The sequence below is a fragment of the Piliocolobus tephrosceles genome, chromosome X (assembly GCF_002776525.5).
Source record: "Piliocolobus tephrosceles isolate RC106 chromosome X, ASM277652v3, whole genome shotgun sequence".
In the NCBI taxonomy this organism is placed as follows: domain Eukaryota; kingdom Metazoa; phylum Chordata; class Mammalia; order Primates; family Cercopithecidae; genus Piliocolobus; species Piliocolobus tephrosceles.
In genome coordinates this window covers 55,702,018-55,774,106 of record NC_045455.1, presented here as the reverse complement: position 1 = coordinate 55,774,106, position 72,089 = coordinate 55,702,018, and positions in this window count along the sequence as shown.

The window sequence follows — 72,089 nt, the reverse complement described above, 5'->3', positions numbered from 1 at the left end:
TTATTTAAAATGAGCTAATCAAGTGTTATTTAAAGAGTGAAAAGAACTTGGAAGAGGAAAACTCACATTCTGATTTACCAACAGGTCATTTAGCTCGGGCTCTGTCTGAATACATAGATTTGTTACTCATCCTTCATTTTAAGAGGTTTATTTGTCCTTTTCTTTAAAACCATGATTCTTAACACTATATACATATTATAATAACTTGACTTTAAATGTACTTTTAAAAATGTACTATTTTCATGATTTTTAAATGTACTAATACCGTGGACCCACATGCAGAGATTTCTGCTTTAACTGGCCTAGGCTAGAGTTTGAACATTGTCTGTTTCAAGAGCTCTCCACATGGTGTTGATGTAGAATGAGAATTGAGACCCAGTTTTCCAAAGCTTCCTTTAGCTTTTTCAGAATTGGTGAGTTGCTTTATCCTTTGGGTATATTACAGATCTATTCATAATTTCAATAGCATTTCCATGCAATATTGTAATGTGTCTATTTATGAATCAATGTCCTCAATCTGAATCTGGGAATGTCTCAAAGTGGAAACCAAATTAACTCTTTATTGGGTATCCAGCATCTACCAGAGTGTGTCTGAAATATTATGGGACCTCATTAAACGAGGATCCAGGAATGTGATGTGTAGATGTGCATGAGAGATAATTTATAAAGATTGGTGCAAATATTAAGGCAATATTATTATAGACAATGCATTAAGAGGAGATAGTTTTAGGTCAACTTGATTATATATCCTTCGATGCTCTTGCTTTTTAACTTTCTCCAATTTGTCATACGGAAATAAAGACATTGACCTTCAGGTTTATTTGTCTTATGGAAGAAATAAAGACATTATGTCACTAAATCAAATATTTTTCTTACTTAAGGAAGAACTAACGTGCATTCAGCTGCCTGTTAGCTTTTCCTTCTCAATTAACTGTTATTATCGAAAAGTTAATGTCATTAAACAATCAGATGATAAGCTTTAAACTCATCTATGCTAAAGATAAATGCAATATAATTACAAATCAATAGCATCCTACAGCAAATACGGAAGTAGCTGTGCATATTTTAGAAAATTTGGAAAGTACTTATACTCATGATCCTCCATGGATAATGCTCCCCCTAGCCTCTCATGAAAGCATGACCAAAGCATAGTGTTCTTACTTGGCTGGAGGAGGGCTCTCATTGGTCAGACAAACTGGAAATGAGGATCAGAGTGGTCCCTGGAAATCCCTGAAGAAGGGTTGACATCAGTAATCAAACACCACCTTTTTATCATATGAGAAATGGCTTGCCATGCCTCAGCTACCTGCTTTAACAAGCTATTTCTTATGGTTCCATCAGACCTGCTCAAGTTTCAAAAGTTTCAAAACATTAGGCCTTGCTTGCTTTAACATGCTATAAGAAAAAAGTATCAAAAGAAATAGATACTGCTATAAAGATTTATTTTGTCATTTCATATTTTAGAAATATATATTGCAAAATGGAAGAAAGAACATGTAATCAATCCAATATACCATACATTCCTTATAAGTCCATTGTGTGTAAGGCTCTATTATTTACTGAGAGGTAAAACATAAAACGAAATACAGCCCTCAGGCAATAATATAACTCAGAAAATCTCAGAGCAAGGGGCTGATCTGTAGGATTCAGCAGAAAACTTCAAAATAATCCTGAAAATTATCCATTTCAGAAAAACAGAGACACTTGATATGTACCCAAAACTACATTCAATCGAACGGTGCACACTTTTTGAGATCTACAAATTGTGGGGTGATGAGATAGGTGGTGAGTAACACACAAACACCACTTTTCTTTGACATTGATGTCAGTAGGCAGGACTATCTCTAAAGTCAGAAAGAACAGGTTTTTAAATTTTGGAAGAGAACAACCTGTGTTTGAATCACCTAAGAGCTTGCTAACATAAAAATTCATGGTCCCTACACATTGAATTCAAATTTCTAGTAGCAGAGTTCTGGAATCTGCATTTTAACAGCTCCCATGGGAGATTCTTCTGTATATTAAATTTAAAAACCAGTCTCCTAGTTTGGGGTGGCAGATATGACTTTGGAACAGAAACTAGGAGATATGGATTATAATATCAATTCACACATTAGCTAAACATGTTTGTTGTTGTTCTTCCAATTTATTGCCTGCAAGTAACATTCAGTAATGTTTGTTCGGCTAAAATTAATAAAATATTGGTTAAATAACTTAATGTTTAAATCTCATTTTTTCTATAACCTAGCTATTCTGAACTATATGATTTTAATGCATCTTCTAGTTCTAATACTCCATGGTTCCAGGGAGAAGGGGTCGATTCATCTTCAAATAAAGCAAGAGCTACCTCAGTTCTGATGCAGCCACAACTCCTAGGCCAATGGTGACTCATAAAACCATGTATCTCCTGATATGTTTTCTCTGGAGTTAGGAAAACTCAGGGAACTTATATTAGACTCACAGGTAAGGTACCTAAAAAGTAAGAGATGCTGGTTTAAAAAGCATCAAACAGACATTGCTGTGTTGCAGCTTACTTGCACATTCAAAATTACAGTAAAGGATCAGGCACGGTGGCTCATGCCTATAAGCTCAGTACTTTGGGAGTACTGAGGATTGCCTCAGCCGGGAGTTTGAGACCTGTGCTACAGAGTGAGACCTCATCTCTACAAAAAATAAGCAAAATTAGCCTAGTGTGGTGGCACACACACCTGTGGTCCCAAGCATACTTGTGGGGCTGAGGTGGAAGGATCTCTTGGGCGAAGGAGGTTGAGGCTGCAGTGAGTCATGATCATGCTACTACACTTCAGCCTGGGCAACAGAGCAAGACCTTGTTTCAAATAGATTTACATGTGTGCACGCACGCATATGCACGTGAGCGCGCATACACACACACACACACACACACACACACACACACACACACAGAGTGAGGGAAAAAATGTCCAAGATTTTCCATGTGCATTGTTTCAGCTTCTGCCTAAGTAGATCACCCAGAGGTTTAAAGAATCTTTAGCAGGAAGAAGTTAGAGGTAGAATAGTGATTCACTACAGGAAAATCACATCAGCTTTAAACCTTTCACAAGCCAAAGTCACAGAGTTAAATCATTGAAATAGTATACAGTAATATTTACGTGGTTCTTTTTACCTCTTCAACTTGGGAGAAACCTGAGGTAGGTTATGATGGAAGAACAGAAGAAAGACTCACATCCCTCATCCCAAGCTTTAGTCCTTGGTCAGAGAAGGGGAGAAGACTTACTTCCAAATAAAGTTGGAAATTTTGACGATTACATGGAAATAGATCTTTCTGTTATTGAAGTTAGATTGTTTCAGAGATTGACAAGACTAAATTTACTACGGATTTCAAGCTACTGCAAAGGGAAAATGTAACCTTACAGAATGGGTTTGAATACATCATAAGGGAAAATAAAAATATCGAATTTATATATATATATATATATATATGTTATTTTATAGTTCTAAATTCTTGCAATTTTTTCTAACAATCAACCTATAAAAATATGTTGAAAATTAGTAAATGAAAAGAATACTTCCTGGCCTTTTGTGTGATGAGAAGATGTACATGACATTGTTCCCAATCTTAGTGAGATTTTCCTGTTTATCTGCAGGATAATGTCAATAATTAGATTTCAATGTATAATAAAACAAATATAATTGATATAAAGCAAAGTTATTAATTTTAACTGGAAAGATCTGGCATGTTTTCACATAGCAAGGGCATTATTAAGGTCTCTTGAAGATTTTTTTTTTTTTAAACAGAGAAACAAAGAACAATTTGATGAGAATGCAGAGTAGTGAAAATATGGGGTGTTTAGAAAGGGAGTAGAGAATAGCATGAAATTAGAGTATCGTGAATACAGGAATGACAAAAGCTGTATCTTAAAAAGATATTCTTAAATAAAACTATAAAAGTTTTTGAATAAAAATGGTTTGTACTAAACCTGTTAAAAGTAAAATGTCATTTGGGGACTAATGTTAGAGAAAATATAATTTTATGAGGTTTTTGATATTTTTATTTTGCAAAAATGCAGAATATACATTTTATTTAAAATCTATACTGTATTTGTAGATTCTCAACTATAAATAATATTTGAGAAAAACATAAAATGTAAATGTTTCCATGTTCACTCTAAACAAATGACAATAAAATGCAGGCTTCTTTTGGAAAGAGTAGTATAAATGAAAGGTAGAATGTTAATTGTCTTTGGAACCAAATTATTGGTCATCCATATAAATAGAATTGTGAATCTTAAAGTTGTCTTTAAAGAAAAACTTGTGTTTGTTGTCTTAAAAATTAAGTTGGAGCCAGGTGTGGTGGTCCAAGCCTGTAATCCCATCACTTTGGGAGGCCAAGGTGGGCGGATCATGGGGTCAGGAGATCGAGACCATCCTGGCTAACACGGTGAAACCCCGTCTCTACTAAAAATACAAAAAACTTAGCTGGGCAAGGTGGTGGGCACCTGTAGTCCCAGCTACTCGGGAGGCTGAGGCAGGAGAATGCTGTGAACCCGGGAGGTGGAGGTTGCAGTGAGTCGAGATTGCATCACTGTACTCCAGCCTGGGCGACAGACAGAGCGAGACACCGTCTCAAAAAACAAGAATAAAAAAAAAAAAAGAAAGAAAGAAAAAGAAAAACTCTATAAAACTGAAGAAATACAAAGAAGCAAAAATCGAATGTTTAAGATGATGGCAGTGTATCAATATTAAGAGAGATTAAACAGCTTAGAAACTTTTAGACTGGAAATGAAAAGAGGAAATGAGGGCACGCTAAAAACAAGAGAACAAGAGAAGCCTTCTTCACCAAATCCCATTATGAATAAGCCCCTGTGTGGCATTTTACATGTAAACACTAGTTAACATGAATATTGAAATGGATAAAGAGAATTATAGTTATGCAAAATATTGCCATGCAAATGCTTAAAGACACATGTCTTGAGGACCATGTGGTGCAGGTATAAAACTGAGTTTCTTGGAAAACGATTTACTGGCAAAGAAGTAGCAGAACACACCCAATTCCCTGAGTTTTCCTTATTGGATATCTTTAGCAGGGCAGAGGTGAGCTCTTGCACCATTGGTGCATTCCCAGTAGATGGGTGCTGGCCCTCAAAGATCTATACATTTATAGAGTCAGAAGACAAGAGCTTCTATCTGGTCTGGAAAGTCACATTTTGGAAAGGAATATCTCCAGATAGACCAGCTCCGTCTCCCACTGAGCTAACTCAGACCTGGTCAGCCAGGTCTCACCTAAGCTATTCAAATTCTAAAGGAAATAATCCTCCAGATTTAGCAAATTTTTAAAAAAGGATTTTCATTTACCCTTGAATTTCAGACAAAAAATAATCAATTGTTTGTGTATAGCTGGCTATGTCTGGGACACACATACTAAAAGAAAATAAGTTACCTGAAATACAAATTGAACTAAATTTGTATTTAATCAGGCAATCCTATACCAGATTTGTCTCTATTCTCAATGATAGCAAATGACCTCCTCAGTGGTGGGTGGGAGTGGTCGCATGACACAGACAGCTCAAGTAGAAGTGTGTATTTATAAATTGTATATGTTTATGTGCATTTGTCTCAAGGCAAAGCTGACACCATCTTTTCTGTTACATTATTCTTTATTTTCTCTTGTTGTGTCTTCTTGAAATTATTCTATGTGATCCCAGGATTCCTAAAGAGTCTCAAAATAAAGGGAGAAAATATTCTTTAATACTGGGCAGCTTTGAGTTTTATTTTCCTTTTGTTATCATGGACAAGTTGCTTCACTTTTCTTAAGCTAAATAGCTAAACTTTCTTACCTGTAAAGTAGGCTTGTATAATATCTGACATAGAGCTTTTTATGAGTAAATGTTATAATGTATATCAAATGCACAGACTAGCAAATGCTCACTAAATGGTAGAAATCATTCATGTAACTTGTCCTAGAAATATATTTTTCCAATTTATAAAAACTAAACAACACTTTAGAAAGATTGAAATATGCAAGTTTAAAAACAAATGGGAGAAAATGACATTTCACATATTAAGTGGAATAAGCTTAAAATGTAGTTCTCCACGATTGAATAGGTTCACAGAGAGGAGTTCATTATGGAATCAAAACGGAATAAAAAGAAAAGATTCCACATATGTGTTCATGCTTAAACATTACTGAACATATTATGGTGTTTTGGAGAATATTCCTTTTGTAATACCATGTAGAAAAGAAACTACCAAGCTTTATGTTCTTTCGTTTTTTAATAAATATAATCAAATGTCGGTTTGCCCAACCATTAACACCATTTAAATGAAAAATTCAAAGTAATTTATCTTCTCGTCATGTGCCCCATCCCCATCTTCAGTAATCATTCTGAATAGATTTTAATTAAAAATTTACTTCGATCAAGTTTTGAAATCTAGCGCTTTAAACACCCTACACTGAATTATTATTTAAATGAAAAGCTTTTTATCTCATGAAGTAGACTGAAATATGTAGCGCTGAGATTTCAGCCATGGCATGAAGTTTCTTAAAATTTCAATAAATGTTTTTCTTTCTGTAAGAGTAGTGACTTCCCATTGAAGATATGAATGCACTTGGGGACTACTGCTGCAGGTCATAAACTACTCAAGTGCTGTGGCCATCTTCTGATTGATGGTATTACAGTCATTTGATGATCATCTTTTATCCTATATATCATAATCGTCCATTTCTAGGCTTTGAGTGCATAATAGAAATAATACATTGGTGTTATATTATTAAAAATATGAATCTATAAGTTATCCGCCCTTGGAGAGTTTAGAGAAAATTTATTAGTATATGTCTCACTAAATTGATGAAATTCATAAATACAGCTTCCATAAATATTGTTTTTACAGCTATTCATTTTTTTAAAGTACAACTTCGCCAATGCCTTTTTATTATCTGATTTTGAAGAAATATCTTTTTCTCAAGGATTAAATAACTGAGCTGTGAAATTAGTTGTTGTTGACTGTATATATCAGATGAAAGTAGGATGGGAGGGGAACAGGGGAAAGTAACTCATCCTTGGGACTTCACTGAGCCAAGTTCCTGGGAAATGCTTAGTGAGAAGTCATAAATTAAAATGAGTGGAAGGAAGTGCCTTTTATGGGACTCATAATTAACCCTTGGAACCCTGCCACAATATTTTATGAAGGCAAATAACTTAGCAAGATTCAACAAGAAATTAGATACTATATCTGAATAAGAATGTCACTTGCAGGTAATCTTCTAGTAAAAATTATAGAAGTTATCAATGATTATGCTTAGATTTTAAATGATCACAAGCTAATGCTAAAAGAATAATGTTCTTTGAGATATAGTGTCAGAAGCTGGGCTAAGTGTTTTGGAGGTTGGATGGATCACGGACTCACTAAGATTTTAGTTGCCATAAATTATATTCTTCTAAACTATACAGTAGTGTTATAAAAATACCAGATTAAGCAGGTTAAGCATTTGATATATAAAATGGATCTAAGCCTTAGATTTTTCTTTCATCCTCTGCTTCATCCCATCCTTACTCATATTTTTTATTACAATGCCAGCATTTTCACTGTGCCAGCCCCACTCTGGATGGTGGTGGTAATACATAGAGAGGATTGAAAGATTCTTTGAACAGTTTACAGTGGTGAATTGAATATTCACCATATCACCATCTCAGACATTAAATAATGCAGTGGACAAGGTTGAGTAATTTGCACTTGGCTAGGTGGGTCTATTATAGTGAACATGTATATGGTATTTCTTCTCAGCAGATTAAGCTGCTATGAAAGAATGAGCTATGCAAGAACTTCACAGAGTAAAATACATCCATTTTTAGGATTAAATTCAATCAGAACATACAAAAATGTTAAATTAGATATTCTTTTGAGAGGTAGGTCTGAAGAAAATCTGAGTATTTAATGTTATTCAAAGACAAAAGAAGAAGTTTGGTGGTTTTCTTCTTGCCTTCCCTGGTCTGTTCTAGTGGCTCTTTATCTCTGTATTTTTATATTTGTTTTAGTATGTGCCTTGCCATGTGATTTTATTTATACTAAGGTAAGAAAGAGAAGGTGATGGTATGAGAATAATCAAAACACAGTACAGATGTGCCCAAATGAGAAACTGTTAGTTTGTATTATTTGAATACTATGTCTCCAGTTTGGAATCAGTTCTACCTATATCATCTCTGTTATTTCTTTCCATTGGAAAAATATTATATATTTAGTCATGATTAAGCTCATCTTTCTTTGTCCTCATTAAAGGAACCAGCTATGAAAAAAGCAACATTTTCTGCCAAAATAAATTTAGTATAGAGGTGTGAATAAATATCAAAGACTTTTTAAAAAAAATTTGTTTATAAGAGCAGTTCTTACTGAAATTAGACAACTTTTTTTGTTTATATATTTTTGAAGACTTCTGCTCATAGAATATAATGTAAAAGACTGCTGAGACTAAATTAACAGAAAATGAAGATTCCTTCCATTAAGCCGTAAGTTAGGTGTTGGTAGTAATAACTGAATATTTTACAGTACAATCCTCAATGTTTTTACTTTAGCTAGAATGGCACAGATTGTCTCAATTGTTGAACTTCTCAAAGAAAATTCAGTTGCAACATTCTATATAAGAGGAGATCAATTTACCCCCATACTTAATTTGCACAGTTATTTATATGAATATTTTGTATACATAATTTGTTTGAAAGTTTAATCTTCTAACCTGTTCCAGTAATCAAATCTATAGTAAAATCTATCTTCTGGTTATATAGCTCATTATGAAACTTAGATTCTAGTTACTAAGAAAAACTGCACTAATATATTATGAATCTATTAATGCATATATAATATGAATGTATCAATGTAGAAACTATCAATAGCGATATTTTTCTTCATTATAAATTTTCAACTTAGCAACAACTTGCCATTTTTTTTCCCCTGGTAGGAGAGCTATTACTGGCAATTATGAGATACATACAAAGCTTTATCATTACAGAAAAGCAAACTCTGTATTTAGAAATTTTCATGTATACTTAGCAAGTTTACTATTAACTACATTTTGTTTCTTACTTAGAAATTATGATACTAAGTGGAGTTCTTTAAATTAAAGAAAAGGCTAGAACAGTAAACCTCTTTAAATCAGTTCGGTAGAAGTTTATAAGTCTTACTAATAAATCATTCCAATTAAAAGAACAAAGCAGGAAGGTAGGGAATGCAAGACAGCTTGACTATTATGGGCCAGGCATTTTTCTTGGTGTTTTATATTCACATGTATTGTACACATTTAAGGTTCACACAAGCTGTTGAAAGTCAGTCTTATTTGCTTCATCTGTAAATAATATAATGAGGTGCATCTTAAGTTATAGGGAAGACTTTTCTGATATACAGAAAAGTTATTTTTTTTTCTTAGTATGGTGCCTAGTGTTATCACCTGGTGGTTAGGTGTGCATCCTCTAGTGGCATACCTGCTGAATTTTCTGAATCCCAGTTTTGTCCTTCACCATCTATAAGATATTGAGCAAAAATACTTAACTTTTTTAGTTATTTGATTTTTTTCAGTTTTGGAAAGAGTAATAAGAGAACTTTTCTCATTCTGCATGATGATTGTGATAGGATTAAATTAGATAATACAGGTAAAGCACTGAGCACATTTCCTGGCACATCAAATCCTAAATTCTTATCAAAAGAAACTACTAATTTGGAAGTGCAAAAATATATCATTTCTGTAATACCATGTCTAAAATAATATTACAGCAGTTACCAGAAGTAGAATTCAGTCCAGAGGTTCTATTTTTTCTCTTTTTGATTATATATTTTAGACTATGTAATATTTTAAAACAAATTGAAATATAAAAAAGATAATATAAAATCTGATGCAACTGCTGTCAATATTTGATGAATGTTAACCTGTAGCATTTTGAATATTTTATGATCATTTTATAATTCTTTGAATGCAATTGCTGAAGTCTTTTTATACCCTATTTCCACATAGACATTTACACTCTGCTCCATTCCTTCCTTTGCATTCTGGAATAAACCACCACCCTAAAGTTTGTATAGATCTTTCTCATTGATGATTTGAAATTCATCGTTTATGCATACACTAAAAAAAAAAAAACATAATGATGTTGTTTTATATGCCTTTAAACTTTGTATAAATGGTAGCAGGTCATTTGTATCATTCTTCAGATTGCTTTTGAGTTCAGTATTGTATTTTTGAGGTTTATATAAGATGATTAATGAAGATATAGGCTGTTTATTTTAATTGTTCTAGAACATAACCTATATGACTAGATCCATTCACCTACTGATAACATTTAGGTTGTTTCCATTTTTTTTCTATTACAAAAAAGCACAGCAATGTTATTCATACCGAATCATGCAAAAGTCCAAGAGTTCCTCAAGAACTCTGTTTAGAATTAGAATTTCTGGCTGATGGGATATGTGTCAATCCAATGATTAGTTTCCTATTGAGGCTGTAACAAGTTACCATACATTTAGTGGCTTGAAATGACAAATACTTATCATCTTACAATAGATACATAGATCTAAGTACTAGATCACAACTGTAACACAAGTCTCACTTAGCTAAACCAGCATGTTGGCAGGGCTGTATTTCTTTCTGGAAACTGTAGGGGAGAATTTGTTTTCTTCCCTTTTCTTGGTCCTAGAGGCTGCTCAAAATCCTTGGTCATGAAACCCTTCCTTCATCTTCAATGCCAGCAATGGTGGGCCAAGTCCTGCTCACATCATATCTCTCTGATCATTGTTATATCTCCATCTATCTATGACTGGGAAAGGTTATCCATTTCAACAGCTCACAGTGTCATATTGGGTCCAGCCAGATAATTTAGTAAAATCTCCCTATTTTAAGGTCAGCTAATTAGGAACACTGATTCTATGTTCAACCTTAATCTTTTTTTTTTTTTTTGTCATGTAACCCAACATAATCAGAGGCTCTGAGGGTTAGGACATTGACATCTTTGGTGGAGCAGGTCATTGTTCTGCCTGCCATGTCAATGTCATCCAGTATTGCCTAGTAACTCCCTAAAATGTTTGTACCAGTTATGCTCCTACAAGTAGTGGATGAACTTTCTTTTTCTTTACATCTGGTCAACATTTAGTCTTATTGGGTATTTACATTTTTAGCAATCTGTAATCTCTTTGTGTGTGTGTGTGTGTGAGACGGAGTCTCGCTCTGTCACCTAGGCTGGAGTGCAGTGGCATGATCTCGGTTCACTGTAAACTCCACCTCCCGGGTTCATGCCACTCTCCTCCCTCAGCCTCCTGAGTAGCTGGGACTACAGGCGCCCCCCACCATGCCTAGCTAATTTTTTGTATTTTTAGTAGAGATGGGGTTTCACTGTGTTAGCCAGGATGGTCTTGATCTCCTGACCTCGTGATCCGCCCACCTCAGCTTCCCAAAGTGCTGGGATTACAGGCGTGAGCTGCCTCGCTGGGCTCTGCAATCTGTAATCTCTAATTGTTTACTTTTCTTTTCTCAGCAGAATTTTTATTTTAATTTCTCAAGTAAATTGAACTTCTTATAATGTATTCATTGATTATTTTGGTTTCCTTTTTGAAAATTAATTTCATATCTATTGTTATTTTCCTAGCTGCATTGTTTTCTGTTTTTATATTAGCTTTAGAAGTTATTTATATATTCCCTATATTAATTCTTGGTAGGTTAAATGGGTTTTCCCAGATTGCAGTCCTATTTAAAAATGCATTTACCTTATTTTTATATGAGAATTAAAATTTTAATGCAGAAGAATTTACTAATCTTTTACAGTGTGTACATTTTTTGTCTCATTTAAGAAGTTATTCCTAATCTGAGGTTAAAAGATACTGCTCTACTTTTTTATACTTATAAAATTTTTTCTCATATAAGTCTTTAATCCACTTGAAATTTTCAATGTGCTATAAAACAGAGATCCAATTTTATTTTATTTTCCATATGGATAACAATGGTTTTAATTTCATATACTGAATTTTCAATGGTTTCCCCACTCATTTTCTCCTTCTCAAAGTCTGCCATTATAACTTGTATGTTTCTGGATTTCTATTCAAAATACAATTCCCTGTTTCTAACCCCTCAACTTCAGTTCGTACTAAAATCTTACCCTTAGAAACATTAAATGTCTGATGATCTGCTGTATCTTAACCTGAATACTGAGTACATTGGTATATAAATTAGGTTTGCTACAACAATAAATAACTTCTTTTTCTTTTTGGTTTTAGAAACAAAAGTTTTGTCACATATGTTCATGGTGACTGCTCATCAGTGGCTTCTGTTTCTGTTCCATATGTCTTTTCATATGAGTCTCAGCTAAAAAAGAGAAGCTCCCATCTGAGATGTGTCATTCACATGGTACAGGAAATAGAGGAAGAGAGTTGGCAACTCATTTAACGGCTTTCAAAGTCTCTGCTTGAATGTGAAGCACATCACTTCCAGTCACTCCATTTGCCAAAGCAAGTCACATGGCTAAGCACTGTGTTGATTGGACAGGGAAATATATCTTCTTCCAGTAAGAGATTCAGCAACGCACATCACAAAGAATAAAAGATATATGGTTTTCTTTTAGGATGAGAGAGTGACTATTAGAGAAAAAAATTAGTCAATATGCCGGAATAAGTAATCATTTTACCATTCATATTTGTTAATTGTGTATGTTTTAGATAATTGCATATTTGATATATTTGACATTAAAATAATGAAGTTAATAATCTGTACACATTAGGCGAAGGATTGATACTGAATGCAGTAACAAACAAATATAAAATGTGAAACAAATCTTTAAGAGAGATATGTAGATTATATTCAGCATCTGCAATGAACCTAATGATGGCATGAAATTTGAAAGATAAAATAGAGGGCAGTTTTAAGAAATAAAGAATGTTGAGTCTACAGATTAAATAAAGGGGCTCACAGAAGTCCAACCAAAATGTATAAAGTAAAAGTAAAGGAGGCTTTATATATAAAGGAGGGATTGATTGAATCTGTCATTAATGTGGTAACAAAACTTGGGATTTAAAAACAGAGATATAACATGCTAGATTCATCCACTTTTGATTCATACTGAGTTCATTTTCCTAGTGTGTACTGCAGTCTCCTCTTCATTCCTTTTTAAATCCTCACTCACTGGTCAGGCACACTGAACTTTAAATATTTTTTTTCTAAGCCAACATGTCTTTTTGTTCCTGCTCTTGCTGTTCTCATTCCCTGAACTTTCCTTCATCGTTCATTGTGCCAACAGTTTATCACTCCATTCTCTGTGCTTCTTTAACCTGTATGCATACTTTTGACATAACACTTTTATTAGCTATGTTTTTGTGTGTGTTTCTGTATTTCTAGTTATCATCAAACACTAGTCCCTGTAGGAGTCTTGCATATAGGATAAACTCATAGAGTACATGATTTAATGAGTAAATTGTGTCCGTCACTTTTTTAGGACTTTCTTTCCACCATTGTGCTGAAACTTATCCATTCCATCATTCAATCTAGTGGTTTTCAGTGGTGGTATCATACCATTCAGGTAGGGGTAATTGAGAAAAATAAAAATAATTTTGGGAAATTGCCACTGCAAAGGAAATTTGGACAAGGAGTCATAAACTCTGTCTTAAATGGTGATGATTTGAGTGGTTATTATAGTCCAAGTCTTCTCTGTCAAGAAAGTAATCAGATTCCTTTGTGAACTTAGAGGTGACAGCAGGAAAATTAAGGGAAGCCCAGTTATTTTCTCATTGGTGTAAAAATAATTTATTATTAAAATGACTTTAAGCATAAGCAACACAACTGATCATTTGGCTAATGACAAAACTGAGAAAATAGCCCTTACAAATTGTGAAGAAATCTATATTCTTTAATTATATAATTTGAATATGGATAATATTTCCATATGGTGTTCCCTAGGGTGTAGACTCATATCTTATTTTTTACTATAATACAAACAAAAGACGACTTACAGAAGAGATTTCATTACCTGTAAGGAATCCACATTTTGTGTCACAAATATTAGAGAGGTACACAATGGCAACCATGAAAAGGATATATGTAATCCCTAGTGGAAAAAAGTGCTGTGCTAAGAGTGTCAATTTGATGAGGTATAGAATTATAAATTACCATCCGAGTTATAGGATGAAACAAGGTAGAAGACAGCAGTAACACAGATTTGTTTCTTGAGATACTTAATTATATAGCCAATTTATTTTAAGTAAGCGCTTTAGAATGCTCAATAAAATATTATCCGTGGCCAGGAGCGGTGGCTCATGCCTGTAATCCTAGCACTTGGGGAGGCCGAGGTGGGCAGATCACTTGAGGTCAGGAGTTACCAGCCTGGCCAATATGGTAAAACCTCATTTCTACTAAAAATACAAAAAATTAGCTAGGTGTAGTGGAATGCGACTGTAATCCAGCTACTCAGGAGGCTGAGGCAGGAGAATCACTTGAATCTGGGAGGCGGAGGTTGTACTGTGCTGAGATTGTGCCATTGTACTCTAGCATGGGTGACACAGTGAGACTCCATCTCATATATGTGTGTGTGTGTGTGTGTATAAGTATATATATATATATATATATATATATGATTGAATTTGATATTTGATTTTGAGGTCATTCAGATTTCTGAATGAATGTCTGATTTGGGGAATATATACCTTGGGCTATTATATGTTTGAACATTTATGTATTCATCTTTGAGAAATTCAGAGAAAAATATATGTTTATTCTTGTACTGGCAGAAGAGGCTTGAAAATGAAATACAAATAATTAGGCCCAAGGAGGAAAAACTAGAGGTAGTAAAGAGAGTGACAATATAAATAAGCAAAAGTATGGACAAAAGTATTGGATGTATTAAACCATAAAAGCAATTAAAACAATTAAGAAGTGATAAACTTCCTGTCTTCTGTATTGACTGAATTGTTTACAAACTCCCAGAATTCACTTATACCTTTCTTTCTTTCTTTCCCCCTTCCTTCCTTCCTTCTTCCTTCCTTCCTTCCTTCCTTCCTTCCTTTCTTTCCTTCTTTCTTTCTTTTTTCTTTCTTCCTTTCCTTCGTTCCTTCCTTCTTTCTTCCTTTATTTCTTTCTTCCTTCCTTTCTTCTTTTTTTCCTTCCTTCCTTCTTTTCTTCCTTCCTCTCTCTCTTTCTCCCTTCTCCCTTTCTTTCTTTCTTTCTTTCTTTCTTTCTTTCTTTCTTTCTTTCTTTCTTTCTTTCTTTCTTTCTTTCTTTCTTTCTTTCTTTCTTTCTCTCTCTTTCTCTCCTTTTTCTTCCTTCCTTCCTTTCCTCTCTCCCTCTCACCCTTCCTTCCTTCCCTCTCTCCCTCCCTTCCTTCCTTCCTTCCTTCCTTCCTTCCTTCCTTCCTTCCTTCCTTCCTTCCTTCCTTCCTTCCTTTCTTCCTTCATTCCTTTTCTTACATAAATGTGCTAATTAATTTGCTTATAGCTACCCAATATCTAAATCCATTCTAATTTAGGGAAATTTTTGCATCAATATTTGTAGGAAGTGGAGAACATCTAACCCAAAAAAGTTGGAGCTGTAAATTTATTTAATTCATATAAGTCAACCAATAAATTATTAAATGCATGAGGATTGCCATTAAACTTAAGAATATCAATTAGCAGACAATTTGGGAGACTTCTCTGCAAATATCTGTGTAAGTTTTAAAATTTTACCTACTGTCAGACAAGTTGGCCTGCCACAGTTTCATGGATGCTGGAAGAAGACACAAGACTTGTGGATCAGAGTCAAAGGATAGTTTATCACTCATAGCAATAGGGCAGCTTATTGCTCACAGGAATAGCAGCAGCCAGAATACTAAATATTTTCGTATCCATTTCCTGAGTCCCATTTCCACACGGCTATATAAAGAGAGCCAGATGACATATGCATACTCAGTGAGACGTATGACAAAATATGGGCCTTAGGAATCTGAATATTCTGTGGCCAATTGGCACACTTGACATATGCTCTAGAGGGAGGCACTATCTAACTCTATTTTTGAAGATAATTCCCAATACAAGCATGCTTTAAAAGATTGTTCAGAGCAAAGAGCAGTCAATTGCTTGCTTATAAGACCTATGAAAACTTGATAGACCATGGTAAATTTATTGTATTTAGTCCAACATCAGTAGATCACAATCATTCAAGATTACCAGATTAAGCATGCATGCCTCAGAATATTACACTTAGGATATAAGGGGAAAAAAAACTTACCTGGAATATTTTATTATTTTTATATTTAATGCTACTATTCTTAAGTAGAAAAAAAAGTTATCTTACATAAAAAATGTCAAATGTGAACTCCATTTATGGATCTGTTATTAGATGAAAAGTTGTTTGTAAACTGACATGAACATAAAGTGTTATATATCTGTTCTAAGATGATTATAGATATACTTACGATTGTTTTACAGATGTTAAAGCTAAAGACAGTAATAGTGAAAGGGCAAATACAACTTTACTTTCAAACATTAATAAGGGGCTAAGTGACATCTTGTGACTCTGACAGTTCTTTGTTTTGTATTGCTTTGTTTTAAATGAAAATGTTCACTGGTGTTAAATGCTAGGCTTATAACAAGCAAAAACGCTTGTTGAAAATTATAAAGTTTGTTTTTTCTCTGTATTTGTTGGACATCCTGTTTCACAATATATCCATTTGTTTTAAATACATATAGAGAATTATTTCTTAAATTTATATTTTTTACTTTGATAATTCTATTTCTATGGCATTAACAACTCAATACAATTTCTGGTTTTCTCCATTTTCATGAATGATACTGACAATGGCATTATTACTAGATACACAAGTGGGTCTGAAAATACAAAATCTGACCTTTATCGCTAATGTGGTAAGCATTACACCATGAAGACATCCTCCATGGTGTAACGTAACAGCTGTTTTGATAACTGACTATAGTCAATCCTCTGCACTTGCTTGATTAAGCAGAGCTGAATTGCTTTGAAGCCCTTCTCACTGAGAAGACTGATTTTACTCTGGGAATTGATGAGTAATGTTTCTCTTACTCTATACAGCTTTTGAGGGAATCTAATAAAACTGTTTTGATGGCATAATGACAATGTATGTGTAAGCATAATTTAATAAACATATCTTTAAAACTCCATTGTGAACCCAAATTAAATTCAGTTATTTGGATGTCAGAAAGAGAATGAATGTCTTAGGCAATGGGGTTAAAAGAAGAAAATTTAATGTCATTTGATATGCTTGTTAGGTTCCATGTTAGTCTTATTAAACTCATAATAAAACTGAGTATCAGTAAAAAGCAGTGTTTTCTAAGACCTAAAATTAAAGCAAAGGTAGAAAGTTTAAATTTTGAAAATGCCACTTGATATGGTTTGGCTCTGTGTCCCCACCCAAATCTCATCTTGAATTGTAATCCCCACATGTAAAGGGAGAGACCTGTAATCCCCATATGTCAAGAGAGGGAGGTGATTGGATCATGAGGACAGTTCTCCCATGCTGTTCTCATGATAGTGAGTGAGTGAGATCTGATGGTTTTATAAGTGTTTGGACGTTCCTACTTCATTCTTCTCTCTCCTACTGCCTTGTGAAGAAGGTGCTTGCATCCTCTTCACCTTCCACCATGATTGTAAGTTTCCTGAGGCCTCCCCAGCCATCCAGAACCATGAGAATTCAATTAAACCTCTTTCCTTTAGATATTATCCAGTTTTGGGTATTTCTTTATAGCAGTGTGAAAACAGAATAATACATCATTTCATTTATGTTCACCTTCATGACTTGGAGGAAAAATGTTTTTGAGTAACATGAGACTCTCCAGAAATGATTATGTCCATACTTATCATTTTGTGGATTCAAAAACAAAACAACAGAGATATGAAGTCACATTTCCAACAAAAGTGGTGATAGTAGCATAGAGTCTTGAGTCAGTAACTGGTTGGAAAGAAGAGACATGGGTGATGGCAGAAGCCTATTCAGAACTAAGAGAGGGAAGAGATAAGAGAGGGAGGGAAGAGCTAAGAGAGGGAGGGAAAAAGCCCCCAAGAGTCAGCTTTTGTCAAGACAGAAGTATGTGAGTACTGAAGGCACCACAAGGTGGGGCTTTAAATGATTTACTTGTAGAAACATACAACCTATTGATTTATTTATGATTGCTGGTGCCCCTATATACACTGTTCAATCAAATCCTATTGATGTCTTTGTGTGCCAGTAAAATTACAAATTCATAGTATCCCATAACAGTTTATATCACGTTGATTTTGGCTGTGATAATTTATACCCTTTGTCATCCTATAACTAAGTAGGCTTTGGGAAAGCTGAACACAGAAATTCTTTTTAAACATTGAATAGGAACATTTTAACTGTTATCTTTTTCCTTCCCCTCAGTAGTTTTCCTTGTTTTAAAAGTAGATACATTTAAAAATCTCTCTCTCTCTCTCTTTTTTTTAAGGTTACTCAAAGCATGGTAGCAATTGATCAACATTGTTATGTTGTTGGCAAAATGATGTCAGTGTTTCTTCGCTGAAAAGCCAATTATTTAACCACTCTCTTCATCACAAGGCAAGGTGCCTCTCTTAGATCAGCTGAAATGTTCGTTAGTTATTTCTTCATCTGCCTAGACCCTTGACATATTGTTTGAGATTTCTTTACTTTCACTTGCAAAGCCCCATGTGTGTACACAGGGAAAAGTACAAACAAGTGGATTCACGTACATGTTCTACTTCTTTGATATGAATAAAATCTATTTCTCTTGTTGGCCCCGATTAATAAAAAGAGGTACTAGGGTTAAATGATGGCTGCTATGATGATATACAAAAAGGCACTGTCCATACACAATTACATTTGATAATGTGTTACTTCATGTCCTTTTATTTATTTGTTTATTTTCCTCTCCCATATGCTTTGAGAACATAAAACTTTTCTAACTAGTTTGTATCTCCTTAAAATTCTGCCTCAATATTGTACTCCATATGCCATGAAAAATTAATAAATTATGTTGACTTTACTTCAAAATATATTACTGCACCTGTTTGTCTCAAAATATTCTGAATAAGCTGGATTTTATACTTTCTCAAGCCACTGAGGAACAAGTTTGCTTAAACCTTTGCATTTGACTTCGGCAGTTAATAAGCATCAGATTTAGGTACATTTAATATTATTCTCTTCTATTTCCTCTATCCTGCTGCACTTTGTGAAATTATTAAATGTGTCATTCTTTTTCATGGAGAGACTAGTGGCCTTAATTAGAATTATGCATATTTTAAAAGTGGAAGAAACTCGTCAGTCACCAAAGAGGAACCCGGGACCTCCACCGACTCATGTTTAAGATTCAGGCCACAGAACTACTTTAGGAGCACAGCCAGAACTGTGAACTAACTTCAGGCTGGCAGAATTTTTGTAAGGTGCCACACTGATATTAAAAAATGATTGATTTTATTGGCTAGGAATTGTATCACAGTTCATCGCTTAACTCTACACCAAATTTTCCTCTAAGAATAGCTTCAGTTATTTTCCCCCTTTGAACCTCAAATTCTGGCTAATCCCTGTTATTTATCAAGATCACAAGGATCCTGTGCATTTGACAGCTTTTGCTGTAATGTAACCTTAGGGGCTGTGAGTGAAGAAACAAATTAACATTTTCCTGCTCCTCAACCCCTCAGGGTAAAACGAACAGCTTCAGTTCATTATTTGGAAAGAGAAGGCGAGGGTCATGTTATTTGTATTCAGTTTAACCTGGCAGGGCGGGTTGTTGACATTGGAACTGGCAAATAGAAAACTGTTAAGAACTATTGAGTTCTCATTAGTGATACCCCTGGATTAGAGCCATGTGGTATAGGACATCATTTAATAGTAAATATTAAAGAATATTTATGAAAAGAAGAGAAAGGCACATCTGCATTATTTAGAAGAAGAAAATAGAAGAGTAGAACTTAATTGCTATCAAGACCGGGTCAGAGCCTAATTATGATTTCAGTGGCATGTAACTTTACCTTCTCATTTATTGTCTTCGTCATTGTTTGTGGCAATGCCATGGCTTGAAGAATAAAGTGCTTTCAGAAATGTGAGCAGCTCAGAATCATTATTAAATTCAGGCTGTCTATACAATTAATAATTAAATGAAATTTTATCTTTACTAGTTTTCAGAATGGTTTGTTATGAGATAAGGTAATATTAATCCATCTGCCAGGAGACAATCTGAAAAAGAATAGAGCTCATATAAATTAATTTATCCTACTTTGGAAGTCTATATATGGACTGAATTGTGGCATGCTAATTATTAATGATTTAAATTTTATGAATTAGTATATGCCATTAATAATTTAAGGTATAGGGAAACAAGGACGACAGCACAAATTGGCACATTGGTAGCACAGCATATATCTATAAAACGTGCATACAAAACTTGCACCTAACCCAGGGCAAAAGAAGAAAAGCTCTGGATCACATCTTGAGAAAACCAGCATTGTTTATTTGTGAGCTTTATGTATTATTTTTTTTTTTGACATTTTCTCATAACAAATTCCTGATTATATGTATAGCATATGAAGACATTAAGTGGTCATTTGATTTAGGTGCAGGTCTCCTAAAATGTATTAGCTTTTCTTCCATGAACATTCACCTGGAGGTCAATTACTAGAAATTTTAAAACAAATTGGATTTATTACTTTTGAAAGTTGAACATTTGTTTTTATATTTGTTTTAAAATTATTCATTATTTTTCTCTTCATGTCTAGAAAATAACGTTTACCCCAACTATGAGAGAAAAAATAACTCACATACATATAACTTGGAAGAGCAAAAAAGAATTATAACTAGAAGAGCAGAAATTAAAAGTAGAAACAATACAAATCCCCAGAATTCAATTTTACTTGAAAACAGTTTTTGTGGAAAGACCAAAATTCAGCAAACCTAATTTTTTAAGGCTTGTTTAAATGCAATGTTTACTTTGAACATACTGTGTGATCATATGCACATCACTGTGCCTATTTTAACTTTTTTGTCTGTAAAGTTCAGTTAGTAAATTATAGTTTATTGGCTTGTAGTGAGAATATAAAAGTGAAGTACAGTGTTACATTTCAAAGCCACCACTTTTGGTGTTAGATTAAAATTCCATTAAAATTGTGAGAGATGTTTATTCTTTCTAGTTTTCTGTGTCTTCATCTGCAAAATGTTGTGAGAGTTGGAGATAAAATATGTGAAGTACCTGGCACACAGTAGGTATTTAGTCAATAGATCTATTTTCTAATCTTGTTATACAAGACTTTCCAGGAAGATTAATAACCTATGATAAGTACCCTCGATGGTCAGTTTTCTATTAATGTTGAGGAAAAGACAATAACAATTATATATTTTTATGAAACCACGTAATTTTGACATGTACTTTGAATCAAATTGCTAAGTTAAACTCCAGGATGAAAAGGTATTTTGTCGAACCTTTTGCCATTCATCGGAGTCCCCACTTTAATTATGAATTTTATCCTATAGCATCTGTTGGCTATTTTCCTTTTGCACAGAAAGTTTTAGAATTTACTAGCAAAAGTCTATTTCATGCCACAGATAGAAGATATTTTAGCGACAGCTTTGGATCCCAAGCACCTACAAAAATTAGTTTGGTAACAATAAATCCAAATAGATACTTTGAACATCTTTGAATCTGGGGTATGAAGCTCCGTAAACCAGTCTGATTTTGAAGCTGTGTCAAGAAGTGAATGGACCTTAGAGAGACTGAATATAATGGAGACTCTAGAGGCATGGAAATTAAAAACAGGAAGAGATATTCCCTGTGGCAGTAAAAGAGTGAGAAAATGACGGGAAAGTTCTCTAGCAGCAGAGAAGCACAGTGAAAAGCAAATAGGTAGCTCATTAAAGGTTGAAGGTTAATTGAGGATGTCTATTCTTATGGTTTACAACTATGTATATAACACGCCAGATGAGGTGGGGATACAATGCATGGCATTCTTCATTTATTTACCTATGTGGAGGAGACATTAGTGGTTATTTACTTTGATCCATGTGTAATTTTGCATCCCATAAAATCAATTAACAAAGTGTTCCTTGGCTGAAATGAGAATTTTAGTATTAATAGTTATTTTGATTCATATTGCTTGTTTTCATATCATTTTTTTTTTTTTTTTTTTTTTGTGCTTGATCAAGGATATGTGTGACTTAGACTTTGCATCGTTTGGTTCCATTTAAATTGGTAGTTTATAAGGGCAACAAGAACCTTGTAGGAATCCCGGTAGCTGACTGCTCAGCTACAGGAAAATGAATAAATGTATGATTGGCAGCCTGAACTCTGTTCATAGCTACAATAAAAAGTAAATTAATAATAACAATAAAGATTCTGTGACAATGTATTTCAGGTCAATTTATATCCACTAAATATTTAGCTGTTTTTAGGAAAAAGCAAAACAAAACAAAGCCCTGTGGAAAACACAAGATAATTGTGGCTATCAAATCTTTTATTTTTATTTTATTTTATTTTATTTTTTTGAGCCGGAATCTCGCTCTGTCGCCCGGGCTGGAGTGCAGTGGCCGGATCTCAGCTCACTGCAAGCTCCGCCTCCCGGGTTCACGTCATTCTCCTGCCTCAGCCTCCCGAGTAGCTGGGACTACAGGCGCCCGCCACCTCGCCCGGCTAGTTTTTTGTATTTTTTAGTAGAGACGGGGTTTCACCGTGTTCGCCAGGATGGTCTCGATCTCCTGACCTCGTGATCCGCCCGTCTCGGCCTCCCAAAGTGCTGGGATTACAGGCTTGAGCCACCATGCCCGGCCAGTGGCTATCAAATCTTAAAAAGACATGTAATATTTGTCATAGAGGGACATTAGGAGTTTTTATCTAGAGGTGGAAGTGACAGCAGACAAATTCAACTGTATTGTTCGCTGCAAAGAAAAAGGGATCAGTTTTGTCTCCCAGGTGTGCCATATACTTTACCAAAGGAAACAACAGTACATTCCAAATGAGTTTTTTTAAATTGTAATAATTATTATTGTTTTTAAAAGCCTAAGAGAGGAAACCTTCAAAACATTTTTTTTAACCCTATCTTCTCTAACTGCAATTCTAGTTACCTAATTTAGGTGCAAATTTGTTTTTGAGACACAAATCACATTAAATTCATTGTAAAAATTGGAGAATTAAAATTTTAACAACTGCAAAGAATAAAAAATGTTTACTATATTTGCAGTCTAACAAATTAACCTGCCATAGTTTCATGAATGGTTATAGAAAAAACAAGACTAATGGGTCAGAGGTTAAGGACAGTTTATTACTTACAGCAACAGCAAGAGACACAGTCTTAGCATTTTGCACATTTTCCAAATCCCCAATTCCCATAGGGCAACACAGAGAGAGCCAGGTGACAAATGCACACATAATAGTCGCATGTAGCAAAGAAACCCTGACCTTAGGGGACCTGAAGCTTGCTACTCTGTCTTCTGGAGAGAGACTGTACTAATCAGTGCTCTCCAGAGAAACAGAGCCAGTAGGATATATAGGCAAATAAGCAGAGATTATTTGGAATAGACTCACATAATTAGGGAGGCCAGGAAGTCCTAATATAAGCTGTCTGCAAGCTGGAGAATACAAAAATCTGTGGTGTGTTTCAGTACAAGACCAAAGGCTGGACAACTTCAAGGCCGCTAGTGTAAGTCCTGGCGTATGAAGGCCCGAGAACCAGAAACTCTGATGTTCATGGACAGGAGAAGATGGATGTTTCAACTAAAGAAGAAATTAGCCCCTCCTCTGCCTTTTGTTGTATTCAACCTATCAATGAATTATATAATGCCCACCTACATTTGTGAAGATAGATCTTCCACACTCAGTTTAGCAATTCAAATGCTAATCTCTTCCAGAAACACCTTCACAGACACACCCAAAAATAATGTTTTATCAGCTATCCAGGCATCCCTTAACCCCGTTAAGCTGACATAAAATTAACCATCACAGAGACATTATCTTTATTACACTGAACAGTAAGCATGCCTTCTCTTTGTTCTGGAGAAAAGGAGTCATTATTTTTATCTTCCAAGACGTGAAGCAAACCTGTCTTCTCAAGAGAAGACAGGTTTCTATATTTCTATATTCTAATGCTGTTTGCTGTATGAACACTCTGAAAAATATAATGTAGAGCAAAGAGCAGTCAGTGTCTCATTTTGCTAGAAATGAGAAATACACAAAACAAATAGAGAAGTGCATCTCAACAGTTAAACGCACAATACAGTTTCCCCAGAACAAATATGAGATAGAATTAAACATTGGAGATGTAACATGGTTATTGTTCATTCATAATGCTTCAGTTGAACATCAAATTGAGTAGCAACATTTTTTGTTTTTTAATAATACAAGATATCCAAGTAGTAAGGCTTAGGTAAGCATTACAGTTCTTTTAACTTTTTCCACAGAATCTGAAATGTGAATGAATGGTATGTAGTTGTTGCACTGTTATGCTAGGCATTGTCAGTACCAAAACATTATGTTCCATGAAATGGTTTGTCATGTCTTTGGGGAGACATAAAGTTCATATATGAAGCATCTTAGAGAACGATCTATGAAGATATATATTAAAATATAAGATTATGGGTATAAAATTAATATCCTATAGATTTAGTTTATAAGCCATTTTAACATGTATTGCCTTATTTTGTATCCTCATCTCATTTGTATTGCCATATTTTATCGATTTTACAATTTTATTTTTTATTATCTCTGAAATAATCATGAATCTTATACTTGATGGCATCTTGCAAATAAAATAGCTGTATTTTCTGTGGGGTACAGGTAATATTAGTACATTTTTCACCATTTGAAATATATAATTTCCAGTTGGAAAGAAAGTGAAGCTCAAAAATGTGTAGTTATTTTCCCAGAAGAGCACAGCCAGTAGATGCTATGGCGAAACTTTTAGAAGAGTTTTATCCCTTTTAGAATAAAAGAATACACTGTAACTTAACAAGCACTTTCTGCACCATGGTTCAACACTTCACACTATTCCATTATGGGTGACATTAAGAGTTTTAAAAGAAACAGTGTTTTTTTAGATCAGTTTCATATCAAAAGGATCATTTGCCTGAGTCCTGATAAGAATTTCATCAGAGGGGCCCCTGGGCAAGATGGCCGAATAGAAACAGCTCTGGTCTATAGCTCCCAGTGAGACTAATGCAGAAGGCAGGTGATTTCTGCATTTCCAACTCAGGTACCCAGTTCATCTCACTGAGACTGGTTGGACAGTGGGTACAGACCACGGAGGGCAAGCAGAAGCAGGGTGGGTGGGGTGTTGCCTCACCAGGGAAGTGCAAGAGGTTGGGGAACTCCCTCCCCTACCCAAGGGAAATCATGAGGGACTGTGCCTTGAGGGACAGTGCTATCTGGCCCAGATACTGTGCTTTTCCCATGGTCTTTGAAAATCGCAGAGCAGGAGATTCCCTTGGGTGCCTACATCACAAGGGCCCTGGGTTTCAAGCACAAAACTGCGTGGCCATTTGGGCAGACACTGAGATAGCTGCAGGAGTTTTTTTTTCATACCCCAGTGGCACCTGGAACCCCGGCAAGACAGAACCGTTCACTCCATTGGAAAGGGGGCTGAAGCCAGGGAGGCAAATGGCCTTGCTCAGCAGATCTGACCCTCATGGAGCTCAGCAAGCTAAAATCCACTAGCTTGAAATTCTCGCTGCCAGCACAGCAGTCTGAGTCGACCTGGACACTCGAGACTGTTGGGGAGAGGATATCTGCCATTACTGAGGCTTGAGTCGGCGGTTTTTCCCTCACAGTGTAAACAAAGGCACCTGGAATTTAGGCCTGGACAGAGCCCACCACAGCTCGCCAAAGCCCCGGTAGCCAGACTGCCTCTCTAGATTCATCCCCTCTGGGCACGGTGTCTCTGAAAGAAAAGCAGCAGCGCCAGTCAGGGGCTTATAGATAAAACTCCCATCTGCCTGGGAATGAGCACCTGGGGCAAGGGGTGGCTGTGGGCACAGCTTCAGCAGACTTAAACGTTCCTTCCTGTCTACTCTGAAGAGAGTGGTGGAACTCCCAGCACAGTGCTCGAGCTCTGCTAAGGGACAGACTGCCTCCTTAAGTGGGTCCCTTACCCCCATGCCTCGTGATGGAGAGACAACTCATACAGGAGAGCTCCAGCTGGCATCTGGTAGGCGCCCCTCTGGGAGGAATTTTCCAGAGGAAGGAGAAGGCAGCACTCTGGGCTGTTCTGCAGCCTCTGCTAGTAATACCCAGGCAAACAGGGTGTGGAGTGGACCCTCAGCAAACTCCAGCAGACCTGCAGAAGAAGGGCCTGACTGTTAGAAGGAAAACAATAATCAGAAAGTAATAGCATCAACCTCAACAAAAATGACAACCACACAAAAACTCCACCAACATCAAAGACCAAAGGTAGATAAATCCATGGAGATGAGGAAAAAAACAGCACAAAAAAAGCTGAAAATTCCAAAAACCAGAATACCTATACTAAATACAGAAAGAAAAAACCAGTACTAGACATTGCAAAAACAAACTAAAATGTAAAGACCATCAACACCATGAAGAAACTGCATCAACTAAGGGACAAAATAACCAGCTAGCATCATAATGACAGGATCAATTTCACACACAACGATATGAACCTTAAATGTAAACAGGCTAAATGCCTCAATTAAAAGGCACAGACAGGCAAATTGGACAACGAGTCAAGACCCATAGGTGTGCTGTATTCAGGAGATCCATCTTATGTGAAAAGACACACATAGGCTCAAAATAAAGAAATGGAGGAAGATATACCAAGCAAATGGAAAGCAAAACAACAACAACAACAAAAAACAAACAAAAACAAAAAATAGGGGTTGCAATCCTCATCTCTGATAAAACAGACTTTAAGCCAAAAAAGATAAAAAAAGACAAAGAAGGTCATTACACTGGTAAAGGGATCAATGCAACAAGAAGAACTAACTATCCTAAATGTATATGCACCCAATACAGGAGCACCCAGATTCATAAAGCAAGTCCTTAGAGACCTACAAAGAGACTTAGACTCCCACACAATAATAATGGGAGACTTTAACACCCCACTGTCAATATTGGACAGATCAATAAGACAGAAGGTTAACAAGCATATCCAGGAATTGAACTCAGCTCTGGACCAAGCAGACCTAATAGATATCTATAGAACTCTCCACCCCAAATCAACAGAATATGCATTCTTTTCAACATCACATAGCACTTATTCTAAAATTGACCACATAATTGGAAGTAAAACACTCCTCAGCAAATGCAAAAGAACGGAAATCATAACAAACTGTCTCTCAGACCACAGTGCAATCAAGTTAGAACTCAGGGTTAATAAACTCACTCAAAACCACACAACTACATGGAAACTGAACAACCTGCTCCTGAGTGACTACTGGGTAAATAATGAAATTAAGGCAGAACTAAGTAAGTTCTTTGAAACCAATGAGAACAAAAAACACAATGTGCCAGAATCTGTGGCACACAGCTAAAGCCGCGTTTAGAGGGAAATTTATAGCACTAAATGCCCACAAGAGAAAGCGGGAAAGATCTAAAGTTGATACCCTGACAACATAATTAAAAGAACTAGAGAAGCAAGAGCAAACAAATTCAGAAGCTAGCAGAAGACAAGACATAACTAAGATCAGAGTAAAACTGAAGGCTATAGAGACACACACAAAAAAAACCCTTCAAAAAAATCAATGAATCCAGGAGCTGGTTTTTTGAAAAGATTAGCAAAATAGATGATAGACTGCTAGCCAGACTAATAAAGAAGAAAAGAGAGAATAATTACATGGACACAATAAAAAATGATAAAAGGGAAATCACTACTTGTCACACAGAAATACAAACTAAAATCAGAGAATACTATAAACACCTCTACACAAATAAACTAGAAAATCTAGAAGGAAAGGATAAATTCCTGGACACATACACCCTCCTGAGACTAAACCAGGAAGAAATTGAATCCCTGAATAGACCAATAACAAGTTCTGAAATTGAGGTAGTAATTAAAGGCCTACCAAAAAAAGCCCAGGATCAGATGGATTCACAGCTAGAATTCTACCAGAGGTACAAAGAGGAGCTGATACTATTCCTTCTGAAATCATTCCAAATAATAAAAAAAGAGGGACTCCTCCCTAACTCATTTTATGAGGCCAGCATCATCCTGATACCAAAAGACACAACAACAACAAAAAATTTCAGGCCAAAGTCCCAGATGAACATCAATGTGAAAATCCTCAATAAAATACAGGGAAACTGAACCCATCTGAGCCCATGATCAAATTGGCTTCATCCCTAGAATGCAAGGCTGGTTCAACATACACAAATCAATGAACATAATCCATCACATAAACAGAAGCAATGGCAAAAACCACATGATTACCTCAATAGTTGTAGAAATGGCCTTTGAGAAAATTCAACACCCCTTCATGTTAAAACCATTCAATAAATTAGTTATTGATGGAACATATCTCAAAATAATTAGCTATTTATTGACAAACCCACAGCCAATATCATACTAAATGGGCAAAAACTGGAAGCATTTCCTTTAAAAACTGGCACAAGACAAGAATGCCCTCTCTCACCACTCTTATTCAACAAAATATTGGAAGTTCTACCCAGGGCAATCAGGCAAGAGAAAGAAATAAAGTGTATTCAAATAGGAAGAGAGGAAGTCAAACTATCTCTGTTTGCAGATGACATGATTGTATATTCAGAAAATCCCATTGTCTCAGCCCCAAAACTCCTTAACCTGGTAAGCAACTTCAACAAGGTCTCAGGATACAAAACCAAAGCCAAAAATCACAAGTATTCCTATACACAAATAATAGAGAGCCAAATCATGAGCAACTCCCATTTATAATTGCTAAAAAGAGAATAAAATACCTAGGAATACAACTTACGAAGGATGTGAAGGACCTGTTCAAGGAGAACTACAAACTGCTGTTCAAGGAAATAAGTGAGGACACACAAAAAATGGAAAAACACTCCATGCTCATAGATAGGGATAATCAATATCTTGAAAATGGCCATTCTTCCCAAAGTAATTTATAGATTCAATGCTATTCCCATCAAGCTACCATTGATTTTCTTCACAGAATTAGAAAAATCTAAATTTCATATGGAACCAAAAAAGAGCCTGTATAGCTGAGACAATCCTAAGCAAAAAGAACAAAACTAGAGGCATCACACTACCTGATTTCAGACTATACTACAAGCCTACAGTAATAAAAATAGCATGGTACTGGTACCAAAACAGATATATAGACTAATGGAACAGAACAGAGGTCTCAGAAATAACACACACATTTACAACTGTCTGCTCTTTGACAAACCTGACAAAAACAAGCAATGGGGAAATAATTCCCTATTTAATAAGTGGTGCCAGGAAAACTGACTAGACATATGTAGAAAACTGAAAGTGGACCCCTTCCTTACACCTTACACAAAAATTAACTCAAGATGGATAAAAGATTTAAATGTGAGACCTAAAACCATAAAAACCCTAGAAAAAAAACCTAGGTAATACCATTCAGGACATAGGCATGGGCAAAGACCTCATGACTAAAACACCAAAAGCAATTGCAACAAAAATCAAAATTGACAAATGGGATCTAATTAAACTAAAGAGATTCTGCACAGCAAAAGTAACTATCATCAGCGTGAATAGGCAACCTATAGATTGGGATAAATTTTTGCAATCTATCCATCTGACAAAGGGCTAACATACAGAATCTACAAGGAACTTAAACAAATTTGCAAGAAGAAACAAACAACCCCATCAAAAAGTGGGCAAAGGATATGAACAGACACTTCTCAAAAGAAGACATTTATGCGGTCAACAAACATATGAAAAAAAAAGCTCATCATCACTGGTCATTAGAAAAATGCAAATCAAAACCACAGTGAGATATCACCTCATGCCAGTTAGAATGGCAATCATTAAAAAGTCAGGAAACAACAGATGCTGGAGAGGATGCAGAGAAATAGGAACTCTTTTACACTGTTAGTGGTAGTATAAGTTAGTTCAACCATTGTGGAAGACAGTGTGGTGATTCCTCAAGGATATAGAACCAGAAATACCATTTGACTCAGCAATACCATTACTGGATATATCCACAAAGGATTTATAAATCATGCTACTATAAAGACACAAGCCCAGGTATGTTTATTGCAACCCTATTCACAATAGGAAGTACTTGGAAGCAACCCAAATGCCCATCAATGTTAGACCAGATAAAGAAAATATGGCACATATATACCATGGAATACTATGTCTCCATAAAAAAGAATGTGTTCATGTCCCTCACATGGACATGGATGAAGATGGAAATCATCATTCTCAACAAACTAACACAAGAACAGAAAACCAAACACTGCCGTTCTCACTCATAAGTGGGATTTGAACAATGAAAACATATGGGCACAGGAAGGGGAACATCACACACTGGGGCCTGTTATGGGGTAGTGGAGAAGGGGAGGGATAACTTTAGGAGAAAAACCTAATGTAGATGACGGGTTGATGAGTGCAGTAAGCCACCATGGCACATGTTTACCTATGTAACAAACCTGCACACTCTGCACATATATCCCAGAACTTAAAGCATAATTGAAAGAAAGAAAGGAAGGAAGAAGGAAGGAAGGAAGGAAGGAAGGAAGGAAGGAAGGAAGGAAGGAAGGAAGGAAGGAAGGAAGGAAGGAAGGAGGGAAGGAAGGAAAGAAAGAAAGAAGGAAAGAAAGAGAGAGAGAAAGAATTTTGACTGAGTGTGGTGGCTCATGCCTGTAATCCCAGCACTTTGGGAGGCTGAGGCAGGCAGATCACAAGGTCAGGAGTTTGGGACCAACCTGATCAACATAGTGAAACCCTGTCTCTGCTCAAAATTGGCCAGGTGTGGTGGCATGCCTGTAATCCCAGCTACTAAGGAGGCTGAGGCGGGAGAATTGCTTGAAGCTAGGTAGTGGACGTTACAGTGAGCTGAGGTCGTACTACTGCACTCCAGCCTGGGTGACAGGGAAAGACCCTGCCTTGGAAAAAATAAAATAAGGTAAAATGAAATAAAATAAGAATTTCATCAAAGAGTTAAATGATTAAATACAGCTAATGGAAACTTGGAACAATATATTACCTTTTTTGTTTTTTGCCTGTGGCCTTCTGAGACTTATCTTTCTTTTCAGTGTATAGGTATACTTTTTTATACTATCAATAGTACCACGAATGGTTTATCATCGTATCTTATATATGCTTCCAGTGTGTAGTTATGTTTTAATTGTATTTTCTTTCTTTTTCTGTATATAGAAAAATCTATTTTTCAAGCTCTCAGATGTATTTTCAAAAATGTGTATATAATATTTTCCATATATATTACATTCTTTCATATCTCTTGCTTGTTTTTATTTTCATTATTGATGTTGTTATTTTTGAGTCTTATTTGCCTGCTTGCTCATCCACTTTAATTAATCAGGGTTTTCTGTTTCTTTTGGTGTTCTTAGATGATTTGGAAGTCCGGATAAGCTAAGACAGACCACAAAGTAGTCCACTTTTGAGGACTGGTAAGATTACTTAGACTCATCCAAGGTATCTTTCAATAAATTTATAAATAAGCATTGTAAATTGTCCAAATATTTTCAAATGAAACAAATGAGTGTAAAGATACTTGACAGATGCCCCAGCCTAGTGCCTTCCTTCTGTCTTTTGCAGATACTCTAAAAGTTTGGTCTTAGCCATGGTTGCAGATTCAAGAATAGTTTGAAAGAAGTTGCTCCTTGATAAATAGCAGGTTAGAATAGGGGCGCAATGGTAGCCCAGATTGCCTAGATCTAATGCACAAATTCTAAGTTTTTTCTGTAGTGTAGATATATGTTCTAGTTATGTAGTGCTTACAAACTCATTACTTTTATATTTTATTTGAGATTTCGTCTTTCCAGAACTGGCTATGGTCGACCACAGTAGGATGCTCTGAGGTTAATTATAGGTCTCTGCTTAGGAGAAAGTCTCTGAGGATAAACAAACCAAAGATATGTGGCCTATTTTGAGGTTTCCTGGGGCCTGATGACTCACAGGAGTACAAGACACACATTTTGTCTTTCTGTTCTCTCAGGTAACTGACACTTTACGTTATTTTCTTAACATATAGGAAATAATAGAAATTCTCCTGTCTTTGAGAACATAGACATTTTTAATTTTTATTTTTTCTGCTTTTTCTCTTTCCTTATTACTTTGTTTTTCTGTCTTTCTACGTACCTATGTTTGGCAGAACCACAAAACCCACTCATGTCATCTAATCACTACTCACAAAAGTAAACAGCACCCTGACTTTTATTACAATAGCTCCCTTGCAATGCTATCTGGAAAGAGAGAGAACATGGTTTCTTCATATTCTCAAAGCAATCTGTTTCCCCCAATAGTTAACTAACATTTCTATAGAAGTGTAATCTTTAAGATACCACATGAAAGTGTTGAAAGAAAGGCACATGGGAAAGGACCACATCCCAGGATGACTTAATTTTAACTTCATGTAGAGTACTTTGTTCTGCATACCATAACAATGCAGCAAAGGAGAAAAGAAGGATTAGAGAAATAAAATGTGTGGATTACCTAGTTGTATCAGGCACTATATTTGTATTATGTCTAATTTAGTGATCAACTAATGATTTATGCAAGAAACCACCAAAACAATCTATTTTCAAATATTATGAAGATTTTTCCTCAAGAGTAAGATAAACAGAAGTTTTAACTATTCTTGATGCAATTCCTGTTCCCAGGATAGTATTTTGAGACTTTGTGAAAGAGGGAGCAACGAGAGAGTTATCTGGATTGCTCTGGAAATAACCCACTTTTTATTTGTTTTCCTCTCTTTAGTGAGAATAATAATCCATAACCTTGACTGTCTGGGTAAGAACTTTATCAAGAACAATAATAAAATGGCAAAGTGTTAATCACTGTATATTTTTATAATTGAAATTCATTATCACTGTTGAAATTTCTTTACTCATTCTACTTATGCAACATGTTAAGAATTTGCTTTAAAAATGGATTTATTGCTTTATAATAATCTCATAATTTTCTACAGCGTTCTTCAACCTGGGTTCATAGACTTTGAGGACAATTCTAAATGGGTGGACTTTGGGATCCATATTCACGTCCTTGCTTGTATTTGTAGTTTAACTAACTAAGGATGTGTCTCTAAACACTTGGGTTCAGACTTCTGCTTGCTTTTCTTTTGTGTTTTACATAACTATGCTCATTTGGTGTATATTATATTGCATATGGCTTAACTTTATATTTGTGAGATTATTCCATAGATTTTAAATTGCTGCATTTAGGGGAGTGCTTAGTAGTATTTCAGGATTCTAACTAGCATCTCCTTGAATTATTTTCATTTGAATAATATTTATATCAATCAGTTTATTCTGAGATCCTGAGAAAGAACCTTAGCATTTTGGGATGCCTAGGTTGGAGGATCACTTGAGCTCAAGAATTGATACCAGCCTGGGTAACATTACAAGACTTTGTCTCTACAAAAAAAGTAATTAGCCAGGCATGCTAGTGCATGCCTGTGGGTGGTCCAGCTACTCATGAAGCTGAGGTGAGAGGATTGCATGAACCCGAGAGGTCCAGGCTGCAGCAATGAACCATGACCAGAGTGAGACCCTGTTTAAAAAAAAAAAAAAAAAAAAAAAAAAAACAGATACACCCAATGAGTTAAAGCTTTTCCTCAGACGGGCGGATCACGAGGTCAGGAGATCGAGACTATCCTGGCTAACACGGTGAAACCCCGTCTCTACTAAAAAATACAAAAAAAAAAAACTAGCTGGGCGAGGTGGCGGGCGCCTGTAGTCCCAGCTACTCGGGAGGCTGAGGCAGGAGAATGGCGTAAACCCGTGAGGCGGAGCTTGCAGTGAGCTGAGATCCGGCCACTGCACTCCAGCCTGGGCGACAGAGCGAGACTCCGTCTCAAAAAAAAAAAAAAAAAAAAAAAAAAAAAAGAAAACACACAGGTTACTTTCATTCACATTGCACTGGCCAAAGCAATTTGCCTAGTAAGCCTTCTATAATTCAGCACTGAGAAGTGATGAAAATTTTGTACAATAATATATCAAATCCTCTTTTGTGAGGTGCCTGTGAAAATTACTTATCCAGTTTTCTCTTTGATTAGCCCTGCCTCCCAACTTGTTAGTGCTTTAATTTGGTTTTATTAACCCTCCTCAATTTCCTTTCTTTTTTATCATTCATTTCCCTTTATATCTTTAGTATTTGCCTATTGTAATATTTTATTTAATGTGTAATAAATTATTCAAAATTTAATCTTTTTATTCTAATTTCTTAAAATTCTCAGCTGATTATCAACATTCTGATTTTTAATGTATATATTTAATGGTGTGTATTTCCTTCTCAGTGTAATTTACATTGTATCACATAATTTTAATATGTACTTCTTTAATAAAAATTTCATTAAATAAGTTTTGAAAAATTCTATCATAATTTTTAATTTAATTAATGATTTACTTGCTAGTTTCCAAACACGTTGGGATTTCCTACTTTTTTTTAAAAAGCAGAGTCTCACTCTGTCACCCAGGTTGGAATGCAGTGGCGAGATCTGTGCTCACTGCACCCTCCACCTCCCTGGTTCAAGTGATCCGGGTGCCTCAGCCTCCTGAGTATCTGGGATTACAGGCACCTGCCACCTTGTGAGGCTAATTTTCGTATTTTTAGTAAAGATGGATTTTTGCCATGTTGGCCAGACTGGTCTAGAACTCCTGACCTCAAGTGATCCGCCCTCCTTGGCCTCCCAAAGTGCTGGGATTACAGGTGTGAGCCACTGCACCCAGCCTGGGATTTCCTAATTATCTTTTCTTACTATTTTTTAGCTTAATTGTGGTCATATAAATACTTTGTATGATTTCCATTTCTTAAATTCTATTACCAAACATAGGTAAGTTGGTATAAATGCTCCTCATGTAGAAAGAGGTGCATTATAGTTAGAAGGGCAATGTCTTTTATATATTTATTAGGTTAATTTGGTGATATTTTTGATCCCATCTAATATATCCAGTAGTGTAAAAAATCTCAGACTTGCTTCTCTGAGATTATTATGCCTATTTTTTTTTCCCCCAACTCTAGATCAGTGAGACTATGTTGGTAGTTTGAAATAAGCCATTGTGGGAGAATTTACATTATAAAAATCAGCAAATACTACAAGTCAGGCCTTTTTAGTCTCCAGAGCCAGTTACTTAACATTTACCAGCACACCTTTGGTTATATCCTTGTATATGTGTAGGTGCATCCACAATACTGATCACTGAGAATAGTGTATTCCTACCAAGATCATGTATATTTCTATTTTCCTGGTAGATATGTCAACTTCCATATTATATATTTTGAAATTATGCTATTCTAAGCTTAGAATTGTTACAGCTTATAGATAAATTGAACCATTCATAATAATTGAACTGTCCCTCTTTATCTTAAGAAATATGTTTTGCCTTAAAGTACATTTTGACATTAGTATTGCAATATCAGGGGTTTTATGGTTAGATTTTCCGTGGAATATTCATCTTTTGCTTTCCACTCCCTGCATTTTTATATTTAGATGTGTCTCTTGTAAACAAAATATAATAGGAACTCTATTTTTTATGCATTCTGGCAATTCTATCTTATAGACAGAATTGGAACATTTAGTTTATTTAAATTTAGTATTACACGTTTCAGTTTAAATCTTCCATTTTATAAAATGATTTCTTTTTGCTTCATCTGTGCTACTTTGCCTCTTTTGAGAGTCGTTCTATTTTATAGTTTTATTTTTACTTTTTTACAATCTATAAATGTTCTTTAAAATTCACTTTCTTAAAAGTGAATATATTGTACATATATATATTCAGACAAAGCAAATTTAGAGAATACTGTGTATACGTAAATTAATGTAGACAGACACACAGAAAGAGAGAGAGGGAGGAGGGGGCATTATAGTATTTAAGAAGATTTTAATTGTCTAGCTAATTTAAAAAATGAAACTATAAAATGCACATAATAATTTTCAGAAAAGGCACAAAGGTGAAGATAAAAAGACAGCATAAATGGAGCAAAGAGAAATTGCTTAATAAAAGAGAAGATTTAAGCTGAGACATTTAAGTAATGATATCATTTGTAGATAAACTAAATATCCCATTTGTAAGACAAGATTGTGGGACTGGTTAAAAGAGGAAACCTCAATTATATTCTGTTTACAACAGGGTTTATGGTTTATTGTTTTGAAGTCTGTAGCTACGAACTCTACTATCCGTACTACCTGTAGTTATTTCTATTTTCTGTTGTTTCTCTGAGTGTCGTTAATTTTTTCATCTGCTTGGATTTCTGATATTTGAATGCTCTGTTGGACATGGAACTTGTAATATTTTTTGTACAGTTATTTTGATGACTGTCATATTACTCCTTTAAAGAGGATTTGCCTCTTCTTCTGCCAGTCAGCTATAGGCAGCAACTATGCAGAATCACATCAGTTTCAAGTATTGAGCTGACTTAAGGCTGAGCAAAAGCCTGGTGGCAACCTATCAATTCTTGTTTAGGTTTACACCTAAATTACAGCCCTGTTGTTGTAGTTCAACCTAAAACAAGAAAGTTCATCAAGAACCTTTTAAAGAATCCTTTGATCCTAGCCCTTCATCCCTCAGTATGTTAAACTATTAAGTTATCCCTCAGTCTCTCAGCTTGCAGTTTCTCTGATATCCCTCTGTTCAGTTTGCAGAGGTAATGGAGATCCAATTTCATGGTTTACCTTTCCTGGGATTTTGTCTTTTTCCTCATCAATTCCTACAAATTCTTGGTCATAATTTTTAAACATTATACATTTGAAAATTTAAAAAAAAATTGCCAGCACAGTAGTTGGTCCAATTTAAATAATCACCACTGAAATGTAGAGCCCTTAATATTATAGAAATTTATTTTAAGTACATAATGACATAAATAATCTTTAAATGTCTCTTTTTCATTCAAGGAAGTTGCTTCAGTCTTTATGAAACCAATTTTGAGTAGTTGGAGTAGGAAAAAAATTATCATCATTTTACACATGAAATAATTAAGACATGGGATCTGAGGCATAATTTTTTTTTTCCTGCTCATTTTACTGACATGAAAAACTAGGAATATAATTTCAGTATGTAACTTTTTTCTAAATTGTATTCCTGCTCAGGACACATCAATGTTGTAAACTTCGAAATGATACTGAATGATTAGTTTTTAGATGTCTGGTATTTACTACTTATAGCCAAGTGAAATGTACAATTAAAGTTGAAAACATGACAACTTATCACAAAATTGTTTCTGTTCTTACTAACTTAGATTTCGCATCTCAATATGTCTATCTTGGCAACATTTTCATTTTGTTTTTACATTTTTAATAACCATTTATGTAAATGGAGTATCAGGACAAATGTCTAATACATTTTCATAATATAAAGATAGTAAATAATTTTATTCATTATTTTTCTACAAATATTATTTGACAAGTTTTATAAATTATTTTTAAATTAAAAAAAAAAAACTATGGACTAGAGCACAGATTAAGTTTTCAAGAAGATCCAACTATCTATTTAAGGAACAGCTCCTGTTTTTGAACAGTTACAATCCAGTGGAGAACATAGGTATGTAATACAAATTGACGATATTGAACTGGAAGTAAAGTGATAAGGGCAAAAGGGAGAGTCGTGTTGAATGTGAGGCAAATATGAATCTATGTTGACTCAAAAATTAAGAACAAAAATTTAAGTGGCTACTTCTCTTCACTCCTTTTCAGTACCACAACAAATACTGCAGGATTCTGGCTGTACCTAAAGTGTGAGAAATGGCACTTTATTTATGATATCTCTTTTTTAATCTAAACAACAAGTGGTGGACCTTAAGAATAATATAAATTCCCAAGGCATGTGTCTTATTTAGATGAAACATACTTGGCACGTGGTACATATTAAACAAATTTTCGTTAAAATGAATGTGGTTGTGTTGCAGTAGATATTATTATTAAATGAAGCATTAAATGCCTTATATCTTTTCTAGCATTGTTCGATTGAAATGGAAATCTTTAACATATTTTGTCTTTTTTTCTACACATGCATATTTCACAATATCGTATTTTATAAGAACAGTTGGATTTCTGCTTACTTAAAATATAATGCTTCCCATGTGAAGATAGAAATATGTCATCACCCACATGTCCATTTATCTGTGGTAACATATTTCACTTGGAAGTATGTGAAACAGAATAATATTTTAAGAAGGTTGAGGTTAACAATTATTTTGGAAGAGTAAGGAAAAAGCATTTCACAATATTATAACTTACTTCTGGGATCCCATATGATGCATATTACACACTGTGTATCTTTCTTTACTCTCTACAGCATGCACTCTTGGACTTATACAGTAGGTACTGCTCATATTTATAGACAGTGTTAATCTGGATAAAATCAAGAAAGAAATGTGTTTCTTGAACATTACCTGGTGACTAAATTTAATCTGAGGAAACTCACAACTGTGTGTATCCAGCAAATTTACCGCTGGATCATTAGGTTTGGTAAAATGAGATTGAAACCTATAATAATGAAATCAAAACATTATTACATATACTTCTAACTATTGGGAGAAAACTGTATATTTGAAAAAATAAATTATGGTCCAGTTCTCCTTACGGGTCATTCGTCTTCTAGGACATTACAAGTTACTGGTAATGTAATTGGTGACATCAGTTCACATGAATTTATCCTGTCATATTAAATTAGAGAAAATTCTTTAATAAAACAGTCTAGAAAAGATATCTCCTAGAGGAGAAAAGAGACATTATCTTGTCATTTGTTTCCCTTACTCTCTGATCTATTCTTCCTTTTCTTTTTTTCTTTTTTTAGTTTTAAGGAGTGGGGAATGTAATAGGCAAGAAAGAAGGCAGAAGGAAGACGCTCCCCCTACACAGAGACAAAGGCGGAGGGGGGCTCCAAAGTCAAGAGAGGGAACCACCCTATTCTTCCTTTTCTTAAAAGATGTCTGACAAGGTTATCAAAGTGATACTACAAAGATTACAAGGGGTAGTCCCACTCGGAGTAAGGGAGGAGAATATAACCTACTATTTATAGATGATGAATGAAACAAGGGCTATTGCTACTTTCTGATCTAATTCCATAAAGGTGGGTAATTGCCAGTTCCCTGTGTTGTGTTATTATAGAAATGTCAGTATGGTTTTAAGATTCTACATAGGCCATGGGTTTTAAACTTCAATTGGATCCAGCAAGAATAGAAAAGATTTAAGACAAGCCAGAAAATAGTCAGTCAGTGTGGTAATCAAGCAGAATTATTCTAAAACTGCGCAGTATAAAATGTCATTCCCAGTTTAGTGACTAACCAATAATTTACAAAAGGAAGCTACTAAAATTAGATATTTTCCAAATTTTATGGAGTTTTTCTGAACAGTCTGATAGATGGTGGCTTTTATTGTTCATGCTGCATTTTGGATTCCCAAGGCAGTGTGTTAGAGATTTTATGGAAGGGAAGCAGCAACTAGGGGCATCTGAATTACTCTGGGAATTATCTAAATATTTTTTACTTGTCCTCGCCTCTTTAATGAGAGTAATATCTAACCCTGACCACCTAGGTAAGAACTTTGCCTAAAAGAGTAATAAAATTATAAAATGTTAATCACTTTGTATCTTTTTGCAATTAAGATTCAGTATCACTATTGAAATAGTTTACTGTTTCTATTTATGCAACACGTTGAGAATTTAGGAGATGGATTTATTGCCTTATAAACATCTTATAATTTACACTTACTCTTCCAGTGTAGAATTCCTTAATCATTCATTGTTCATGGATTTTGAGGTAATCTATAAATGTATGGGTCTCAGGAACCATATGCACAATTTTCTAGAGTTCATGGCTTTTTGAATCCTCAAAGAGATCTTTGATCCCCAAAAGCTGACTGACAGTTCTTTGGGAGTATAGTATTAGTATGTAGTGGAATATTACTATGTAGCATTTATTTTTTTTAAGAAAGAATGTGAAGAGCCATATCTAGGACCACTTATTTTTAACCTATCTATAAGACGTCTTGTACTAATATTAGAACATTTAAAGGAATATTTTTAAAGTATAGCAAACAGGAAGGAAATCTTCTAGGTAAATAAAATGCATTGATTTTCTGCTATATGTCAGACATTCTGTCATGTCCACCATGCAGATCTCATTTTTGTAGAATGAGTTATATATATGAGTGTAACTAAACACAATGACTATCAGGTAAAAAAATAGTTTTTAATACCAACATTAAACACAATATTTTAATGAAACTCAATGGATTTGGCAGAAGCTAATAATCTGTGGTCCCCAAACTTTGCTGCATATTCTAATCATCCTAAAAGATTTTAAAGTACTGCAGAGCATAGATGCCACTCCAAATCAATTGAATCAAAAACTCTGGGGGCTGGGGGGTGTGAGCATTGATGTGTTTAAAAATCTCCTTAGGTGATTCTATTGTGCAGAGAGTATTGAGAACTCCTCAACTATTTAAACGAACAATACCTAATTATGTTATTCAAGCAGTAACTGCATTTGAGTAAAATTTTAGGTAATTTATTCTGACAAATTCCCAATTCATTCATTCATTATTCATAAAATATGCCCCTATCGAATGCCTGCTGACAGGTGAGTACTTTGTAAGATGTTGACAATTAGTGATAAATGTTTGGCTTATCCTCAAAGACGTTACAGACAAAACAGTAAAATGATTATTCTATTTGAGCTTGAATGCCATTCATAGGAAGTTGCTCAAGTAGTGACAAGAGAAAAGCAAGTTTTTCTGTAATTCTTTGTGGTTTTAATATTTTCAGTTTTTTCAAATGGTCTTAAGCTTTTATTTCATAATTTTATTTTTTATTTCATCCAACTGTCGAACATTCAGCACACTTTGGTAAGTTGCTTCCTACAGAGGCAACTGAACTCAAATGGAGTAAAACATTTTACCTTGTTCACTGTTTCTCTAAATGCATGACTCTAAAATACTATTTGAGCAGTCAGTAATGTTCAGCAATCCTACTATATTTTCCGATAAAGTAGCTTTTAAAATTGTCTCACAGATTAGAACTAATAAATGAGTTCAGCCATGTTGCAAGGTCCAACATCATATAGAAAAATTAATTTTATTTCTATACACTGATAATGAACAATATAAAATGCAATTAACAAAATAGTTCAATTTAAAGTTGCATAAAAAATAAAGCACTGAAGCCTAAATTTAACAAGGTAGTACATAACTTATATCTTGAAAACTACAAAGAGTTTATGAAATTAAAGAAGGTCCAAATAAATGAAAAACATTCTTCATTCATGGATCAGAAGATTTAGTACTGATCTATATATTCAATGCTATTCTAATCAATTTCCCAGTGGATTATTTACAGAAATTGACAACCAGATCCTAAAATTAGTATAGAAATGTAAAGTAATCCAGAATAGCCAAATGACCTTGCAAAAAGAACAAAGTTGGAGGACTCACACTTCCCAATTTTAAACATACTGTAAAGTTACAGTACCCAAGACAATGTGGATCTTGCATAGACTTCTACATATAGATTAATGAAATACAATTAAGAGTTCAGAAACAAATTCTCATATTTGATGTCAATTGATTTTGACAATAGTGTCAAGACAATTCCATAGAGAAAGAATAGTATTTTCAACTGGATAGGCACATGTAAAAGAATAAAATTAAACTTTTTTCTCATACTGTATATGAAAACTCACTCCAAATGAATGATACACCAAATGTCAGAGCTAAAATTATATAGCTCTCACAATAAAATATAGGAATAAACCTCTGTGACCTTGGGTTATGCAAAGCCTTTTTAGATATGACACCAAAATCATCAATGACAAAAGAAAAAGAAATTTGTTCTTTTCCAAAGTAAAAACTTGTGTGCTTTAAAGAACTCTTATAAAAAGTAAAAGGACAGCCAACAGAATAGAAAAAAAAAGTTACATAGCATATATCTGTTAAAAGACTTATATCCATAATATGTAAAGAGTCCTACAACTCAATAACAGAAAGACAAACAACCTATTTTTTTAAATGGAGAAAGGACTTGCATTGACATTTCTCTAAAGATATACAGTTAGTCAATAAGTACATAAAGGCTGGGCGCAGTGGCTCAAGCCTGTAATCCCAGCGCTTTGGGAGGCTGAGACGGGCGGATCACGAGGTCAGGAGATCGAGACCATCCTGGCTAATACGGTGAAACCCCGTCTCTACTAAAAAATACAAAAAAACTAGCGGGGCGATGAGGCGGGCGCCTGTAGTCCCAGCTACTGGGGAGGCTGAGACAGGAGAATGGCATGAACCCGGGAGGCGGAGCTTGCAGTGAGCTGAGATCCGGCCACTGCACCCCAGCCTGGGCGGCAGAACAAGACTCCGTCTCAGAAAAAAAAAAAAAAAAAAAGACATAAAAAGATGTTTGTATCTTTAGTTATTAAGGAAATGAGAATCAAAATGACAATGAGATTTTTATAAAAATTACACCAGAGAATAACAAGGGTTAATGGGGATGGTAGATAAATTGCAACTTTCATGCATTACTGGTGGGAATGTAAATGTGCAGCCATTGTGCAAAACAATCTGGCAGTTCCTAAATAGGTTAAACACAGAGTTACTATGTGATTCAGTCTTCCTTTCCAAGTTAAATTTCCAAGGGTACTAACAACATACAACCATGTAAAAACTTGCACATGAATGTTCACAGAGGCATTATTCACAATGGCCACAAGTGAAAACAAACCAAATGCTCATCAATTGAGAATGAACAAATAAAATGTAGACTCAGGCAATGGAATACAATTTAGCAATTTAAAAAGCGAAATTCTAATACATATTACAACATGGATGAAACTTGAAAACCTATGCTAAGTCAAAGAAGCCAGTGTTAGGCCACATACCATATAATTCCATTTATATGAACCATCCCAAATAGATAAATTAATAGAGACAGAAAGTAGATCAGTGTTTGCCCAAAGCTGGAGATGAAAGAAGGTGAGATGGTCATGATTTTCTTTGTGAGGTGATGAAAATGTTCCATAATAATTGTGCGGATGGTTGCACAAATCTGTTAATATACTAAAAACTATTGGACATGTAAAAGGGTGAAACTGAATGGTGTGTGAATTATATTTTAATAATACTATAAAATTCCCTTACAGGACTATTGCTTATCATCTTTCCTCACAACACCACCTTTCCAGTCATCATTTTCAGCCTGGCCTCTTCTTTCATTGAGGAAAAAAAGCACTCAAAGCAGAGGGGGAAATGCAGCCTTTACTTTCTGTCCACAGTCCCATTTACTATTGCCTCCCCAGTGTCCTTTGTTGCTTTCTAACTTCTTCCTGACTTCTATACAATGGACTGTCCCAGGTTCAACCCATAGAACTCTATCTATACCAAATTCTTAGGTAATCACAACCTGTCTCACGGATTTTAATAGATCTGTATACTAATGAATTTCATGTACATTTCAAGCTTAGTGCTCCTCTTAAACTCCAGACCTATATGCACAAGTGCAACTCAGTAGCTAAAACTTCATGTTTAATGCTTGACTCCTTATTTCACATGCTTCCAAAATCTTTTTCTTCCTACATGATCTTCCCTATCTTAGCAAATGGCAACTTTATTCTTCTATTTGTTTAGTCTAAGAGCCATGAAATCCTTTCTGGCTTCTTTCTTTTACTAGATCTTACTGAGCACTTATCATTTCCTCTATTGTTATTTCCTCATGTAAACCATCACTCTCATTTTCATTACTGCAATAGCTGCAGGTCACAGCCTCATTCTGGTGCTCTAGGTGTCAAGTGGGGGAAGGAAGCTTGGGAATTTAGCATTTAGGATGTGTCTTTCACTTTATTCACCCTGTTTCAGTACACCACTTTGGTTCTTGGTGTATTATATATTCCGCATTTCGTCATCCCTCTCATTTGCTCTTACTGGAGGATGAAGCTTAGTTTTCTGTTGTGGAGTGGCAATCTTCTAGCTGGGTAGGATCGGGGAAGAAATTTGTGGATCTACTTGCTTTTTTATATATATCCTTCCAACCACTATTTCTGTAGTCAATCCAACCTGTTCCACTTCTTTCAGAAATACCCAGTACTACATCACACATGCAATGTTCAGAGTTTCCCCAGTGGACAGCTGTCTTTTCAGTTTTCACAGATCTGCTTATTTAACTTTATTCCGTATCTAAAATTTGCATCTGTTATTTTCTCTCTTCGTCCTTTGTTTTTTCTCCCCCCCTTCAAAAAAGATATCCCTGACTTGTCACTGAAGTGGGGTCTCTCAAGAACCAGCAGTAAGCAGTTTTGCAATCTTAAGTTTACTTATATTCCCAATCATCATTTTAACCTGTTCCAATTTAGCTTTCATCTTTACCACACTACTTAAAGTGTTCTTCTCATAGCTAAAAATATTTCAGTATTGCCAATCCAGGGGCCTATATACTAGCAAAATTGTTTATCCATCTAGTATGAAAACAGTTTTAACACTTAATTTTTAGGATACCACTTACTCCACTTAATTCTGGTTTCTATTCTGGTTTTACTTTACTAGACACTCCATTCATATCAGTCTTCTTTTCTGGCTCTTGCTTTTCTTTCAGGCCTTAACAGATGAGTGAGGCCAAGTGTTCCACTCTTAGACTTCTCATTTTGTTAACCTCTATTTTATTTTGATAAGTTTACTCCATAGATTTTAAAATGTGCTAAATGAAATTAGCTGGGCATGGTGACATGTGCCTATAGTCCTAGCTACTGAGGAGCTGAGTCAGGAGGATCACTTGAGTCCAGCAGTTTAAGGCTGCAGTGCGCTATGACTGCACCATTACATTCCAGCCTGGGAGACCAAGTGAGACCCTGTCTCTAAAAAACAATTTTTTAAAACTTAATCAATAAATAAACTTTAAATTGTTAACTCCCAGATTTATAAACAGTTCTGAACTTTCCCTTGGGATTCAGACCTGCTCATATACTTATTTCTGACAGCTCAGCTTGGTTGTCTGAAAGGCATTCTCATTTCAATATATTTGAAACATAAGCCTTCCTTCAATTCCCCAAAGAATCCACAGGTTCTCTCTTCCTAGAACAGTTAATAGCATCGTATTCTTTAATCCTCTGCTTAAACTCTCCTATTGCTTGTCACCATGCTCTTAATAAAATCTAAACTATTACCATGGCCTGTAAGGTTCTTGGTTAGCCAGCCACTGCATGCCTTTCTCATTTCATACCACTCTATTCTCCTTCACCTGACCTTCAATATTTCCTCAGAGACACTGGGTTCAGCATTCAGAGGGGTCCCAAGGCCTTAGTGCTTTTCTAGTTTTTTCCTTAAACATAGAACTCAAATAATCTGCTCATTGCCAACTTGATACTTAATTCATTTTGAGCACAATAGCCACATACTTGGATTCCGTCTTTATTCCCAGTCAATCCCTTTTTTAAACCCACATCTACTTTCATTCTGTTATGTCTCATTTCCATCTCATCTCATATCTATTATTCATTCTAAGATAATTTTCTTCATTATCTTGTTTATTTGTTTTCTTTAAAAAATCTTTTTTTCTATAAGATATGATTGCATAAAATAAATAAATTAATGAATATATCATAGCATGAAGGAGGAGAAACGGTGATTAACAGGATGGGTTTTGACATTGAATTATCGGGATAACCTGCATTCACATTCACCTAGTTACTTAACCTATGTATCGTTTTTTATAATTTAAAACAGAGTTTATCAAAAAGGAAACCTTGGTAAATGTTAGTTAATAAAGAGTGATCAAGGAGTTAGTAGGAAATCTGAAAGTGTGGTGTGATAGAAGTCAGGAGTAGAGTTTTTCCAAAAAAAAAGGACATATTTTAAAAGTGTTGGGTGATGCTAAAACATCAAGTCAGATACAGAATTAGAAGGGTCCCCTGGAAAATGTTAAGAGAAGAACTGACTTTATTTTATTGAGGTTTTTATTTTTGAAAAAAAAAGATAGAAAAATGGTTATATGTTGGGTGGGAGGCAGCAGTACTCTGCCCAATTTATTTGATACTAGAAGTGCAGTCATCATTTGGCATAGATAAATAGCTGCACAGTTTCTTCAACAGGATAGACTTTGGTCTTTGCGTTCAGAGGAAAACATTAAGGAACCATGAAATGACTTCTTACTCAACTTCCATGTAAGCTCCAGGTCCAAGACTGATTTTTCCATAATGCAAATATTTTGTTCTAAAATCCATTTATATCCACTTTCTATTTTGGTGTTAATTGTATATTTTATACTCAGTTTTTGATACTATGTATTTTGATCATTTTTCTAAATATGTATAGGCATCTGGAGGGAAGTCTGTAAAGATGATTATATTTAGAAATTATATTAATGCAGAAGTCTATAAGGACTCTTTTTGTTCTGCTGTCTTGTGTTTTCCATTCCTGAAGTTCTTTCTATTTAAGTCAGATTATAACAAAATTATGTATGTACTTTATCATCTTTTCTTCTTTCAGAGTTTACATTTTATTTTCCATATTTGTAGAGGATTAATGATATTCATTAAATAAAATTTTCTGTGGTGTATGCAAAGTATTTAATAAATTCATTGGCAAACATGAGGTAATCTATTGTACAGCAAATTTTAAGAAATAGATGAGCACCACCTAAGGAAGGTATTGCAACAGGAGAAAGAGGATATTAAACAGGCCTTCAAGAGTGATCCTTTCCAACTTTGATTTTAAGAAGTTATTTATCCACTTACTGTGTATTGCCATGCAGAAGAATTCTGATCTACATAGACATGGTGTAAATTGCATAAAGACTTCATTGTGCTATTTATCTTAGTCATGTTGTGTGACCTATCTCACTTTCTTTTAGGAATAAAAGCACACATCAGAATCTTATCTATTTAGCAACATATATGTTTCTTAAATAATGCATATAATTCCCATTCAGCTTTCTGGGTTTAATAATTTCTTAATTACTTAATATTACTTAAAGTTAATTACTTAATAATTTCTTAATACTAATTAATAGAAATTAATTTCTTATTAATTGCTAATTAACACTATTTTAATATCCCTTTCAGATACTTTTATATATCTATTAATATAGTAGGTGAGGAAAATTGTTAATATAATCGGTACCTAGCAGGGACAAAACATGAAAACAGTCCAACTAACAGAATGAAGTCTTTAAACACTTTTTTAATTATTAAAGCTTTATCCAATATTTGTTTAATGACTAACTTACATAAATATCTTCTTAAAAATTAATGCAGGTAACTTATCTCTGTTGTCAGAAAAGCTGTGCTTTCTTTTATAAGATGTTTTTAAAAATTTGACATGTGCAATTTTTGTTTTCATTACCAGGAAACTTGGATAAACCCAGAACTTAATTGTATTTACCAAATGCCAGATGCCTAGTGACAACAATTTCTCTGTTATTTAATTGTTATTTTATTACTTGCAATTTCAATTTTCTGATTCATATTTACTTAATTTGTATGCCACTTGGTACTCTAAAAAATTGTCTAGGCATACATTTTAAATATACAAAAACATATTTCTCATAGAAAAATCATAAACTTTACTTTTAAGCAGAGAAAAGCAGAATTAATAATTTAAAAAAACATTTTGTATGTATTCTCAGTAAATGAGAAAATAAGACTTCAAAGTTGTCATATTAAATACTGTGTGATCTTTTCTGAAATTGACTCAGATTTCTTTAAAGCAATCATAAGGATGAGGAAATAAGCTACAAGTCTATTTAATCACAGTATTAAGGGAAGAAATAAACGAATCACCAATTACAAAAATTATTACAAAAATGGTACAGCTCAAACAGTAAAATGTGGAAGACTGATTCAAAGGTTTAAAAGACAGATTATTGTAAATAATCTAGGTTATTAATGAGATCCTGACTAAATGCAGCTCCATGATACAAGCACCTACTAAAAGACCATGGAATGTAAATCTTCACAGGTAATACAATCAGCCCTCCTCAGCTACAGATTCCACATCAATAAAATCAACCAAACACAGATAGAAAATACTCCCCAAACAGGAAACAATACAATATAAAAATGCAACAATAAAAACAGTACAAATTTAAAAATATAGTATAAAAGCTATTTACATAGCATTTACATTGTATTGGGTATTACAAGTAATCTAGAAATGATTTAAAGTATACAGGAGGATGTGCATAGGGTATTTGCAAATACTATGCCGTTTTTTTTAATAAGGAAGTTGAGTATTCATAGATTTTAATATCTGAAGGGGTCCTGGATCCAATCCCCCATGGACACCAAGGGACAATTGTATTTCAAATATATTTACTCTCACTATATCCTATTAAGGGTCAGCACAAATATGAATAAATAAAAAAGTTCAGAAAATAAATATAGTCTAAATCATCAAGATATTGGAAAATAGCCCATTATTTTATTGTGGGGGCATCACATACTGAAGAGTCTTCTCAAAGGAGATAGATAATTCCTTAACTTCAACATAAACTACTGGTTCTTTGAAAAATTTTTTTTTTTTTTTTAAGAAAGTATGTTCACGCTTTTACATTAAAAGATGTCAGATAAACAGTTACCTGAGACTTGTATTTATTGTTTAAATCTTCAACCTCCTACCCCTCTTCCTAAGTACAGTAGCAAGTTTTTTAAGTAAAGGCTAAATTAAATGACCAGTTATCTTGAGGAGTGATGATGACTGACATTACAATAATTAAAAGCTAGATTTCCAAAGTGTTATTACATATTAAGCTTAATTATAATAATAGTTTAATAAAAAGGCACCAGTTCTCTTTAATGTAAAATTAGAACAATGATTTATTTTTCATGAATAAAAAGGCAAGAAGGAGTGATATTCTAATTTAGACCTCATGTTATTTAATTTATGCCAATTATAATATTATGGAAACATTCCTAGTGATCTTTTTGTGAAAGAAATATTAATACCATGAAAAGACAGAAACTTGAATGATCATAGCGTGTGTGTATGATAACGTTATTTAAAAGACAGGTAAGGAAATGGCTAATTACCTTAGTCCGTTTTAAATGGAATTGCAAAGAATGGAAGTCTTGTAGACAGCCGTGGAGGTAGGGTCCAGCTCAGGGTCGGCCTGGAGATCAGTATCTGGGACCCATTAGTGTCAGAGAGGCATTGGGACTCTCCATAAATATGAGTCAGTCCTGCCTCTACTCTTGGTTCAAATGGAATGCCAGCTCTTCTAATTGGTCACCTGCCACTGCTGGTACATCTTTTTGTGTGTGAGGAAAGTGTGTATATGTGAATCTTCTATATATTAGTCTTTTAAAATCCAGACTGAAAGCCTACTGAGAAAAGTTTGCTAGCAAATCACATCAATCTTTCACAGGATACAGCCTACCTGCAACATTGCTGTAATACCGAACAAGCACAGATATCCTTCAGAAAATGAGCAACAGAAAGCATGTTCCTACAAAAACATGCAGCTGTTAAAACACTGGTGGCAGCTAGCTCTCTGGAGATTCAAGGCACTGCCTTTCTTTCAGAAAGGATTTCAGGTAACAAACAGAAAACACTGTGAATTCTGCTCTTCAAGTGAATGAAGACATTGTACTTATAAATGGAATATCTAAGGAGTAGTCCTAGGAAGAGTTTGCACAGATTTATTTTATTTCATTTCATTTTAATATAACTTTTATAGCACTTTTTTTGTGTCAAGCACTCTTTTTGCAGTCTTGGTAATTGTGGTGGTCATGAGATATGCTGGATGTTCTACTGCTGCCAAGAATGTAATTGAATAAGGGTTCCAGCTGTTGTGCTGTGAAATCCATCACTACATTTGTACTGAGGCTGTACCTCACACAGGCTGGTCTAGGACCGTGACTTTGTTGACAAGATGCTAATGCAGATCTGGGAGACACACGACTCCTCGAATGACTCCCTTTTGCCAAGGACTTCCTAACAGTTTTGAGAACTTTTCTTAGCCTGTGTTTTGAATGGCAATATAAGATGCATCCACTCATCTTTCACTCAGACTTCTCTAAATTCAATTTATCTTATTGTTCAAGGCATAAAATATGTATATGATATTTTATTTCATGATTTTAGCATGTTATTATTATGAATTTTTAAGAATACAATAAAGAAAAATGACAAAAAGAATAAATTAATCTCTATTGTTTTTATTTTCACTTATGAATGTAAGTGGAAAATTCTAATTAATAAGCCTGAAAAATAATTGAACACCACAGTAAAGAAAAATCAGAAATGCATATCAATAGAGTTTTACAAATATGGTGTCAAACATTTTTGTTAATATTCAAAATCTATTCTTTGAAACAGACATTAAATTGAAATTTGTTAATATTCAAAATCTATTATTTGAAACAGACATTAAATTGAAAATGTGAGATTAATTTCCTAACACAACTAAAGAAAATCCAGTCATATTTCAAAGATCCTTTAGAAACGACTGTTAAAATTGCCAGACTTATAAATATAAAATTTGTAAAATTAGTATAAAAACTGAAAAAAAAACGTTTTTTTTTAGTTTCTGATGTATTTGTATTAAAGATTAGTTCAGTTTTCTAATTTTAGAACAACCCTCTGGTTAATCTTTAGAGTAAAAAAAAATCCATTAAACAATTGGAAGGACAAACAATTCAATTGATCTACTATTTCACAGATTGTATTAGCATTGGTAATGTCAAATGTGCAAATAACATTTTTATTATTCTATGCTAATTTTTAAAAGTCTCTAAAATTCTAGAATATTTTTGAAATATTGGGCTCATAATAAATCAAGCTTGAGGCATGTGTTATTCTACTTACTATAAACAAGATTGTAACTAAGCCAAGGTTTGGTACATAAATCAGTTAATTCCAACTTATAGTTGCATTCCAAGCCACAGATAGCTTTTGCAAATATATTCTGTACAATTGCGTCATACATACTAGATTATAGATGATTTGAACAAAAAAAGCCTAGGTTTATTCACTTTTGCATTTGAATAGAAAAGAAATCAGGGCCTGGCGCGATGGCTCATGCCAATAATCTCAGCACTTTGGGAGGTCGCAGCAGGTGGATCACCTGAGGTCAGGAGTTTGAGACCAGCCTGGCCAACATGGTGAAACCCGGTCTCTACTAAAAATATAAAAACTTAGCCAGGCACAGTGGCACGCGCCTGTAATCCCAGCTACTTGGAAGGCTGAGGCAGGAGAATCGCTTGCACCCGGGAGTTGGAGGTGGCAGTGAGCCGAGATTGTGCCACTGTACTCCGGCCTAGGCAACAAGAGCAAAACTCCATCTCAAAACAAACAAACAAACAAACAAACAAACAAACAAAAAAAAACAAAAAACAAGAAAGAAAGAAATCAGGAAATCAGAAGATGTAAAACTGTGTTTTTCAGATGAAAATCTGTGTACTGCATATTGTATTTTATTGAAACATAGATGTCGTTGATAATAATGCTTATCACTAAGACAGCAAAACTAATGACAATTCCAAGGGAAAATCCATCTTTTTTTCAGGGATGGTACATTTGCAGATTTTTTGTATCTTAGAATTGATGACATATGATCAATCCTAGTATCTTCCACGAAGCTTTTAAAAATTGAACGTATGGTCTCGAGCTTTTATCCTTATTCTTAAGTTCTTGAATTCAGCCAAACCATAATTAATAACTTTCAGAGGGACTTGAGTGACATTATTTATAGATTTTAATCCCTAGAGTAACAACCCGCACCACCCTAAGTGTCCTGAGTGTCTCCTCCCCCATTCCCACCTCCTATCCTCTAGGGACCATCAGGAGTTATTCTGTCAAACTTTAATCCCACCCGTCCATATTTTTCTTAAATATTTCCATATTTAAGATGCATACCTCTTCAGTTATCTCTTTTCCCCATATTGTCCTTTCTCTTGGGCTAGTTTCCCATTATTCATCTGTTTCCTGGTAATTTAACTTGTATGTGACCAAAACTCTATTCTGTTTTTAGTAGGTATATATTTTACTGTTCACATACCCAAGTGCAAAAATGTACCTTTATTTTCCTACAACTCAATTTAACTTTTAATGTAAGCCTCTTCCCACTCTGTAATAGAAAACTTAATCTTTCCAATTTAAAGTAAATTCAGTGAATTTTGTTATTCCTGTTTAATGTGGGTTTGTAATTCAATTATGTTAAGATTTAAGTATACTTCTGGGGTTTTCTCTTTGCCCCTAAATAATGAAGTTAAATTATAAGTTATTCACTGCTAGAGTGTCATCGTGGAGTTAGAAATCTCTAGATTCTTCAGAATATAGAAACGTCTGAAGTCGTACACATAAGCAAAAGAATGAGAGCTGAATGGTATTAAAATACATTATTCCCTTTCCACTTTTCCTTCTAGTGCCAATGACCCACTAATACATGAATTCTGTCTCCCCAGGATAACCAGTGAGGAAGGTCGGCTGTATTAGGTCAACACTCTCCTGGCAGGCACAATAGCTTTCTCTCCGTTAGCTTCTGTACGTCGTCATTTGGAGATGGCAAGAACTTGCAGAGATCATTCCACTCTACAGACTCAGACAATGTGGATGGGTCCTAGGCATCACAACCTTCAAATGCCACACATCTTCACAGTAATATTTCTATTGTTCAACACCAAGCTTTTTTTTTTTTTTTTTGCCTCAGCTGAATTCAGATGTAGAAGTGCAGGTTATCTCTACTGCTAAACTTTAAACTTAAAGAGGGATTCCAGATGGGAAGGCGAAGGCAGTAAATTTACAACTTGTTCCCACTCCCTTAATACACACAGATTAGTTCTGACACAGAAGCTTTTCTTTCCAAAAGTCCCTCTCTCTCTCTATTACTGATTCTAAGAGTTTTCGAGCTCAGAGGTTGCAGAGAAGAACTTCTTTGGCCAACTAGTGCATGTGGACTTTCGATCTCACACCTGAAACCTAGTCTTTTGAGCCTAGAAACAACAGAGAATGTAACTTTTTTTCTCTTCTACTCTAATCTGACCATTTCTCTCTCTAGTGAATGGTGGCCCTAGGTTCTGTACTCTGAATTTTGGTGGTCACAGAGTAGCAGAAAAAAGATTCTATAATTAATGTTTCAGGTTATTATTCTGCCACACCCAGTTGACATTTTCACATGCTTCGGTGAGTCCCTAAGTTCATAAACTAACCAGAAACATAGTCATTTCCAGAAGGCATTACTGTCCTAAGCCAAACTTATAAATAACTTTTAATAACTACCTATATTTTTCCATATCTCTTGTGGATCAGGATCACAAGATGCAAAAAGTACTCTCTTCTTTCTGTCATTCTGGGAACAGTTATTACTTCTCTACCTTCATGTGGAAGTTCCTGCTACTTAAGATTCAGGACATTCATATAATACAATTTTAAAGTGAACTCTGGGTAATGAGACACAAATTAATTCAAGATGCATCAGAAAAGTTACAAGACAGTTGTGGTTTTTGATTTGGGGGCAGTGGAATTAGCTTTGTGAGCAAATGTTAAGGAGCAGTAAAGGCAAAAACAAAGTATTATGATTTTAAACCACAAGTGGTGTTTTGAAATAAAATATATTCTGCTACACTCTTCCTTGTCACAGTCAAACTCAAATTTCCTCATTCTTCGACTCATTCACTGACGATCTAGCATAACCCTCAGATACTTCCTTACCTCCTCAAGTCCTGCCCTTTGTAGAGGCTACCTACCCTCCATGCATGTAATCCAACCAGGATGGTAGTACTTCCCTGCTTCATCTACAGTGACCCTCTCATCCCCACCATTTAAATCCCTCCCTCATGGTCATACCTTAGACCCTAGTGGTCACCTAGAACTGCTCCACTTCTAAAATTACCAATAGACTGTCTGATCACAATCTTCTGTCCTTCTCTTTTAATTTTAAAAAAACAAATTCATGCATTTGTATAATATACATATGTTTTTTAATCTACAGAGTCCTCTAATTTTTTCATAGTAGCTCTCTCTGGACATATTTCTTTTCTTTTTTTCTTTCTTTCTTTTTTTTTTTTTTTTTTGCTTCTTCCCTAAGTTTTAATGTTTTATCCATTCCAAACATCCTCCTTTGAGTATCTTTGCCTCCTTTGTCCAGTTTTATTTTCATTAATTTTGTCTAGCAGAATCTCAGTCTTGGTTTGGGCTCAACTATCTATTCCTCTGTGCCTGCACCTGTGCATATGAGTAGTGCTTTAGAATATCACAAACTAAGGCATATTTGTTGTTAAAGCATTCATATGCCCTTTCCATAGTTGGCTTCTTTCTCTTTACACTAAAGCTTTTATTGCAGTCATCTTCCACTGTCCACAAATTTCTAAACTCTCCTATCTCCTATTAATTCTCTACAGATGATTTCATCTCCCTATTTCATAGAGAAATTAGGCAATTATTCCCTTAACTTACTTCATTTAGCTCTACAATTTCACTTCCACCCATCTTCCACCCTTCTTCTTTGTAAGACATCTTTCATCCTGTCAATGGTTACTACCTCTACCTTTTCTCTAGCAAACGTGCTCTCCTGAAATATCTTGGACTTGATCGACTGATTCCTCCCTATTTTCTTTCTTTAACTTTACCTCACTATTGATGTTACTGCATTCACATATTTTTAATGGGAGGCAGGAGAAAACATGTTTCCTCCAACTATGTATTTCCCTTCTACTTTGCCCTGTATATTTTCACTTTCTCAAAGTCAAATTTTTGGAAGTGATCTGTCTGTCCTTATTCACTTTCTATTACCTCAAAATTGTATTGCGTTCTACTGAAACTTCTCTTGTCTAAGCCACAACGACTTCTTTGCTGCTAGATCAATCTGACATTTTAGAATATAGAAATGATATTCACTTACCTTATTTTATTTTAGTGTTTAGTGTTTTGTATTATTTCTGCCTTACAGCATTATTCATATTTTCTGAACATGAAACTGATATTCTGAAAAGAATTGGTCTTGAATGAACAGCTTCTGTCTCAGGATCCAGTATTATGTTAAAGTAAAATAAAATAATCAATTACATTCTCATATTTTTTTTTCATGAATATTTACACTTTATTTTCTACTTGGGATCATGCACTGTCATGGCCTACATTGATATCAGAGGCCATTGTATCTTCACTTATTAATAATTAAAGGTGATCTTGGGAGCAGAGGAAGCTAATGAGAAAAGTTTGCCTTGTGAATATTCAAGTAGACGTAAGTACTCTAAACATATTAAAGACAGACTATTCCTCCTAAGTCATACAAAGTGACTCAAGCCAAAGTATAAAGGGAAACACTGACAGAGTAAAATCTTACCTGTTATAGGAACTGGCTTCATTGGCTTAAAAACCCAAATATTAAGTGACAGACCTCCACTGTATCTCTGTTTTGATTTGGAAACATTTTCCAAGTTTTTCTCTTTTGAGTAAGTCTTTTTCCATTGAAAAACTTATATTTTGTGATGAGAAAATTATACAGAAGAATAGTTATAATTTATACAAATTTTTAGTTTATTGCTATAACCTAGGAATGTATAAAATGCACTGAAAGTGGGAGAAAATAGGTTCTCAAGGGCAGGCTTTTCAGAAGATATATCACTTGAGCTAAGCCTTGATGGATTGTAGACAGTTTTCAGGTAGATGATGGAGGAAAGGCATTTGGGCAGAGGGGCCAGTACATGCAAAAGGCAGAAATAGGAATATCATGGAATGTTTGGAGAACTACCAAGACCAGTTGTTCCAATAAAGCACTAGTTGAGACTTTTTAAAGTATAATTAACAGGGATACAGTTCAAAATTATTTGGAGGAATAAAAACAGCCAGGTGGATTTACTGTTCACATGTGGAAAATCACTAGAGTGGCTGGTTTCAAGCACAGATGGAACTGAGAATTTAAAAGATACATGCGTTTTCTGTTTTGGTTCTTCTCCCTCTCTGTTTCTCCTTTTCTTTCTCCTCTTTCCTTCTTCTTCCTCATTTTCTTCTTTTCTCTTTTTCTTCTGTGTTAGCCTGATTCTTAGGCAGACTCTTACAACAGAAAAACCAAAACAGCCACCAGCAGCACTACACTAAAATCATCCTCATATTAACGTATCATGAAGTGTGTATGCATTTTATGACTAATCTTCTTTTTTGCAGGGAATGCAAAGTTCTTGATAAGATGTCCCCTATGGTCCTGTATTACCCTATTTTCTGTTTTCTGTTCATCTTTCAGTTACATGCATGTTAGGTTAAGAAACTCTGCTTTAGATGGATGGGAGCCTTTATCGGGAGTGTAATAAATTAATATGTGAGAAAAATGAGACAACTCTAGGGATGATAGTCCCTGTAAGGTAATTATATGGATGATATAATGAGGTGGTAGATTGCTATGGGATTTATGAGCATTCAGACAGGTTTTAACAAAGGCAGAGAAGGTTCCCTATAGTCTACACTATGTGTGACAATTTATTTCACCAATTACCTATTAATGAAGATGTTTTTATTACTATCAAACACTGCAGTAAGTATGCTTATACAGAGGAGCTTGAGATTATTCTATTTGGTTTTAGATTAGAAGTGGAAGTGCAAAATAAAATAATAATGCACATTTTTAAATGTATGCCTATTGGCCAATAGTCCTCCAGGAAATTTTTCCTGGTTTTCACTTGCATGAACAATCTACGTGTTTCAATTTTCCAGCGTCGTGGTCTCCCTGAAATCATGTGTCTTTAAAATTGTCAATGTGATGATAAAATTCTATTGGAAGAGAATTTCACTGTGTATGTTTTCACAAAGCAGGATCTATGTATAGTTGTCACCTTTGTCCATTCACGGTTTGGTTAATGAAGGGTGGCAGAGATGGTTGTCTCAACATGTTTACTATCTTGTCACTTAATTTTTAGTCATAAAGTGCATCAGTGCATCTACCTGAAGCAGTATGACTGGTATGAAAGGGAATTGACAAATTCTCCATTTTTCCCCAAACACAATAGTTTAGCAGTGCAGATAAGCAAGGAAGGAGCCAAATGAAGATGGCATATATTACTGGCAGCATGTCTCAGATGGAATGGCCAGAGAAACAAAGGAGAGAACCATTTGGATATAATTAGAGAGCAGGAGGCAGGGAAAGGAAAGAAAAAGTCTGTAAAATAAGGAACAAATGATGCCTCTGTAGTCCAAACGCCCCAAAATTTTCAGCTTGCTTTTCCTGCTTGTTCTGCTGTAACAATCTATGTGGACACTCACTGAAATATACTCAGCCCTAAGATTATTAACGATTTTGAAATTGAAACCAGCTGCATACCAAAATATTGTAAACTCAATCTTTGAATTGATTCTTGGCTTTATTCATCCCCTGTTAAGACATATACACTATTAACTTGTAGTTTTATTTTCAGTGCCCTTATCTAAACTCTGCTCCAAAGAATATTTCCAGTTGCACAGTTTTAAAGTCGTTCTGTGTATGCCACATCCTAGGTGCTTAATTTAAATTTTTAAATAAATTAACTTTGAATCACTTTTCACATGTCTTTCATGAATTTCCCTCCCATCTTCATTCAAAACAATGGAAGCCCAAAATGATGGCTACCACTTTACTATTTGTTTATTCAAGAAACATTAAGTGCTAGTCCCTGAGGACACAAAAATTGTCTCTGGAAATTTCTATGCCTCTGATACCCTTAAGCATGATGTAAATTAGTGTGGGGTGCCAAAAGGGAGGAAGGGAGCTAACGTTTGAATGACTGCCTACTGTGTACAAGGCATTGTGTTGACCACTTCACATGCATTCTCTCTAGCCCTAAGAATTGCCCCAAGGTTATTCTTCACGCACATTTTAGGTAAACATAGCACACATATTAATGAAGTTTCTTCAAGGCTTTAATACTAGTAGCTGGAAGATCCAGGATATGAACACCTGTTTTCTTTACCTTGTTGTATATTTCTAGTCCTTTCTTATTTCATTGAGCTAGGTAATAATTTTCCTGCTTTATTCAGTCATAGAAAATAGAAGGTTAAGTAGTGAGATCCTCAATCAGCATATCTTTCATTCCTAAAAAATTACTAGGACTATAATTCCATTTTTATTTACTTAAGGTTTTTCTGCCTGGGATATTTTTTAATAGTTTTGTTCTGTATTTTCATCCTACATTTTATATTTTTGGTCTTTACTCGACAAATCTCAGATGGACAGTTAAAACAGGGTTTACAACTCTTAGAAATTAATACCTCCTGAATAGTTACATCTCTTGCCCCAGTAGCCATACATGAAAGTTCTGCCACCCGATTCCTTCACTTTTTTTTTTTTTTTTTTTTTTTTTTTTTTTTTTGAGACGGACTCTCGCTCTGCCGCCCAGGCTGGAGTGTGCAGTGGCGCCATCTCAGCTCACTGCAAGCTCCGCCTCCCGGGTTCACGCCATTCTCCTGCCTCAGCCTCCTGAGTAGCTGGGACTACGGGCGCTCGCCACCACGCCTGGCTAATTTTTTTGTATTTTTAGTAGAGACGGGGTTTCATTGAGTTAGCCAGGATGGTCTTGATCTCCTGACCTTGTGATCCACCAGCCTCGGCCTCCCAAAGTGCTGGGATTACAGGCATGAGCCACCGCAACCGGCAGATTCCTTCACTTTTGCCCCACTGAGCATGTCCTACCCGCCACCAGAACACTAAGGATAAGCAAAGGACATGAGGCAGAGCATGCCTGTTATCACTGCTGGTCCTTCCTAAAGCCAAACTTTCAGACCCAACTCCAAGCCTCTGTTACAGGGTCTTCGAAGGTCAAAATAGATAATCATTTTCTTCTAAACTACTGGTATGGTTCAAGTGTCCCCACCCAGATCTCATCTTGAATTGTAGCTCCCATAATTCCCATGTGTTGTGAGAGGGACCCTGGGGGAGATAATTTAATAATGGGGGAGATTTACTCCATACTGTTATCGTGCTAGTGAATCAGTCTCACGAGATCTGATGGTCTTATAGGGGGCAATCCCTTTTCACTTGGCTTTCATTCTCTCTTTTCACTGCCATGTAAGAAGTGCCTTTCACCTTCTGCCATGATTGTGAGGCCTCCCCAACCATGTGGAACTGTGAGTCCATTAAACATCTTTTTCTGTATAAATTACCCAGTCTCAGATATGTCTTTATCAGCAGCGTGATAATGGACTAATACAAGTACATAACTACTGTAATATATGTTTAGAATTTCCTGCCATTTATACATTTATTAATACATTTTACAGATTTTTTGATGTTTTTAACTTTCTTTTTTGGTAGATACATATATTTTTGGGGTACATGTGATGTTTTGATACAGACAGGCAATGTGCAATAATTATATCATGGAAAATAGGATATCCGTCTCCTCACATTCTTTGTGCTTCAAACAATCCAATTACACTCCTTTAGTTATTTTTAAATGTACAACTAAATTGCTACTGACCATAGTCACCCTGTTGTGTTATCAAATATTAATAATTTTTATTTATTTTATTTTTTTATGCCCATTATCCATTCCTACCTTCCCCTACACCACTACCTTTCCCAGCCACTGGTAACCATTTTTCTGCTCTTTATCTCCATGAGTTCACTGTTTTGTTTTTTATTTATTTTTATTGTTTTTATTTCTTATTTTACTTTAAGTTCTGTGCTACAAATGCAGAACATGTGGTCTGTAACATAGGTATACGTGTGCCATGGTGGATTGCTGCACCTATCAATCCATCATCTAGGTTATAAGCCCCAAATACACTAACTATTTGTCCTAATGCTCTCCCTTCCCTCACACCCCCAACCCCCTCCGATTGGCCCAGGTATGTGTTGTTCCCCTCCCTGCGATCACGTGTTCTCATCATTCAACTCTCATTTATGAGTGAGAACATGCAGTGTTTGGTTTTCTGTTCCTGTGTTAATTTGCTGAGGATGATGGTTCCAGCTTCATTCATGCCCCTGCAAAGAACATGATCTCATTCCTTTTTATGGTTGCATAGTATCCCATGGTGTATATGTACCATATTTTCTTTATTCAGTCTATTATTGATAGGCATTTGGGTTGATTTCACATGTTTGCTGTTGTAAATAATGCTACAATAAACATATATGTGTATGTGTCTTTATAGTAGAATGATTTATATTCCTTTGGTTATGTACCCAGTAATGGGATTGCTGGGTCAAATGGTATTTTTCTAGTTCCAGATCCTTGAGGAATTGCCACACTGTCCTCCACAATGTCTGAACTAATTTACTTCCCACCAACAGTATAAAAACGTTCCTGTTTCTCCACAGCCTTGCCAGCATCTATTGTTTCTTGACTTTAATCATCATTCTGACTGGTGTGAGATGGTATATCATTGTGGCTTTGATTTGCATTTCTCTAATGATTGGCAATGTTGAGCTTCTTTTCATATGTTTGTTGGCCTTATAAAAGTCTTCTTTTGAGAAGTGTCTGTTCATATCCTTTGCCTACTTTTTGAGAGGGTTGTTTTTTTTACATAAGTTTGTTGAAGTTCCTTGTAGCTTCTGGATAATGGACTTTTTCCAGATGAGTAGTATGCAAAAATCTTCTCCCATTCTGTAGTTTGCCTACATACTACAGACATTTTGTGGTTTCTCTCTTATGTATTAGCCATGATTCTAGATTCTTGGATTACAACTGTAAAACAAGAGAAAGAAAAAAAAAGAAATAAGAAGAGAAAGAGGTAGGGGAAACAGGAGGAGGAAGAAGAAGACAAAGAAGGAAGATAAGAAGACAAAGAAGACAATAACATTGCTGTGCTCATCAGGCTTACAATTGAGTACTGTAATAGATTAAAATTTCCAAAAGGTGGAAACAAACATGTTAGTTACCATTCTAGTTACTTTATTTATCTACTTTTGATAATGGCGATGACAACATTTAGGTGATGATGATGGGAGTGAAAAAAAGATCTGATTTCATGCTCACTTATGAGTGCTATCTTTTGATATTTTTTAAAATGGTGTCCTAGTTTATAGAAGTCTATGAGTAGATGCAGTTGAGGGAAGAAATCCAAAATAGACTGGATGCTAAAGTACCAAGTAAAGATGGCAAATTACAGAAATAATGGGACCTCATACTGGTGATTCTCAAACTTTGCATTTTCAAATCACCTGGGGAGCTTTGTAAGAATCCTGTCTCTCATCTTATATTCCATACCAAATAAATAAGACAGAGTCTGAGGTGAAACATAGGTGTCAAGTGCTTTTTGCTTCGTTTTGTTTTGTTTTGTTTATAACTCCCTTGATTATTCCAACATGTGAACAAACTTTAAATCCAATGCACCAGGAATATTGTTCTCAAACTGTTATGTATGTTCTAATCACCCAGGAATCTTATAAAATGCAGATTCAGTTTAATAGATCCAGAGTGGTTTAATAGACCCAGAGTGGGCCCCAGATTCTCTGCTGCTGCTACTTTATAGACCAAACATTAAATAGCAGGGCTCTAAACATTTTTTCCCTATGTCGGGACTGTAAGAACTCTGTAGATAGCCACCAGCCCTTTTCTGAGCAGTGGGTACCTCAAACCCCATTCAGTATGAATGAAAGCATGCCAGTATGCTAGGACTAGCGAAGCTTAGAAATATTTAGAGAAGAGGTTCTCCAACATAGGATTCTGACATGTTTGAAAACACCCCACAGTACGGTCTGAATGCTAGTGTCCTCTGCAAAATTATATGTTGAAATATTATCCCTCAAGGTGATAATATTAGGACGTGGGGTCTTTGGGGAGATGATTGGTCATAAGGGCTGAACTCTCATAAATGCAATTGGTACATCAACAGAAAAGGTCCAAGGGAGCTTGTTTGCTTCTTCCATCACATGAGGACACAACAAGGTGTCATTTATGATAAAGCAGGCCCTTCCCAGACACTGAATCTGCTGATGCCTTGATCTTAGACTTTCCAGACCCCTCAACTCTAAGAAGTAAATTTCTGATGTTTATTAGATATGCAGTGTATGGTATTTTGGTATAGGAGTGCAAATGGACTAAGACACTTCCCATCCCAATCTGAGCAGTAGAAGGACTCCTGGGACATACACCTGGAGATACTTATCTTCTTCAAGGCCTTCAAGGAGTATCATCATCACATACTCAGCTCATGTTTAATCAACAACCAAACTTCTAGGAAGAGAAGAAAAAGGTTTATCGTCTCTTTGTAAAACCCCAGTCTTGTAACTTCATATCCTAAATGTATTTTGCAGCTGAATAACCTGAGTACAGGTTGTTATTCCACCTAGTGGGTGATTAAACAAACGACAAATTCTTGGTTATCAAAATACTCACATGGCTTTGGGATTTTGAACTGGTAAATATTCATGATGTGTGAAAAATCAAGACACATATTGTATAATCTCAGTCCCATAAAATTGGATGTTGTTTTCTATACAGACAGGACCTAGAAGAACACATAAAACTGTAAACTCTATGTGATTGTGGATGACTTTGTTCTTTGCTTCTTGTGCTTTTCAGTTTCCTACAATGCACACATTAACTTTTAAAAAATAAGGGTTATTTTAAAAATTAAAAAAAAAACAAATAATGAGAAAGACTTTATTGATTGATTGATTGATTTTTTGTGAAAACATAGGCAACATTTAGAAATGCGATATCTAGTCCCAGGAGTGAGCATCCCAATTTCTTCCTGAAACTGTATTCTTAATAATAGCTTAAGATACCTTTTTCCCCACTCCAAATATTTAGTAGCTCTATGAAAAATTTATTCGTGAAACATGCTTTGCCAATTTGGATTTTATATTTATTTGAAACAGTGTCCCCATCTTTTTAAGATTAAAATTTAGGACAAATACTCTGAAGTCATCAACAATGACTGACATGAAATAAAAAAGAAATGTTCCAGTTTTAGAATGATATTTGTTTTTCTGCAAAATGAGGAAAGACATGACTATTTTAGCCTTTCAATCAGAAGAGTTCTGATATGAATCCAAAACATTTGAACTGCACTTGCTAAATGGTATCATTTTACTAGTACAAAATGCACTGTATAATATCATCCTATGTATTATGTATTGGATGTGTCAATAGTAAATATCCAATAAAAAGTTGGTGCATAGTAAATCAATTATTCTACTGAACTTCATCTTCTACTGTAAATTTATTGTATGGAGTGAAGCAGCTTTTGAATTGGAAGTAGAGTTGATAGAAAAGTGGAATAAGAATCTATTAAAAACCATAAAAACACACAACCTCCTGAAAGTGCTTGTTTTCAGAGAAGTTGAGATTATAAACCACTTCAAATAAGCCATCGATTAGGGAGACTCATTCATTAGAAAAGATACTTTGTCTGCAACAACATAAAAACCATACATTTTAACAAGTATCTTGTTTTCATGAGGGCAAAATTTTACATATGCAATCAAAACACATCCACCCACAGTATCTCAATTACAAATATCATTCAGTTAATCCCATCCCAAACTGGGTTTGAGATGAATTCAACAGTTCAGAGCTATTCATCCTAGCTCTAATCAACTGAGAAATATTTTATGGAAATAAAAACATCTCTATTTTTTTCTTTCCTTTTTTTTTTTTTTTCCCCCCTGTGGCTTTGTTAGTAAAAATGAAATGAACATGCAGTGGAACACAGTAGGACCACAATATGTGATCTTAATTTCCATTTATATTTACATTGATGATTATGATATTTTTAAACTTAGAAAATGATATGTATTTAACACCTTTGTATGTATATGTATTGTAAAAGTTACCTGAATAAAACAATATTTTGTTAAACTGAGTCAGTTGAACTAGACCTTTAATGGATGTGTTACATGCTTTTCAAGATAATGTAGTCCTTTTCTATTACTGCTGTAATAAATTGTCACAAATTTAGCAGTATAAAATAACACTCATTTATTAACCCCCAGTCTTGCAGTCAGAAGTTTGGTTACCGACTGGCTCTGCTGGTCTTTGCCTAGTGCTTTGCAGTGCTGAAGTCAAGGTGTCAGCAGAGTGGTGTTTCTTTCTGGGTGCTCTGTGGGTGAATCCTCTTCCAAGCTCATTCAGATTGTCAGTGAATTCAGTTCCATGTGGTTACTGGACTGAGGTTTCCATTTCCTACCTGACTGACACAGGTTCTATGAATTAAGGCATGGTTACGTTTGGGGGACTATTATGCCCATTGCAGTTAGATTGATAAATGGTGATTGTGAGAATATTGAGCTTACTTTATGAAAGAGCAACAACATAGTGACTGAATATGATCAAGGAAGATGAAAGGGGAAGAAAACACTGGTTTCTTAGAATTCCTCCTGGCTCCATGAGACAGAGGTTTTGTGTATTGTCAGAGATTTTACCTTTCTTTTCCAAAACACATACTTTTAATACTCAGGTATTTTATCTTCAATTGAGTAAAATAGCGTTTCCCATCAAATGATTTGATTGCAAATATTGTTATGGCACATGGCATCTAAACCAGGGTGTCCTGAGTCAAACATAAAATACCAAAACAGGAATTAATTGGATTTCCTTAAGTTATATTAGATGTTTTATTTGAAAGAATTATAAGCCAACATAAACTCAGTTATTCTTATACTCAGTTACTCAGAAATCTGTGCATTCATGTACTGAATATATTTACAAATAAGATTGGGGAAATGGAACATTCTAAAGTGCTTTTTAAAGAATAATAGTATTTTGTTGGATTAGTTCAAGAAATGGGACATATGAAGGATAGTTGACTTTGCTAAATTTAAATGCTTAGATGATTCAGTGGAAGTCTTTAGAGATAAACTAAATACATGTTACTGAAGTTCTTCTGTTTGCAGTGAAATTTAACTGCTATTTACAAGAAATTCTGTGACTCAAATGGCACTTTGTACTGTTAAAAAATTATGGAAGGAGCCGGGCTTGGTGGCTCAAGCCTGTAATCCCAGCACTTTGGAAGGCTGAGACGGGAGGATCACGAGGTCAGGAGATCGAGACCATCCTGGCTAACACGGTGAAACTCTGCCTCTACTAAAAAAAATACAAAAAATACTAGCTGGGCGAGGTGGAGGCAGAAATAAAGATGTTCTTTGAAACCAATGAGAACAAAGATACATCATACCAGAATCTCTGGGACACATTTAAAGCAGTGTGTAGAGGGAAATTTATAGCACTAAATGCCCACAAGAGAAAGCTGGAAAGATCTAAAATTGACACTCTAACATCACAATTAAAAGAACTAGAGAAGCAAGAGCAAACAGATTCAAAAGCTAGCGGAAGGCAAGAAATAACGAAGATCAGAGCAGAACTGAAGGAGATAGAGACACAAAAAAACCCTCCAAAAAATCAATGAATCCAGGAGTTGGTTTTTTGAAAAGATCAACAAAATTGATAGACAGCTATCAAGACTAATAAAGAAGAAAAGAGAGAAAAATCAAATAGACGCAATAAAAAATGATAAAGGGGATATCACCACCGACCCCACAGAAATACAAACTACCATCAGAGAATACTGTAAACACCTCTATGCAAATAAACTAGAAAATCTAGAAGAAATGGATAATTTCCTGGACACTTACACTCTCCCAAGACTAAGCCAGGAAGAAGCTGAATCCCTGAATTGACCAATAGCAGGCTCTGAAATTGAGGCAATAATTAATAGCCTACCAAGCAAAAAAAGTCCAGGACCAGATGGATTCACAGCTGAATTCTACCAGAGGCACAAGGAGGAGCTGGTACCATTCCTTCTGAAATTATTCTAATCAATAGAAAAAGAGGGAATCCTCCCTAACTCATTTTATGAGGCCAACATCATCCTGACACCAAAGCTTGGGAGAGACATAGCAAAAAAAGAGAATTTTAGACCAATATCCCTGATGAACATCGATGCAAAAATCCTCAATAAAATACTGGCAAACCGGATCCAGCAGCACATTAAAAAGCTTATCCACCATGATCAAGTGGGCTTCATCCCTGGGATGCAAGGCTGGTTCAACATATGCAAATCAATAAACGTAATCCAGCATATAAACAGAACCAAAGGCAAAAAACCCCAAGATTATCTCAATAGATGCAGAAAAGGCCTTTGACAAAATTCAACAGCCCTTCATGCTAAAAACGCTCAATAAATTCGGTATTGATGGAACTTATCTTAAAATAATAAGAGCTATTTATGACAAACCCACAGCCAATATCATACTGAATGGGCAAAAACTGGAAAAATTCCCTTTGAAAACTGGCACAAGACAGGGATGGCCTCTCTCACCACTCCTATTCAACATAGTGTTGGAAGTTCTGGCTAGGGCGATCAGGCAAGAGAAAGAAATCAAGCGTATTCAGTTAAGAAAAGAAGAAGTCAAATTGTCCCTTTTGCAGATGATATGATTGTATATTTAGAAAATCCCATTGTCTCAGCCCCAAATCTCCTTAAGCTGATAAGCAGCTTCAGCAAAATCTCAGGATACAAAATTAATGTGCAAAAATCACAAGCATTCTTATACACCAGTAACAGACAAGCAGAGAGCCAAATCATGAATGAACTTCCATTCACAATTGCATCAAAGAGAATAAAATACCTAGGAATCCAACTTACAAGGGATGTAAAGGACCTCTTCAAGGAGAACTACAAACCACTGCTCAGTGAAATAAAAGAGGACACAAACAAATGGAAAAACATACCATGCCCATGGATAGGAAGAATCAATAACGTGAAAATGGCCATACTGCCCAAGGTTATTTATAGATTCAATGCCATCCCCATCAAGCTACCAATGAGTTTCTTCACAGAATTGGAAACAACTGCTTTAAAGTTCATATGGAACCAAAAAAGAGCCCACATTGCCAAGACAATCCTAAGTCAAAAGAACAAAGCTGGAGGCATCACACTACCTGACTTCAAACTATACTACAAGGCTACAGTAACCAAAACAGCATGGTACTGATACCAAAACAGAGATATAGACCAACGGAACAGAACAGAGTCCTCAGAAATAATACCACACATCTACAGCCATCTGATCTTTGTTAAACCTGAGAAAAACAAGAAATGGGAAAAGGATGCCCTATTTAATAAATGGTGCTGGGAAAATTGGCTAGCCATAAGTAGAAAGCTGAAACTGGATCCTTTCCTTACTCCTTATACGAAAATTAATTCAAGATGGATTAGAGAGTTAAATGCTAGACCTAATACCATAAAAATCCTAGAAGAAAACCTAGCTAATACCATTCAGGACATAGGCATGGGCAAGGCCTTCATGTCTAAAACATCAAAAGCAATGGCAACAAAAGCCAAAATTGACAAATGGGATCTAATTAAACTAAAGAGCTTCTGCACAGCAAAAGAAACTACCATCAGAGTGAACAGGCAACCTACAGAATGGGAGAAAATTTTTGCAATATACTCATCAGACAAAGGACTAATATCCAGAACATACAAAGAACTCAAACAAATTGACAAGAAGAAAACAAACAACCCCATCAAAAAGTGGGCAAAGGATATGAACAAACATTTCTCAAAAGAAGACATTCATACAGCCAACAGACATATGAAAAAATGCTCATCATCACTCGCCATCAGAGAAATGCAAATCAAAACCACAATGAGATGCCATCTCACACCAGTTAGAATGTCAATCATTGAAAAGTCAGGAAACAACAGGTGCTGGAGAGGATGTGGAGAAATAGGAACACTTTTACATTGTTGATGGGATAGTAAACTAGTTCAACCATTATGGAAAACAGTATGGTGATTCATCAAGGATCTAAAACTAGAAGTACCATATGACCCAGCCATCCCATTACTGGGTATATACCCAAGGGATTGTAAATCATGCTGCTATAAAGACACATGCACATGTATGTTTATTGTGGCACTATTCATAAGAGCAGAGACTTGGAATCAACCCAAATGTCCATCAGTGACAGACTGGATTGAGAAAATGTGGCACATATACACCATGGAATACTATGCAGCCATAAAAAAGGATGAGTTTGTGTCCTTTGTAGGGACATGGATGCAGCTGGAAACCATCATTCTCAGCAAACTATTGCAAGAACAGAAAAGCAAACACCGCATGTTCTCACTCATAGGTAGGAACTGAACAATGAGATCACTTGGACTGGGGAAGGGTAACATCACACACTGAGGCCGATCACGGGGAGGGGGGAGGGTGGAGGGATTGCATTGGGAGTTATACCTGATGTAAATGATGAGTTGATGGGTGCTGATGAGTTCATGGATGCAGCACACCAACATGGCACAAGTATACATATGTAACAAACCTGCACATTATGCACATGTACCCTAGAACTTAAAGTATAACAAAAAAAAATTGCATTGCACCCCATAGTTGTATGCAATTATTATTAGTCAATTAAAAATAAAATAAAATGTAAACTAAAATAAATAAATAAATAAAATAAAATAAAAAATAAAAAAATAAAAAACTTCCTTTGACCAACATCTCCCCATTCTCATTTTCAAATCAATCAAGTCCTTTGTATTCACACTTTAGCCTGCCTTTTCTATAATCTAACATATATGTGAATTTTACATAAATATTTATTCACATATTAGAATCTAATTTATTCCTTTCATTTTTCTGCTAGTCTCATAAAACTTTTCTTGATTATTCTCACATATTCTCTAAAGATTTTTTTATTTTTTACTATTTTATAAAAATTATTATATTTGTGAAATATATAAATTTATTTTTTTATATATTTTTCTCTTTAGAAAGTACAAATAACTTCATTTGGAAAATTGTGTCTTTTTTCTCTAAGTACATGCAAGATAAGTGTGATTCTTAATAATTCATTTTAATAATTAATTTTGAGGGACCTCATTTTTAGGTGAGATTTATCTCAGAAAATTTATTTTAACATCTGGTATATTGTGTTTGTAAATATTACTTTTGTTAACTTTCTAGTAAAGGTAAAATTAAAGGATATGTCTTAATGAAAACGTTTGAAGGAAAAGTATACGCTGCTAGCTATTTTTGGCAGGATTTTGAATATTTCTTACATTTATGATTGCTGTCTTCTCCTCTAATCCACCCTGCTAATTTTTTTTCTTGTTTTTTTTATGTCTTAGTTTCTTCAACTGTAAAATGAAGAGGTTGGACTAAGTTACCTCTATAGTTTCTCAATTTAAATAACAATCTTTACTTTTTTAAGGCAGGGTCTTGCCCTGTCACCCATGCTTAAGTGCAGTGAAAAAGTAATCTTGACCATCGTGAGATTTCCAGCTGAGAAGGATAAACTCATCATAGGAATAAAAGAAGTCTAAGTGTCTATAAAATGCAGAATTTGAATAATAGAGCATACTGAGTATATACAGACCTTTAAAACACTATCAACTTTATGGAATTTTTTAATGTAATAAAAATATCAGTTTGATGAAAGAATGAGCAAATAAATTGATAAGACAACCTCCCATGACACACCGTTTAATTACAATAGCAATAATTAAGCTAATATTTGTGGAACACGGTCTGCGCAAAATATTTTGCATGAATTATCTCATTTAATTTTCATTTACACCATGAAAGAGACAGTAAGTTCATAATTTACACATAGATGAGTCTTAGGAGGGGAAATTAGACTTTTCTAGAAGCTGGGACTGTATATAATATTGTTTTTACATCTGCTAAATGTTTATTTAGGCTGAGTTCGAAAATTCTACCATTTGGTATTGGTTCTTATTAAATTCTTCATTTAAAACAACATAATACTTGAAGCATAAGACGTGCTAAGTGACTTCACTGGGTTTTAAAATGATGTTAAATGTTTAAAATAGTGATGTTAAACCTCAAGACCTGCATACTTCTTGACTCTAACTAGCTATTTCACCTGGTCATATTTCCCAGATCTTGTTAAGAGTTGCCTACAACCAACATATCATTCTTTCTTGATATTCACATAACACTTGAAGTTATATTTACACCTTAAATTACACACTTGACATTTTATTGTCTTAAGTTTTCAACAGGAATGACTCTTCTACATGTGCCTATTTTTAGTACAACCACAAGTAAAATACCGCAAATGGCTTAGATGAAGTGTTCTTCATGAGATCAACCTCATATTGGAATATCTGTCACATGGGTACAGAGTAATGTTTGTTAAATTGAAGAGGATTGACAGTCATAAAGATGAAATAAACTGGGTAAATTAGTGCCTTTATAATTCCATCTGTGTCATAAAATCCAACTTTGGAGAAGGGGGTTATGGCTCCAACATTTTCATTGCTGACTTAATGTTTAGTAAATGAGTTCTGTATTTTTTTCAAATCTTTACAAAAGCTCAAAATCAAATTATGAAAACTATTTACTTTCTGGTCATCCCATGCAGATTATCTCCTATAGCATCAATAAACTTGTAAACAGCTATACATTATTTATAGCCTATATTACCTTCTATAATAAATCTCTTTTATATTCTCTGGTTTAAGTCCCCATTTTCCACTTAAATTGTCACTAAACCTTATAACTAGCGTCCAGAATTTTCTTCATCACAAGCTCTACACGTGGCCAAAAGTGATCTTTTAAAAACATAAACTCTCTGGTCTAAATGCTTACAAGTCCCATTACCTTTCAGATAAAATTGTAACCTCCAAGTAAGGCACATAAGTTTATTCATTATTTGCTGTACACTTGTGTCTCCCAGCTCATTGTTAATCATCCTTTTTCCTTTTTTTAATTCTCTTCATCTCTTTAGCCAAGGAAAACTGCAATATCTGTGGCTCTTCAACCATGACATTCTCACTCCCACATGTGCTTTGCCTACTGTTCCCCACTCAAACGCCCTTCCTTCCTCGCTGCCATTTTCTCTTGGCTAACTTTTCCTTTTTTCAAGCTCATAACTTCCTCTGAGAAGGGTTCAAAATAGACTTCACCTCCTTTACGGAACCTTCTCTGATTTCCAAAATTGGGTTAGGTCCTACTCACATAGCATCCAAAGAATAGGCATTTATCACATATGTTTTGAAACTGGTTTTCTTATTGGCTTTTCACAGGATGATGTAAGTTCATTAAAAGACTTGTAATATCGGCACTAAAATATGTATGGGATAAATGACTGTATGACTGATTTTTAAAAAATCACCACGGTATTCTTACTTCTTGGCATCAGCGGGTTAAATTTTAAAGTTCACTCAATTTTGTTTTATATCCTCAAAGGAATACGTTCCTAGTTTAGGAGTCTATTTTACCAATGCTAGTATATAAGGACAATTATATACAAAAAGTGACATTTAAAAACGATTATAGGTTGTGTATTTATGTATATATTATCTGAAAATATACATGATTTATTATTAGAAGTAGAAATAACTTAAAAAAATACTGTGCTGGGACTTTTTAGCTCAGGAATCCAAACTGTTATAATTGTTTTTTTTTTTTTTTTCTGCTTTGAGTCTTCTTGCAGGCCCATCAATTCTATTCAACAAATATTTATTGACTACTTGCACATAAAGGTACAGTGCTAGGCAGAGAATGCCTAGATCAGCGATATGGCATTTTGTGGCAATTTTGACTGCTTTTTCTCAGTGAGCAAATTTACCATAGAGGGATGAAAATGCTCAGGTATTTCTGTCCCTGGCCTCCATGAACTGAGGCTGCCCAACGAGTTGAAGAACACCAGGTGGTTGATGCTGCCCTTTCATTACATTCTCCATTGTCTGCCAGGGATCAGGACCTCACAGAGTCCTCACCTCAGGAGGAGAGATTGGACCCCGAACCTCCGGAGGAGAGAGGCTTGCTTAATTTCCCCTTTTATAGTTGTCAATTTAGACATTTTCTGGGAGCACAAATTAGAATCCTTGTGAGAGATGTTACTGCCATCAAATCAACTTCATATACCACTCCTAAAAATTGCTTGTAGTGATGTTATTTCACAATCAAGACATGCCTGGTGTTTTTCTAAAATACATGTAGACAATCCAAAACACCACAAATTTACATTTTTTTGAATGCTTCAGTACTACAAAACTTTTTAAAATAATTTATGTTTTTCCTCTTCCAACCACCACTGATGAAAACCTAACTGCCAGGGAAGCTTCTTCTTTTTTTTTTTTTAATAGGGTCAGGAAATCTACCCTAAGTAGTCAAATAACGTAAATTGTTTTTTCTCCTGTAGCTGAAATTGCTATGTTGGTTTTAAA